General features: G+C 44.6%; 1 protein-coding gene across 2 annotated transcripts; it reads right to left on the reverse strand.

The window, feature by feature from the left end:
- Positions 1 to 4525: 4525 nt before the first annotated feature.
- On the reverse strand, positions 4526 to 49875 carry LOC122932195 (serine/threonine-protein kinase pdik1l-B-like). Of its 2 annotated transcripts, XR_006388287.1 has the most exons (5): positions 49778 to 49875; positions 45063 to 45195; positions 44681 to 44976; positions 40926 to 41713; positions 4526 to 4607 (listed from the first exon to the last, which is right to left on the reverse strand). XR_006388287.1 is itself a non-coding variant. In XM_044286473.1 (4 exons), exons 2-4 carry the CDS (start codon positions 45157 to 45159, stop codon positions 40979 to 40981), a joined length of 1128 nt encoding a protein of 375 aa, XP_044142408.1. In that variant the 5' UTR covers positions 45160 to 45195; positions 49778 to 49875; the 3' UTR covers positions 38796 to 40978. The 2 variants fall into 2 exon arrangements, 1 of the variants encoding a protein (XP_044142408.1); XM_044286473.1 differs by lacking the exon at positions 4526 to 4607 and having other exon boundaries at positions 38796 to 41713.
- Positions 49876 to 72089: the final 22214 nt, after the last annotated feature.

Below are 72089 nucleotides of genomic sequence, written 5' to 3' on the forward strand. Positions count from 1 at the left end.
CAACAATAGACAATCACAGTCTGCTTAAACCAATAACACACAAAGAATTTATGGTTACCATGTTTTTATTGAACACACCATGTAAACATTCACAGTGTAGGTGGAAAAAGTATGTGAACCCCTAGACTAATGACATCTCCAAGAGCTAATTGGAGTGAGGTGTGAGACAACTGGAGTCCAATCAATGAGATGAGATTGGAGGTGTTGCTTACAGCTGCCCTGCCCTATAAAAAACACACATCAGTTCTGGGTTTGCTTCTCACAAGAAGCATTGCCTGATGAGAATGATGCCTCGAACGAAGACCTACGATTAAGAATGGTTGACTTGCATAAAGCTGGAAAGGGTTATAAAAGTATCTGCAAAAGCCTTGCTGTTCATCAGTCCACGGTAAGACAAATTGTCTATAAATGGAGAAAGTTCAGCACTGCTGCTACTCTCCCTAGGAGTGGCCGTCCTGTAAAGATGACTGCAAGAGCACAGCGCAGACTGCTCAGTGAGGTGAAGAAGAATCCTAGAGTGTCAGCTAAAGACTTACAAAAGTCTCTGGCATATGCTAACATCTCTGTTAGCGAATCTACGATACGTAAAACACTAAACAAGAATGGATTTCATGGGAGGATACCACAGAGGAAGCCACTGCTGTCCAAAAAAAACAACATTGCTGCACGTTTACAGTTTGCACAAGAGCACCTGGATGTCCCACAGCAGTACTGGCAAAATATTCTATGGACAGATGAAACCAAAGTTGAGTTGTTTGGAAGAAACACACAACACTATGTGTGGAGAAAAAGAGGCACAGCACACCAAAATCAAAACCTTATCCCAAATGTGAAGTATGGTGGTGGGGGCATCATGGTTTGGGGCTGCTTTGCTGTGTCAGGGCCTGAATGGATTGCTATCATCAAAGGAAAAATGAATTCCCAAGTTAATCAAGACATTTTGCAGGAGAACTTAAGGCCATCTGTCCACCAGCTGAAGCTCAACAGAAGATGGGTGCTGCAACAGGACAACGACCCAAAGCATAGAAGTAAATCAACAACAGAATGGCTTAAACAGAAGAAAATACGCCTTCTGGAGTGGTCCAGTTAGAGTCCTGGCCTCAACCCAATTGAGATGTTGTGGCATGACCTCAAAAAAGCGATTCACACCAGACATCCCAAGAATATTGCTGAACTGAAGCAATTCTGTAAAGAGGAATGGTCAAGAATTACTCCTGACCGTTGTGCATGTCTGATCTGCAACTACAGGAAACGTTTGGTTTAAGTTATTGCTGCCAAAGGAGGTTCAACCAGTTATTAAATCCAAGGGTTCACATACTTTGTCCACCTGCACTGTGAATGTTTACATGGTGTGTTCAATAAAAACATGGTAACATTTAATTATTTGTGTGTTATTAGTTTATGCAGAATGTGATTGTCTATTGTTGTGACTTAGATGAAGATCAGATCACATTTTATGACCAATTTGTGCAGAAATCCATATCATTCCAAAGGGTTCACATACTTTTTCTTGCAACTGTATGTGTATTGCTTACTAACATTTTTACATCCTATCCTGTTTATAGGAACCTATCACCATGGAAATGCAGTGCAATATACTGATAGCATGTAACAGAGCAGAAGGAGCTGAGCAGATTGGTATATACTTTTGTTGGAAAAGAGTGAGTATAACTTGTATTTCATACATTTAAATTCCTGCTCATTCTGGGCTTTGAAGTCAAGGAGGTGGTCCTATCAGTGATTGACAGTTATCTCTGTATACACAGTCATAGAGGGAAGGCTGTCAGTCGCCGAATATGACCACAAACTTGACTTGAAAGCCCAGAATGAGCAAGAATTTAATGAATAAAATACAAGTTTTACTGAATCTTTCCCCTGTAAAATTATATATCAATCTGCTCAGCTCCTCCTGCTCTATAACATGCTGACTGCAGATTACACTGCATTTTCATGGTGACAGGTTCCCTTTAAGCATTCTAGGCTTCCCCTATCTTCATTGTACTTGATGCAGGCAGAAGGAAAAATCTAATTCCAGCAAAGCACAGCTATGACTTTGAAATATGGAGCCACGGGGATTCTGTGTGCCACTATACAATACCTCAAATATACAGGGTAAAGAAAAAAATAGTACCGTGCTCATACTAATGCAGTATATATTGCAGTATCCTCCCCTAAAAGCGATGCTAACATCTTAACATCTATTTTGTAGAATCCTTTATGAATAAAGGAGGACATACAGAGGTGCAGTAATGGCACCATGCATTCTATGGGTGCCCTATTATTATTATCTATATTATATATATATATATATATATATATATATATATAATCTATTAATAGTAATTTCCTATCATGGATCCGTACAAAAAGAAGCTGTGATGCGTCTGTGTGCATGAGGCCCTAGATTCCGTCTGTACACATGGGTGTCAATAGCAGCGTATCATTTTTTTACTACCTAATTATTATATCATACCATTCAGACCGAACACGTATTTGTGACCTTGAAGTTATTTCTTGATTTAGATGTTTATGGCTTTTGTACTGATAAAAAGCTCCAAGTCATGTGCATAGCCAGGCCTTGATTTATAATATCACATGCTCAATGCCTGCAGCCACCACTAGAGGGAGTTTAGGAGTTTCCTACATACTTTTATGCCTTAGGCTACTTTAACACTTGCGACATAGTGATCCGGCAAGCAGTTCCGTAGAAGATCCGTCTTACAAATGCATTGCAAGAACGGATTTGTCTCTCCGGAGAAATAGATCCATTATATTTTTTCTTCACATACGCAGACCGGAAGGACTGATCCGGCTTTGAGGTATTTTTAATGCCGGATCTGGCACTAATAAATTTTAATGTAAATTAATGCCGCATTCTGGCAACATGCTACGGTATTTCCTTCATCCAAAACGCCGTTCAGTGACTGAACTGAAGACATCCTGATGCATCCTGAACGGATTTCTCTCCATCCAGAATGCATGGGGATAAAACTGATCAGTTATTTTCCGGTATAGAGCCCCTAGGACGGAACTCTGTGCTGGAAAAGAAAAACGCTAGTGTGAAAGTACCCTTATGCAGTAAGCTCACATGCTGATGTCCATGCATTGGGATTTGGAGCTCTGCATCATAACACAGTACGGGCCCCTATACACACAAATCTGGACTGGTAATTTTTTTGAGGTCTATAAAAACTCCAGAATAACTGCATGCGGCCTTTTCAGGACACTTTTTTTATGCGTTATTTTGCAAACAATGCCTTTTCTCTAGCGTTTTCTTCATGACATTTTTCCCCTATAGGGAAGGCAATCTACAAATGCCTGTAATAGGTCACTTTGCATGTGTTCAAGCGGTATGAGTTCTCCCTCAGATAGGTCTCTTAGGCTGGGTTCACACGGGCGTTGCGGGAAAACATGCAGGGGCGTTGCGGGAACATGAGTGATTTTTCCCCGCGAGTGCAAAGCATTTTAATGCGTTTTGCACGCGCGTGAGAAAAATAGACATGTTTGGTACCCAGACCCGAACCCGGACTTCTTCACAGAATTTTGGGTTTGGGTTCAGTATTCTATAACATGGTTATAAGGGAAAATAATAGCATTCTTTAATACCGAATGCATAGAAGAGGGTCAATTGAGGGTTAAAAAATAAAAAAAATAATTAACTCACCTCCTCCAATTGATCGCGTAGCTGCCGATCTCCTGTTCTGTTTTCAGGACCTGTGGTGACATCACTGAGCTCATCACATGGTCCATCACCATGGTGATGGATCATGTGATGTATTATGTGATGAGCACAGTGATGTCACCACAGGTCCTTTGACAGGTCCTGAAGAAAGAACAGGAGACCGGCAGCTATGCGATCAATTGGAGGAGAGTTCAATTTTTTTTAATATAAATTAACCCTCAATTGACCTTCTACTAAGCATTCTGTATTAAAGAATACTATTATTTTCCCTTATAACCATAATACAGTGAATAGACTTTCATTTTAGCAACCATGCGTGAAAATCGCACCGCATCTGTACTTGCTTGCAGATGCTTGCGATTTTCACGCAGCTCCTGTCACTTCTATGGGGCCTGCATGGCGTAAAAAACGCACAATATAGAGCAACACCGCTCATCTGCACAGCCCCATAGGAGTGAATGGGTCCGGATTCAGTGCGCGTGCAACGCGTTTACCTCACGCATTGCACACGCGCAGAAATCTCGCCTGTGTGAACCCAGCCTTAGAGTAGTCATTTGTGTGATAGTCCAAAAACAATGCAGAATAATTGGATGATTTTACTAATTTATGACGTAAAGTCATGATTTTATTAAAGACACGGAGGCGAGTATTGCTATATCTTCCTTTACTACAAAACCACAGCAGCAAAGAAAAAACTTAAGAGATTAGCATATCTCCATGGTAACAAACCCCTCCCACATGGTCCCCTATATATAGTCTCTGTCACAGGAAACCCTCCTCTTTCTTGGCGGATGCCACTCCAACTCTTCAGGAACCTTGGAAAACAGAATTCGAGAAACCGGAGGAACTGGAACTGCGATGCTGTAACTGGAAACTAGGAACGTAGATCATATGTAATCCAGCCAATAAAGAGGATTAAGTCACACTGGAAGAAAGAACAGAAACAGGAAATCACATAGAGGGGATACTAGTCTCCTTTAACCCCTTAAGGACACAGCCTTTTTACACCTTAGGACCAGGCCATTTTTTGCAAATCTGACCAGTGTCACTTTAAGTGCTGATAACTAGAGTTGAGCGAACACCTGGATGTTCGGGTTCGAGAAGTTCGGCCGAACTTCCCGAAAATGTTCGGGTTCGGGATCCGAACCCGATCCGAACTTCGTCCCGAACCCGAACCCCATTGAAGTCAATGGGGACCCGAACTTTTCGGCACTAAAAAGGCTGTAAAACAGCCCAGGAAAGGGCTAGAGGGCTGCAAAAGGCAGCAACATGTAGGTAAATCCCCTGCAAACAAATGTGGATAGGGAAATGAATAAAAATAAAAATTAAATAAATAAAAATGAACCAAAATCTATTGGAGAGAGGTCCCATAGCAGAGAATCTGGCTTCCCGTCACCCACCACTGGAACAGTCCATTCTCAGATATTTAGGCCCCGGAACCCAGGCAGAGGAGAGAGGTCCCGTAACAGAGAATCTGTCTTCATGTCAGCAGAGAATTAGTCTGCATGTCATAGCAGAGAATGAGGCTTCACGTCAGCCACCACTGCAACAGTCCATTGGCATATATTTAGGCCCAGCACCCAGGCAGAGGAGAGAGGTCCCGTAACAGACAATCTGGCTTCATGTCAGCAGAGAATCAGTCTGCATGTCATAGCAGAGAATCAGGCTTCACGTCACCCACCACTGCAACAGTCCATTGTCATAAATTTAGGCCCAGCACTAGTGTTGAGCGGCATGTCCCATATTCGAATTCGCGAAATTTTGTGAATATTCGAAAGAATATTCGTAAAATATTCGCGATTATTCAAATTCGTTATTATTTCGCATATGCGATAATTCGAATTTTCGCATCGCATAATACATATGCTATGCAAAATTCACATGTGCGCTAATGAAATCGCCTTACGAAGATTCGCAACTCAATTCAATCACTAATGTATGAATGCAATGCCCTTTGCCTCTGTTCTGGGACAAGTGTAGATATTCGCATGTGCGCTAATAAAATCGCCTTACGAAGATTCGCACCTCAATCACTTTCTAGGGAATGTGAGACTTTTGGGAATCAATCGAGATACAGTGGGGGGTGATGACAGTAGTTGACAGAGTACAGATCAATGTAATCTGTAAGGTGGAAAGTAAAATAAAAAATACGAATATTCGTAAATCGAATTTTACGAAGTTCTACGTATTCGCGAATATGGTGCTATACTATATGAATGCACAGGCCTTTGCCTCTCTGTTCTGGGGACAAGTGTAGATATTTGCATTTGCGTTAATAAAATCGCCTTACGAAGATTCGCAGCTCAATTCAATCACTAATGTATGAATGCAAAGCCCTTGCCTCTGTTCTGGGACAAGTGTAGATATTCGCATGTGCGCTAATAAAATCGCCTTACGAAGATTCGCAACTCAATTCACTAATGTATGAATGCAAAGCCCTTTGCCTCTGTTCTGGGACGTGCCGATATTCGCATGTGCGCTAATAAAATCGCCTTACGAAGATTCGCGCCTCAATCACTTTCTAGGCAATGTGAGTAAGATCTGAGCTGTTGGACCTTTGGGAAACAATCAATTATATGTGTACTGTAATTTTGTGGGGGGGGGGAAAAAACAAAAAACGAATATTCGTTTTTACGAATATATAGCACTATATTCGAAATATTCGCGAAATCGCGAAGTTGCGATATTCGCGAAAAAAATTTGCTTTTAGAATATTCGCGCTCAACACTACCCAGCACCCAGGCAGAGGAGAGAGGTCCCGTAACAGACAATCTGGCTTCATGTCAGCAGAGAATCAGTCTGCATGTCATAGCAGAGAATGAGGCTTCACGTCAGCCACCACTGCAACAGTCCATTGGCATATATTTAGGCCCAGCACCCAGGCAGAGGAGAGAGGTCCCGTAACAGACAATCTGGCTTCATGTCAGCAGAGAATCAGTCTTCATATCATAGCAGAGAATCAGGCTTCACGTCACCCACCACTGTAAGAGTCCATTTTCATAAATTTAGGCCCAGCACACAGGCAGAGGAGAGAGGTCCCGTAACAGAGGATCTGGCTTCATGTCAGCAGAGAATCAGTCTGCATGTCATAGCAGAGAATCAGGCTTCACGTCACCCAACATTGGAACAGTCCATTGGCATATATTTAGGCCCCGGCACCCAGACAGAGGAGAGGTTCATTCAACTTTGGGTAGCCTCGCAATATAATGGTAAAATGAAAATAAAAATAGGATTGAATGAGGAAGTGCCCTGGAGTCCAATAATATATGGTTAAGGGGAGGTAGTTAATGTCTAATCTGGACAAGGGACGGACAGATCCTGTGGGATCCATGCCTGGTTCATTTTTATGAACGTCAGCTTGTCCACATTGGCTGTAGACAGGCGGCTGCGTTTGTCTGTAATGACGCCCCCTGCCGTGCTGAATACACGTTCAGACAAAACGCTGGCCGCCGGGCAGGCCAGCACCTCCAAGGCATAAAAGGCTAGCTCTGGCCACGTGGACAATTTAGAGACCCAGAAGTTGAATGGGGCCGAACCATCAGTCAGTACGTGGAGGGGTGTGCACATGTACTGTTCCACCATGTTAGTGAAATGTTGCCTCCTGCTAACACGTTGCGTATCAGGTGGTGGTGCAGTTAGCTGTGGCGTGTTGACAAAAGTTTTCCACATCTCTGCCATGCTAACCCTGCCCTCAGAGGAGCTGGCCGTGACACAGCTGCCTTGGCGACCTCTTGCTCCTCCTCTGCCTTGGCCTTGGGCTTCCACTTGTTCCCCTGTGACATTTGGGAATGCTCTCAGTAGCGCGTCTACCAACGTGCGCTTGTACTCGCGCATCTTCCTATCACGCTCCAGTGCAGGAAGTAAGGTGGGCACATTGTCTTTGTAGCGTGGATCCAGCAGGGTGGCAACCCAGTAGTCCGCACAGGTTAAAATGTGGGCAACTCTGCTGTCGTTGCGCAGGCACTGCAGCATGTAGTCGCTCATGTGTGCCAGGCTGCCCAGGGGTAAGGACAAGCTGTCCTCTGTGGGAGGCGTATCGTCATCGTCCTGCCTTTCCCCCCAGCCACGCACCAGTGATGGACCCGAGCTGCGTTGGGTGCCACCCCGCTGTGACCATGCTTCATCCTCATCCTCCTCCACCTCCTCCTCATCCTCGTCCTCCTCGTCCTCCAGTAGTGGGCCCTGGCTGGCCACATTTGTACCTGGCCTCTGCTGTTGCCAAAAACCTCCCTCTGAGTCACTTCGAAGAGACTGGCCTGAAAGTGCTAAAAATGACCCCTCTTCCTCCTCCTCCTCCTCCTCCTCCTGGGCCACCTCCTCTTCCATCATCGCCCTAAGTGTTTTCTCAAGGAGACATAGAAGTGGTATTGTAACGCTGATAACGGTGTCATCGCCACTGGCCATGTTGGTGGAGTACTCGAAACAGCGCAACAGGGCACACAGGTCTCGCATGGAGGCCCAGTCATTGGTGGTGAAGTGGTGCTGTTCTGTAGTGCGACTGACCCGTGCGTGCTGCAGCTGAAACTCCACTATGGCCTGCTGCTGCTCGCACAGTCTGTCCAGCATGTGCAAGGTGGAGTTCCACCTGGTGGGCACGTCGCATATGAGGCGGTGAGCGGGAAGGCCGAAGTTACGCTGTAGCGCAGACAGGCGAGCAGCAGCAGGATGTGAACGCCGGAAGCGCGAACAGACGGCCCGCACTTTATGCAGCAGCTCTGACATGTCGGGGTAGTTGTGAATGAACTTCTGCACCACCAAATTCAGCACATGCGCCAAGCAAGGGATGTGCGTCAAATTGGCTAGTCCCAGAGCTGCAACGAGATTTCGCCCATTATCACACACCACCAGGCCGGGCTTGAGGCTCACCGGCAGCAACCACTCGTCGGTCTGTTGTTCAATACCCCGCCACAACTCCTGTGCGGTGTGGGGCCTGTCCCCCAAACATATGAGTTTCAGAATGGCCTGCTGACGTTTACCCCGGGCTGTGCTGAAGTTGGTGGTGAAGGTGTGTGGCTGACTGGATGAGCAGGTGGAAGAAGAGGAGGAGGAAGCCGAGAAGGAGGAGGTGGCAACAGGAGGCAAAGAATGTTGCCCTGCGATCCTTGGCGGCGGAAGGACGTGCGCCAAACAGCTCTCCGCCTGGGGCCCAGCTGCCACTACATTTACCCAGTGTGCAGTTAGGGAGATATAGCGTCCCTGGCCGTGCTTACTGGTCCACGTATCTGTGGTTAGGTGGACCTTGCTACAGATGGCGTTGCGCAGTGCACACTTGATTTTATCGGATACTTGGTTGTGCAGGGAAGGCACGGCTCTCTTGGAGAAGTAGTGCCGGCTGGGAACAACATACTGTGGGACAGCAAGCGACATGAGCTGTTTGAAGCTGTCTGTGTCCACCAGCCTAAATGACAGCATTTCATAGGCCAGTAGTTTAGAAATGCTGGCATTCAGGGCCAGGGATCGAGGGTGGCTAGGTGGGAATTTACGCTTTCTATCAAATGTTTGTGAGATGGAGAGCTGAACGCTGGCGTGTGACATGGTTGAGACGCTTGGTGACGGAGGTGGTGGTGGTGGTGTTGGTGGTACATCCCCTGTTTGCTGGGCGGCAGGTGCCAACGTTCCTCCAGAGGCGGAGGAAGAGGCCGAGGCGGCAGCAGCAGAATAGGCCGAGGCGGCAGCAGCAGAAGAGGTAGCAGGGGGAGCCTGAGTGACTTCCTTGGTTTTAAGGTGTTTACTCCACTGCAGTTCATGCTTTGCATGCAGGTGCCTGGTCATGCAGGTTGTGCTCAGGTTCAGAACGTTAATGCCTCGCTTCAGGCTCTGATGGCACAGCGTGCAAACCACTCGGGTCTTGTCGTCAGCACATTGTTTGAAGAAGTGCCATGCCAGGGAACTCCTTGAAGCTGCCTTTGGGGTGCTCGGTCCCAGATGGCGGCGGTCAGTAGCAGGCGGAGTCTCTTGGCGGCGGGTGTTCTGCTTTTGCCCACTGCTCCCTCTTTTGCTACGCTGTTGGCTCGGTCTCACCACTGCCTCTTCCTCCGAACTGTGAAAGTCAGTGGCACGACCTTCATTCCATGTGGGGTCTAGGACCTCATCGTCCCCTGCATCGTCTTCCACCCAGTCTTGATCCCTGACCTCCTGTTCAGTCTGCACACTGCAGAAAGACGCAGCAGTTGGCACCTGTGTTTCGTCATCATCAGAGACATGCTGAGGTGGTATTCCCATGTCCTCATCATCAGGAAACATAAGTGGTTGTGCGTCAGTGCATTCTATGTCTTTCACCGCTGGGGAAGGGCTAGGTGGATGCCCTTGGGAAACCCTGCCAGCGGAGTCTTCAAACAGCATAAGAGACTGCTGCATAACTTGAGGCTGAGACAGTTTCCCTGGTATGCATGGGGGTGATGTGACAGACTGATGGGGTTGGTTTTCAGGCGCCATCTGTGCGCTTTCTGCAGAAGACTGGGTGGGAGATAATGTGAACGTGCTGGATCCACTGTCGGCCACCCAATTGACTAATGCCTGTACCTGCTCAGGCCTTACCATCCTTAGAACGGCATTGGGCCCCACCATATATCGCTGTAAATTCTGGCGGCTACTGGGACCTGAGGTAGTTGGTACACTAGGACGTGTGGATGTGGCAGAACGGCCACGTCCTCTCCCAGCACCAGAGGGTCCACTAACACCACCACGACCATGTCCACGTCCGCGTCCCTTACTAGATGTTTTTCTCATTGTTATGGTTCACCACAACAACAAATATATTATTTGGCCCAATGTATTGTATTCAAATTCAGCGGGATATAAATTTGAGGCCTAGTATTTAGGCGCTGGGTGACCGGTATGGATTTAGTGACAGAATTAGACTTGGAAATGCACAGAAGCGTGTGTGTGTGAAGTTATTCTGAATGACCCAATGTGCACCTTGAATATTATATACCCTTTTAGGGATAGATTTCAAATAGCTCTGATATAGCAGAAACCACTAAATTATGAAATTGCTAAATTGGGAATTGTATTTCAACCCAGAACAAAAAATGTGCTTTGACGGACACTAAATAACTTTCCCAGCCACAACAGGACAGCGTTAACGAGAGATTTAGCAGGATATAAATTTGAGGCCTAGTATTTAGGCGCTGGGTGACAGGTATGGGTTTAGTGACAGAATTAGACTTAGAAATACACAGTAGCGGGTGTGTGTGAAGTTATTCTGAATGACCCAATGTGCACCTTGAATATTATATACCCTTTTAGGGATAGATTTCAAATAGCTCTGATATAGCAGAAACCACTAAATTATGAAATTGCTAAATTGGGAATTGTATTTCAACCCAGAACAAAAAATGTGCTTTGACGGACACTAAATAACTTTCCCAGCCACAACAGGACAGCGTTAACGAGAGATTTAGCAGGATATAAATTTGAGGCCTAGTATTTAGGCGCTGGGTGACAGGTATGGGTTTAGTGACAGAATTAGACTTGGAAATACACAGTAGCGGGTGTGTGTGAAGTTATTCTGAATGACCCAATGTGCACCTTGAATATTATATACCCTTTTAGGGATAGATTTCAAATAGCTCTGATATAGCAGAAACCACTAAATTATGAAATTGCTAAATTGGGAATTGTATTTCAACCCAGAACAAAAAATGTGCTTTGACGGACACTAAATAACTTTCCCAGCCACAACAGGACAGCGTTAACGAGAGATTTAGCAGGATATAAATTTGAGGCCTAGTATTTAGGCGCTGGGTGACAGGTATGGGTTTAGTGACAGAATTAGACTTAGGAAATACACAGTAGCGGGTGTGTGTGAAGTTATTCTGAATGACCCAATGTGCACCTTGAATATTATATACCCTTTTAGGGATAGATTTCAAATAGCTCTGATATAGCAGAAACCACTAAATTATGAAATTGCTAAATTGGGAATTGTATTTCAACCCAGAACAAAAAATGTGCTTTGACGGACACTAAATAACTTTCCCAGCCACAACAGGACAGCGTTAACGAGAGATTTAGCAGGATATAAATTTGAGGCCTAGTATTTAGGCGCTGGGTGACAGGTATGGGTTTAGTGACAGAATTAGACTTGGAAATACACAGTAGCGGGTGTGTGTGAAGTTATTCTGAATGACCCAATGTGCACCTTGAATATTATATACCCTTTTAGGGATAGATTTCAAATAGCTCTGATATAGCAGAAACCACTAAATTATGAAATTGCTAAATTGGGAATTGTATTTCAACCCAGAACAAAAAATGTGCTTTGACGGACACTAAATAACTTTCCCAGCCACAACAGGACAGCGTTAACGAGAGATTTAGCAGGATATAAATTTGAGGCCTAGTATTTAGGCGCTGGGTGACAGGTATGGGTTTAGTGACAGAATTAGACTTAGGAAATACACAGTAGCGGGTGTGTGTGAAGTTATTCTGAATGACCCAATGTGCACCTTGAATATTATATACCCTTTTAGGGATAGATTTCAAATAGCTCTGATATAGCAGAAACCACTAAATTATGAAATTGCTAAATTGGGAATTGTATTTCAACCCAGAACAAAAAATGTGCTTTGACGGACACTAAATAACTTTCCCAGCCACAACAGGACAGCGTTAACGAGAGATTTAGCAGGATATAAATTTGAGGCCTAGTATTTAGGCGCTGGGTGACAGGTATGGGTTTAGTGACAGAATTAGACTTGGAAATACACAGTAGCGGGTGTGTGTGAAGTTATTCTGAATGACCCAATGTGCACCTTGAATATTATATACCCTTTTAGGGATAGATTTCAAATAGCTCTGATATAGCAGAAACCACTAAATTATGAAATTGCTAAATTGGGAATTGTATTTCAACCCAGAACAAAAAATGTGCTTTGACGGACACTAAATAACTTTCCCAGCCACAACAGGACAGCGTTAACGAGAGATTTAGCAGGATATAAATTTGAGGCCTAGTATTTAGGCGCTGGGTGACAGGTATGGGTTTAGTGACAGAATTAGACTTGGAAATACACAGTAGCGGGTGTGTGTGAAGTTATTCTGAATGACCCAATGTGCACCTTGAATATTATATACCCTTTTAGGGATAGATTTCAAATAGCTCTGATATAGCAGAAACCACTAAATTATGAAATTGCTAAATTGGGAATTGTATTTCAACCCAGAACAAGAAATGTGCTTGAACGGACACTAAATAACTCGCCCAGCTACAGCACTAAGGACAGATTTAGCTGGATATAAATTTGAGGCCTAGTATTTAGGCGCTGGGTGACAGGTATGGGTTTAGTGACAGAATTAGACTTGGAAATGCACAGTAGCGGGTGTGTGTGAAGTTATTCTGAATGTCCCTATGTGCACCTTCAATATGATCTACCCTTTTAGGGATAGATTTCAAATAGCTCTGATATAGCAGAAACCACTAAATTATGAAATTGCTAAATTGGGAATTGTATTTCAACCCAGAACAAGAAATGTGCTTGAACGGACACTAAATAACTCGCCCAGCTACAGCACTAAGGACAGATTTAGCTGGATATAAATTTGAGGCCTAGTATTTAGGCGCTGGGTGACAGGTATGGGTTTAGTGACAGAATTAGACTTGGAAATGCACAGTAGCGGGTGTGTGAAGTTATTCTGAATGTCCCTATGTGCACCTTCAATATGATCTACCCTTTTAGGGATAGATTTCAAATAGCTCTGATATAGCAGAAACCACTAAATTATGAAATTGCTAAATTGGGAATTGTATTTCAACCCAGAACAAGAAATGTGCTTGAACGGACACTAAATAACTCGCCCAGCTACAGCACTAAGGACAGATTTAGCTGGATATAAATTTGAGGCCTAGTATTTAGGCGCTGGGTGACAGGTATGGGTTTAGTGACAGAATTAGACTTGGAAATGCACAGTAGCGGGTGTGTGAAGTTATTCTGAATGTCCCTATGTGCACCTTCAATATGATCTACCCTTTTAGGGATAGATTTCAAATAGCTCTGATATAGCAGAAACCACTAAATTATGAAATTGCTAAATTGGGAATTGTATTTCAACCCAGAACAAGAAATGTGCTTGAACGGACACTAAATAACTCGCCCAGCTACAGCACTAAGGACAGATTTAGCTGGATATAAATTTGAGGCCTAGTATTTAGGCGCTGGGTGACAGGTATGGGTTTAGTGACAGAATTAGACTTGGAAATGCACAGTAGCGGGTGTGTGAAGTTATTCTGAATGTCCCTATGTGCACCTTCAATATGATCTACCCTTTTAGGGATAGATTTCAAATAGCTCTGATATAGCAGAAACCACTAAATTATGAAATTGCTAAATTGGGAATTGTATTTCAACCCAGAACAAGAAATGTGCTTGAACGGACACTAAATAACTCGCCCAGCTACAGCACTAACGACAGATTTAGCTGGATATGAATTTGAGGCCTAGTATTTAGGCGCTGGGTGACAGGTATGGGTTTAGTGACAGAATTAGACTTGGAAATGCACAGTAGCGGGTGTGTGAAGTTATTCTGAATGACCCTATGTGCACCTTGAATATTATATACCCTTTTAGGGATAGATTTCAAATAGCTCTGATACAGCAGAAACCACTAAATTTTTAAATTGCTAAATTGGGAATTGTATTTCAACCCAGAACAAAAAATGTGCTTTGACGGACACTAAATAACTTTCCCAGCCACAACAGGACAGCGGTAACGAGAGATTTAGCGGGATATAAATTTGAGGCCTAGTATTTAGGCGCTGGGTGACCGGTATGGATTTAGTGACAGAATTAGACTGGGATATGGCCAAAAAATAACCACACTATTGCTGGTTAAATGCACTTGGTGATGGGCGCAGCTTGCCCCTGATGTAGTATATGGCCAAAAAATGAACAGACTATTGCTGGTTAAATGCACTTGGTGTCACAGCTTGACCAACCACACTACTGAGGGTTAAATGCACTTGGTGACGGGCGCAGCTTGCCCCTGATGTAGTATATGGCCAAAAAATGAACAGACTATTGCTGGTTAAATGCACTTGGTGACGGGCGCAGCTTGCCCCTGATTTAGTATATGGCCAAAAAATGAACAGACTATTGCTGGTTAAATGCACTTGGTGTGATAGCTTGACCAACCACACTACTGAGGGTTAAATGCACTTGGTGACGGGCGCAGCTTGCCCCTGATGTAGTATATGGCCAAAAAATAAACAGACTATTGCTGGTTAAATGCACTTGGTGTGACAGCTTCACCCTGATGTAGGCTTTAGCCAAAAAACAAACGCACCATTGAGGGTTAAATGCACTTGGTGACAGGCGCAGCTTGCCCCTGATGTAGTATATGGCCAAAAAATAAACAGACTATTGCTGGTTAAATGCACTTGGTGTGACAGCTTCACCCTGATGTAGGCTTTAGCCAAAAAACAACCACACCATTGAGGGTTAAATGCACTTGGTCGCAGCTTGTGCTGGCGCACCACAAGACACAAAATGGCCGCCGATCACCCCAGAAAAATGTGACTGACAAACGGTCTGGGCAGCCTAAAAACAGTGAGCAATTGAGGATCAGCAGCTCAATGATCCACAGCTGCAGATCGATCAGTTAATCAAGTCCTTTGGAGGAGTTAATCTGCCTAATCTCGCCCTACTGTCGCAGCCGCAACCTCTCCCTACGCTAATCAGAGCAGAGTGACGGGCGGCGCTATGTGACTCCAGCTTAAATAGAGGCTGGGTCACATGGTGCTCTGGCCAATCACAGCCATGCCAATAGTAGGCATGGCTGTGATGGCCTCTTGGGGCAAGTAGTATGACGCTTGTTGATTGGCTGCTTTGCAGCCTTTCAAAAAGCGCCAAGAAAGCGTCACAAAAGCGCGAAGAAAGCGACGAACACCGAACCCGAACCCGGACTTTTACGAAAATGTCCGGGTTCGGGTCCGTGTCACGGACACCCCAAAATTCGGTACGAACCCGAACTATACAGTTCGAGTTCGCTCATCCCTACTGATAACTTTAAAACGCTTTGACTTATCCAGGCCGTTCTGACATTGTTTTTTCGTCACATATTGTACTTCATGACACTAGTAAAATTAAGTCAAAAAAATATTTTTTTTTGCACCAAAAAATACAAAATTTATCAAACATTTTGAAAAATTAGCAAATTTCAAAGTTTCAGTTTCTCTACTTCTGTAATACATAGTAATACCCCCAAAAATGGTGATGACTTTACATTCCCCATATGTCTACTTCATGTGTGAATTATTTTGGGAATGATATTTTATTTTTTGGGGATGTTATAAGGCTTAGAAGTTTAGGAGCAAATCTTGAAATTTTTCAGAAATTTACAAAAACTAAATTTTTAGGGACCATTTCAGGTCTGAAGTCGCTTTGCGAGGCTTACATAATAGAAATCACCCAAAAATGACCCCATCTAAGAAACTACACCCCTCAAGGTATTCAAAAGTGATTTTACATATGTTGTTAACCCTTTAGGTGTTGCACAAGAGTTATTGGCAAATGGGGATGAAATTTGAGAATTTCATTTTTCTGTCTAATATTTCATTTTTACCCATTTTTTCCACTAACAAAGCAAGGGTTAACAGCCAAACAAGACTGTATCTTTATTGCCCTGACTCTGCAGTTTACAGAAACACCCAATATGTGGCCGTAAACTACTGTACGGCCACACAGCAGAGCGTAGAGTGAAAGGTGCGCCGTATGGTTTTTGGAAGGTTGATTTTTATGGACTGGTTTATTTACACCATGTCCCATTTGAAGCCCCCTGATGCACCCCTAGAGTAGAAACTCCCTAAAAGTGACCTTATCTAAGAAACTACACCCCTCAAGGTATTCAAAACTGGTTTTACATACGTCGTTAACCCTTTAGGTGTTGCACAAGAGTTATTGGCAAATGGGGATGAAATTAGAAAATTTCTTTTTTTGCCTTATTTTCCATTTTAACCCATGTTTTCCACTAACAAATCAAGGGTTAACAGCCAAACAAGACTGTATCTTTATTGCCCTGACTCTGCCGTTTACAGAAACACCCAATATGTGGCCGTACACTACTGTACGGCCACACAGCGGGGCATAGAGTGAAAGGTGCGCCGTTTGGTTTTTGGAGGGCTGATTTTTATGGACTGGTTTATTTACACCATGTCCCATTTGAAGCCCCCTGATGCACCCCTGGAGTAGAAACTCCCTAAAAGTGACCCCATCTAAGAAACTACACCCCTCAAGGTATTCAAAACTGGTTTTACATACGTCGTTAACCCTTTAGATGTTGCACAAGAGTTATTGGCAAATGGGGATGAAATTTGAAAATTTCATTTTTTTGCCTTATTTTCCATTTTAACCCATGTTTTCCACTAACAAAGCAAGGGTTAACAGCCAAACAAGACTGTATCTTTATTACCCTGACTCTGCCGTTTACAGAAACACCCAATATGTGGCCGTACACTACTGTACGGCCACACAGCGGGGCATAGAGTGAAAGGTGCGCCGTTTGGTTTTTGGAGGGCTGATTTTTATGGACCGGTTTATTTACACCGTGTCCTGTTTCAACCCCCCTGATGCACCCCTGGAGTCGAAACTCCCTAAAAGTGACCCCATCTAAGAAACTACACCCCTCAAGGTATTCAAAACTGGTTTTACATACGTCGTTAATCCTTTAGGTGTTGCACAAGAGTTATTGGCAAATGGGGATGAAATTGGAAAATTTCATTTTTTTGCCTTATTTTCCATTTTAACCCATGTTTTCTACTAACAAAGCAAGGGTTAACAGCCAAACAAGACTGTATCTTTATTACCCTGACTCTGCCGTTTACAGAAACACCCAATATGTGGCCGTACACTACTGTACGGCCACACAGCGGGGCGTAGAGTGAAAGGTGCGCCGTTTGGTTTTTGGAGGGCTGATTTTTATGGACAGGTTTATTTACACCGTGTCCTGTTTCAACCCCCCTGATGCACCCCTGGAGTCGAAACTCCCTAAAAGTGACCCCATTTTGGAAACTACGGGATAAGGTGGCATTTTTTGGGGGAGTATTTTTAGGGCAAATATAATTTTTGGTTGCTCTATATTACATTTTTGTGAGGCAAGGTTACCAAAAATTGAAATTCTGATATTTCATCTCCATTTGCCATTAACTGTTGAGGAACACCTAAAGGGTTAATAAAGTTTGTATAATCATTTTTGAATACCTTGAGGGGTGTAGTTTCTTAGATGGGGTCAATTTTAGGGAGTTTTTACTCTAGGGGGGCATCAGGGGGGCTTCAAAAGGGATATGGTGTCAATAAAAAAGGCCATCAAAATCGGCCTTCCAGAAACCATGTCGGTCCTTTCCTTTTGCGGCCTCCCTTTTACGGATATGAGTATTACACTCACCGGTAATCCGGTTTCCTGGAAGTCTCCATGACACCACATGCTGAGATCGACTCCCTCCTGATTGGACAGGAAAAACACAGAGAGGTTAAAACCCCCACCCCCTCCTCACATCACCAGTGTATTTTAACGAAGAACCCCAGGATGAAAGGATAATAGCTAATAGCAGAAAAAAAGGGTGGGATGTATGTGGTGTCATGGAGACTTCCAGGAAACCGGATTACCGGTGAGTGTAATACTCATTTCCCCAGTCGTCTCCATGACACCACATGCTGAGATAATATCAAAGATACAATTAGGGGGGGACGACTGCCGACAGGACCTTACGTCCGAATCTTAGGTCATCATTAGCGGCTAAGTCTAGTCTGTAGTGCTTAGTGAAAGTATGAACTCTTTTCCAGGTTGCTGCCCTGCAAATCTGTTGTAAGGAGGCTGAAGCTTTTTCCGCCCAGGAGGCGGCCATGCCTCTCGTAGAATGTGCCTTTAGGGAAGCAGGGACATCTTTCCCCTGAGCTTTGTATGCTTCGGAGATGGCCATCTTAATCCATCTGGAGATGGAACTTTTCGCCGCTTTCTTCCCCTTGTTAGGACCTGAAAATTGGACAAACAAATTTTTGTCTATTCTCCAATGACTGGTGGCTTCCAGGTACTTTAAGACCGCTCTCCGAACATCTAGTGTATGGTAAGTGATTTCCTGATAATTTTTCGGGTCGTCACAGAATGAGGGAAGAACGATGTCCTGAGACCTATGGAATGTCGAAACTACCTTGGGGAGGAAAGTCGGATCTAGTTTGAAAACTAATTTGTCCTCAAATACTGCAAGGAATGGTTCTTGGATGGACAAGGCCTGTAGCTCACAGACCCTTCTGGCTGAGGTTATTGCCACCAAGAAAATAGTTTTAATGGTAAGCCATTTGATGTGGGTAGAGTCCAGAGGTTCGAACGGATCGGAGGTTAGACCCCCTAGTACTGTATTGAGGTTCCATGGTGCCACCATGTTTCTAATTGTAGGTCTGATCCTATCTGCTGCCTTAAGGAATCTGGATATCCAGGGATGTTCTGTTAGCTTGGTATTATAGAGTGCTAATAGAGCCGATACCTGGACCCTAAGGGTATTGGGGGATAGACCTAAATCTAGCCCTTCCTGAAGAAAATTGAGTATTAGCGAGATGTTGGCTCTGAACTGGTTGAAGGAGGTTCCAGACCAATCAGCAAATTTCTTCCATATTTTTAGATACTTGTCATTGGTACTCTGTTTCCTGCTAAGGAGTAAGGTGTTCACTACTTTTTTAGATAAACCAAACATTAATAAGTTGGATTCTTCAGAATCCAGGCTGTTAATTTTAGTATTTTTAGGTCTGGGTGAGTGATAGGCCCCTGACTTAGAAGGCCCGGCCTCCGAGGTAGAGGGAGAGGAGCTTCCATGCTGAGGGCTTTCAAGAGAGAGAACCAGCTTCTCTTGGGCCAGAAGGGGGTTATCAGGATTAGTGTACATTTTTCTTTTAGGAACTTCTGTAGTACTGTAGGGATAAGCGGAAATGGGGGGAACGCGTAGACTAAGTTTGTTGTCCAATTCTGGTTGAAGGCGTCTACTGCCCGAGGATGATCCCTGGGGTTGAGGGAAAAGAATTGGTTTAGTTGATGATTTCTCCTGGATGCAAACAGGTCTATCGTCGGCTTGCCCCATTTCTTTGTGATCAGGTGGAAGGTTTCTGGTGCTAACATCCATTCCCCTGGGTCTAGTCTGTGCCGGCTTAGGTAATCGGCCTGAATGTTTAAAACTCCCTTCAGATGAACCGCTGAAAGAGATTGTATATTGTCTTCTGCCCAGGAAAAGATTTTGTTTGCCAGGCTCTGTAGTAGGCGGTGCCTTGTGCCTCCCTGGTGTTGGATGAAGGCCACGGCTGTAGCGTTGTCCGAGTAGACTAGTACGTGACGACCTTCCGCCAACTGACTTGTGCGTTTCAGTGCTTCCCACACTGCCCTCAGCTCCTTGAAATTCGAGGATTGTTGTCTCACATAATTCCCCCATGTTCCCTGGTAGGAGTTTCCCTGGACGACCGCTCCCCAACCGTGAAGGCTGGCATCTGTCGTAATGACTAGGGGGAGATCTTGTGCCCAAAAGATCCCCTTCTCTAGGTTGGATTTGCTGAGCCACCAATTTAGTGATTTTTTGGTCTCCGCATCTAGAAATATTTTCCTCTCTAGAGTTAATTGTGATCTGTTCCATTTGTCTAAAATGAACTTCTGGAGCGGCCTTAGATGGAACTGTGCCCAGGCTACTGCTGGGATGCATGCTGAAAGACTCCCTAACACCTTCATGGCCTGTCTTATTGAACAGAACTTCTCCTTCTTGAATTTCCTCAAGGCTGTTTGAAGTTTTACTATCTTTTGGGGTGGAAGAAAGGATCTTTGGGAAACTGTCTAAAGTTATGCCCAAAAAAACCTTCCGTTTGGACGGGATTAAATCCGATTTCCTCCAATTGATGAGCCAACCTAGGTTCTGTAGATGATCCAGGACTAACCTGAGATGGGTTTCCAGGGTCTCTATGTTGTCTGCCGCTACCAGTAGGTCGTCCAGATAGGGGATCACACAAATTGCCTTTTCTCTCAGGGTTGTCAAGGCTTCCGCCATTATTTTGGTGAAAACCCTTGGGGCAGACGAGATCCCAAAGGGGAGACACTTGAACTGGAAATGCTGAATATTTCCCTCCAGTTCTATCGCGAACCTTAGGCATTTCCTTGACGACCTGTGAATTGGGACGTGATAATAGGCGTTGCTTAAATCTATTGTGGCCATCACTGCATCCTTCTTTAAGAGCTTCACTGTTGACTTCAGGGTCTCCATTTAGAATTTTTGATATCTCACGTATTTGTTTAGGTGTTTCAAATTTATAATCACTCTGGATTTCCAGTTTGGTTTCTTTATAATGAAGAGACGGGAATAGAATCCCAGTCCTGTCTGATCTTTTGGAATGGGCTCTATGGCGGCCAAGGTTAACAAGTTCTTTATGTCGTTTTTTAAGGTAGTAGTTTGAGATGGGGGAAGGGTAGTGATCACATATTTCTGTGGAGGAGAAGAGAGTAGATCTATCAAGTAACCCTCTTCTATAATACTTAAAATCCACCGGCTGTTTGTTACGTGCTCCCAAGATCCCAGAAAGGAGCTGAGTCTTCCCCCCACTGGTATGGCGTCATTGCTTGCTGTTGGATGTGGAGGCTTCAGCCCGGTTTGGGTTGAAGAGGAAACTTCTCCCCCCGCCTCCCTTCGCATAGCGCCACCTCCCAGTCTTCCCTTTATCTTTTTTATTCTCGGGCTGAAAGAATCGGTCACGAAAGGGCTGCCTTTTTTGTTTATATCTCTCCTCTGGAAAACCCCTCTTTTTATTTGTCGCATTTTCTAGGATTTTATTTAAATCTTCTCCGAAAACGTACTGACCGTGGAAGGGAAGTGCGATTAATTTATTTTTAGACGTGATATCTCCTGACCACGCTTTAAGCCATAGTGCCCTCCTCGCTGTATTTGAGAGAACAGCTGTACGGGCGGATAGTTTAACCGATTCGGCTGCTGCGTCTGCTAGAAAGGAGGTTGCCATCTTTAACAGAGGCAAGCTCTCTAGAATTTGATCCCGCGGTGTCTTATTGACCAGATGTATCTCCAGCTGTTCTAGCCAAAGGTTTAGTGTTCTGGCCACACATGTAGAGGCTACGCCCGGTTTGAGAAGGGCCGCCGTAGTCTCCCAGGTCTTTCTTAAGAGACTCTCCGCTTTCCTGTCTAGAGGATCTTTTAGCTGCGCTGAGTCCTCGAAAGGTAGCGCCGTATGTTTTGCCACCTTAGCCACTGGCGCGTCTACTTTCGGTATGGTCTCCCAGTCCGTACAGTCCTCCTGGCTAAAGGGGTAACGCCTCTTGATTCCCCTTGGGATAAAGGATCCTTTATCCGGTTTTTCCCATTCGGACCGAATTAGTTTTTGGACGCTATCTGGAACTGGGAAAACCGCCTTTTTCCTTTCCCCTAGACCCCCAAAAATTTCTTGTTGGGTAGATTTAGGAGCTTTAGGTATCTCCATCTGAATGATGGCCCCGATAACTTCATCAATATCTTCGGGATTAAACAGGAAGCGCTTGTATTCACCCTCTTCGTCTGAAGATGCCGGGTGTTTTTGCACTGATTCGGAGTCTGAGACCGCCAGCCCCTCAGAGTCGGAATCCAGGATAAGCGATTTAATGCTACTGGCGTCCTGAGGGGGGGCTTTGGGGGGAGAAGGTTCCTTGGCAGTTAAGGCCAGCTGGACCTCTTCCTTAACTACTTTCCTAATGTCTTCAATTAAACTAGACGACTCAGATTTGATGACACTGGAGGTACATTCTTTACACAGGGGCTTGGATCCAGTGTTAGACAACCTTTTGCAGCATATACCACACTTCCTAGCTTTTTTAGCTGTAGAAGCCGAATCCTTTTCTCCCTGAAACGGTAAGGGAGGAAAGGATGAGCAGACTGAACCACCTATACAAAGCATGTGCCTGAGAACAGGTTACTCACGGTCCCAGGGTTTGCTGCAGGCTCGGTTCCAGAGCCCGGCGTGAGGGGGGCACTCATTCTGACTCCCGACCGCTCCAGAAATGCTCCGCTGTCCACGTGAGCCGCGCTATGCAGGGCGCCATTGCACAGGTCCTGTGAGTTTTTATGGAGTCCTCCTTTGACTTCAGGTCCTGTGGCGCATGTGGATGACGTCAGGGCGCCTTTCCCCGGCCTCTGACGTTATCAGCCTGCCGGACGGAAGGGACACATCACAGTGCCGATCCGCCGCGCTCCTTCTTCCCCCTGCATTAAGCCCTCCGGGACCGCCGCAGAGGGAATCTTCGCAGGGGCCACTACAAAACGCGCCCGAGCCCAGGCCTGGACAGAGGAGGGAGAGCTGCACTGCAGATCCGACCTCGGCCTGCAGATGAAAGAATCCAGGTGAGCCCAGACGAGCTCCATGCACCTCTCTGCTTCCTATCCTGATGGGACAGGAAAAACACTGGTGATGTGAGGAGGGGGTGGGGGTTTTAACCTCTCTGTGTTTTTCCTGTCCAATCAGGAGGGAGTCGATCTCAGCATGTGGTGTCATGGAGACGACTGGGGAAACAGCAGTTTACGACCACAAATGTGGCGTTTCTGTAAACTGCAGTATCAGGGTAATAAATTTTAACTTTTGTTTGGTTGTTAACCCTTGTTTTGTTACCGGAAAAAACGGACTGAAATGGAAAAGTGCCAAAAATAGCGGTTTTGGCACCGTTTTTTTTTATTTTTTATAACCGTGTTAATCTGGGTAGTTAGGTCATGGGATATTGTTATAGAGGAGATTCTTACGGACGCGGCAATATCTAATAAGTCTACTTTTTTTTTTACAATTATTTAGGTTTTTGACTATATTATCTTTTTTGATACAACATTTTTTTTTGGGTATCTCTAAAGTCTAAGTGTCATTTTTTTTATTTTCTTTTAGCCAATTATCTTATGTGGGGGCTCATTTTTTGCGGGATGAGCGGACGGTTTTATTGGCACTATTTTGGGGGCTGTATGACTTTTTGATCGCTTGCTATTAAACTTTTTGTTATGTAAGGTGACAAAAAAAATATTTTTTTGCACCTATTTTTTTTTTTTTTTTTTACTGTGTTAATCTGGGGGGTTGGGTCATGGGGTATTTTTATAGAGGAGATTCTTACGGACGCGGCGATACCTAATAAGTCAACTTTTTTTTACAATTATGTAGGTTTTAGACTATATTATCCTTTTTGATACCCTAAAAAAAAATTTGTATCTCTAAAGTCTAAGAGTCATTTTCTATATTTTTTTTTATCTGATTATCTTATGTGGGGGCTCATTTTTTGCGGGATGAGATGACGGTTTTATTGGCACTAATTTGGGGGCTATATGACTTTTTGATCGCTTGCTATTAAACTTTTTATTATGTAAGGTGACAAAAAAAAACTTTTTTTGCACCTTTTTTTTTTTTTTCTGGACCGTGTTAATCTGGGGGGTTAGGTCATGGGGCATTTTTATAGAGGAGATTATTACCGACGCGGCAATACCTATGTCTACTTTTAGTAAATTATTTTAGTTTTTTTGGGTGTCTCAAGTCTGAGAACCATTTTTTTTTATCCGATGTCAGTGCTAAATTGGGATATAAATTTAGTACTCCATGGAAGTGTGATACTCCCTGAAGCAACCGTCAATGCAGAGGCCCGGATGATCGGGGCATGTGTCGCACTGAGTAGTCGTGTCCTTCCGTATCCCCCTCCTGCGACACACTCTGCACTTTTTTTGGGTTCGTCCCTTCTTTCCAGTATGGGGGACCACACCTGGAAAGTGTTGGCCAGGGACGATCCGGGCGCCTACAGTTCCCGAGGTACTCCGGCCTGCTCTTTCCCGGTCCGAAAAGATCAGGGCCTTGAGGACTGCCTCATAGAACTGGAGGAATGTCCCTGTGCTGCCAGCGCTTCGGGATAGTACAAAAGAGTTGTACATGGCAACCTGCACCAAGTAGACCGCAACTTTTTTGTACCATGCACGGGTTTTGCGCATGGCGTTATATGGCTTGAGGACTTGATCCGAGAGATCAACTCCTCCCATATACCGATTGTAGGCGACGATACAATCGGGCTTGAGGACCGTTGCCGCGGTACCTCGCACAGGGACAGGGGTGATGCCGTTACCATGAATTGTGGACAGCATAAGGACATCCCTCTTGTCCTTATACCTGACCAGCAACAGGTTTCCAGTGGTAAGGGCACGGGTCTCACCCCTGGGGATAGGTACCTGGAGGGGGTGGGCAGGGAGGCCGCGTTGATTTTTCCGCACGGTCCCACAAGCGGACGTGGATCTGGCGGCAAGGGACTGGAACAAGGGGATACTGGTATAAAAGTTATCCACGTACAAGTGGTAACCCTTATCCAGCAGTGGGTGCATAAGGTCCCACACAAGTTTCCCGGTAACACCCAGAGTGGGGGGACATTCTGGGGGTTGAATCCGGGAATCTCGCCCCTCGTATACACGAAATTTGTAAGTGTACCCTGAGGTACTCTCACAAATTTTGTATAGCTTCACGCCATACCTCGCCCGCTTGGAAGGCACATACTGGCGGAAAATGAGTCTCCCCTTGAACGCAATGAGAGACTCATCAACCACGACCTCCCTTCCAGGTACATAGGCCTCCATGAATTTGGCCCCAAAGTGATCGATGACCGGCCGTATCTTGTACAGACGGTCATGGGCAGGATCACCTCGGGGTGGACATGCTGCATTATCGGAATAATGCAGACATTTCCGGATGGCCTCAAACCGGGAGCGTGTCATAACTGTACTGTAAAGTGGGGTCTGATATAGGACGTCCCCACTCCAGTACAGCCTGGCACTGGGTTTCTTGACCAGGCCCATATGCAGCACGAGGCCCCAAAATGTCCTCATTTCGGCTGCACTGACCGGCGTCCAGCCACCGGGCCTGACCAAAAAGGAGCCCGGGTGTTGAGCGACGAACTGTTGGGCGTACAGATTTACCAGTGGGTCACTGAAAAAATGACAAAAAAAGTCATATTCAGTGTAGCCCACTGTGGAAATCTGGATTCCTGATTGGCCTACGAAATCGGGAATCACGGGCTCGTATCGCTCTGGGCTACACCAGACAAGTTCACCGGCAGGGTGCTCCGGTGGATTTAACTGGTGGGCCGGGAAACCAGTACGAGCCCCAGAGCTGCTCGTACTAGTGTGGGCCACAGGGTCCCTAACATGGCGGTCCCCTTGCTCCGCCTGGCGGCGTCTCCGCCGCCTTGGGGGCTCATCATCATCGCTAGATGATGAGGAGGATGCGGATGACAACAGGAATGTCGGGTCATCCTCATCCTCACTGGGACTCTCGGACTCGGAGGCAAGCTGGGCGTATGCCTCCTCGGCCGAGAACGTCCGGCGGGTCATAGGGGAGTGTGTGTCTGCGTGTATATGTGCGTGTGTGTAACTCTTTATTTGGTGTGCGTGTGTGAGGGGGCACGGGTGTTCACGAACTCACCCTAAAACTAACAGAAAAAATAAATAAACTAACTAAAAAAAGGGCAAAAAATGTGGGGAAAAAAAACCGTCCGAAGTTGATCAGCGGTGGGGTGTGCGATGCGCTAACAGTGGCCGGACGCTAAGTGCCGGCCACAGTCAGCGAACTCAAAAAAATAAAAAAATAAAATAAATTTAAAAAAAAGCACCCCAAAAAAGGTGGGGGGGGGGCAAGTGGCAGGGGGAGGGGGGCAAGTGGCAGCACCCCTGGGGGGTCTAGAGTCACACAGCTGTGCTGTGGACCCCAGACACCCTAACTGGGGTGATGCAATAAAAGTTAAAAAAAACTACCTTTCCCTTTTTTTTTCCCTGCCTAAACCAAACTTTCCCTAGCTGTCCCTATGTACCTGATGGGGTGCTGGGGGCAGAGATCGGGTCCTGGGGGGGCACAGATCGGGTGCAGGCAGCGGTGCAGCGGTGGCAGCAGACACGTGCAGGCAGCTCCTCTCTCCTCCGGCTCCGGAACACAAAAGGAGGAGGAGAGGGGCGCCTGCCTCTTTTGAATCTGCCGCCGGACCGCCCACAGACCAATCAGAAAGCGATCCTGAGTGGTGATGTCACCATCACCACTCAGGATCGCTGGATGGTGATTGGTGGAGTGAAATCACACCACCATCACCATCCTGATCCGGGTTATCGGGTCTTCAGAGACCCGAATAACCCGGAAACGCAGAAAACAGGTCTGAATTGACCTGCGGTTTTCTGCGATCGCATACATGGGGGGGTCACCAGACCCCCCGACGCATTTGCCCCAAGTGCCTGCTCAATGATTTGAGCAGGCACGGGGTTCCGATCGCCGCCGGCCGCGCGGCGGTGATTGAAAATGCACAGGGCGTACATGTACGCCCTGTGTCCTTAAGGGGTTAAAATAAAATATGTATGCAAAGCAGTAAACAACATGATAAATAGTAAGCATAAAGTAATCAATACAAAAGCAAAATAGTAAGATAAATATATTAATTAATGTGACAAGGGAGGGAAATAAGAAAATGAGGGGGGGCAATACTCGCCTCCGTGTCTTTAATAAAATCATGACTTTACGTTATAAATTAGTAAAATCATCCAATTTTATTTCAAGCCACGGAGGCTCCTATTGCGAGTTTAAAGCTGTCCAATAACAGAAGAAAATACATGTTGAGTAGGACGAAAGTAAAATTCTCTGAAAGTTGATACCCTGGACCAGTCTGCAATTTTCATAACGTCTTCCAGACGAGCACCTGCTGCCATCATAGAAGTGGAAGACGCGCTCCGAGTAGAATGAGCAGTGAGCCATTTCACCCACCTGGCCAAAGTCGTGGTGGAGACCGGGGCGAACGGATGGCGATAAGAAAGGAACAATTGAGGGACCTCGTTGGAATGATAAGATAAGGTTCGAGACTCATATTCCCGTAAACAAGATACCGGACAGAGAGCGGGAACCGCCGGAAAACAAGGAAAAGAAACGGAGCGAATCTGGGTCTTAGTTCGACAAGAAATGTCAAAAGTGACTCCTTCAGGAGAGAAAAATCTGGCGTCATAATCTAAAGCTCTCACGTCAGAAACTCTCTTGCAAGAGATAAGACAGAACAAAGTGACTAGCTTAGCCGACAATTGACGTAATGAAAGTTCGGAGTTGGAAGGCCAGGAAGAGAAGACATTTAAAACCAAAGAAACGTCCCATGTGGCAGAAAAACGTGGTCTGGGAGGACGGGACATCCTGGAACCCTTGAGTAAGCGACAGACCAATGGGTGTTGTCCAGCTGGACGGCCTTCGAAACCCTGGTGAAAAGAGGAAATGGCGGATCTGAAAAGATTTATAGTCCGATAGGCCTTACCATCCTCGAATAGGAAAGTAAGAAAACTCAAGATGTCCACTACAGGGGCCGAAACGGGATCCAGACTCCGGTCCACGCACCAACTAGACCAAGATCTCCAGGCTGCTTTATAAACCCGTCTAGTGCTGGGAGCCCAAGACTCCTCCAGTAATCTCCAAGTTGCTTCCGAAAGGTCGTGGCCTTCGTGGGAAAGCCTGATACTCTGCAAGCTAGTAGTCGAAGAGAACCCTCCAGAAGAAGAGGGTGTTGAACGTCTCCCGGACCTAAGAGAAGATCTGGACAATCTGGCAAGAGAAAAGGAGGAAGGATGAGAAGCTCCAAAAGGTTGGGAAACCACGACTGAGTGGTCCAGAACGGAACAATCAAGATGATCTCTGCTGATTGGAAACGAACTTGACTCAGGGTTCTCGGGATCATTGAGAATGGCGGAAACGCGTAGTGGAGGTCTTCGGACCAGTCCTGAAGGAATGCGTCCACAGCTTCCGCTTCCGGGTCCGGGCGCCAACTGAAGAATCTCGGTAGTTGTTTGTTCAAACGGGAAGCAAAGAGGTCGATGTAAACAGGACCCCAGACTGAGGAGATGGCAGAGAACACCTGCGAGTTTAATCTCCAATCGCTGGCATCCCTGAGATAGCGTGAGCTCCAGTCCGCCTGAACTTTGTGTAATCCTGGAATATATTCCGCCACCACTGTAAGTTCCCGGCTCAGACAGAAAGACCAGAATTCCCTGGCCAAATGAGAAAGCATGGGAGAGTGTGTACCGCCCATGGCATTGACATAACGGACAGCGGAGATGTTGTCCATGCATAGTCGAATGCAAGTTCTGATCATGTCTTTCGCAGAATGGCGAATGAGCCCGCCAGGAGCTCCAAAGCATTGATGTGCAGAGGAGATTCCTCCATCGACCAAGGACCTCCGGTAGAAATGCCTTTGCAGTGGGCCCCCCAGCCGAGGAGGCTGGCATCGGAATCCACTGTAAAATCCGGACGAGGACCGCAAATCGCCTTCCCATTCCAGGCTTGGAAATTGCAGATCCACCAACGGATTTCGTTGTCTAGACAAATAAGATCCGCGTAGGTGGCTCCCCTGTGTAAATGGGCCGTCTTCAGGCGTTGAAGAGCCCGGTAATGTAAAGGGGTTGGAAAAATGGCCTGGATGGAGGAGGATAGGAGGCCGATGATCCGAGCCAGATGTCGAAGGGAAATTTGTGGTATTTCCAGTGTTCTGCGTAATTCCTTGCGAATCTCCTTGATCTTTGTTGTCGGAAGACTGAGGGTTTCTGCTACCGAATTCACAGAAAACCCTAGGAATTCCATTGTCCGTGCTGGGGTCAAAACGGACTTGTCGTAATTGATGAGGAATCCTAACCCGGTTAACAGGTTCGAAGTGAGTTCCAGATGTGATAGAAGGGTATGTCTGTCCTGGGCCAACAAAAGGATGTCGTCCAGGTAGATAATTAGTCGAATCCCTGCGAAGCCATGCTACTACCGGCCGCATGAGTTTGGTGAAACACCATGGAGCCGACGAGGCGCCGAAGGGGAGGCAAGTGAAGCGCCAAGTTTCTCCCTTCCACAGAAACCGAAGTAGGTCTCTGGAGGATTCTTCTACTGGGACAGTGAGGTATGCGTCCTTTAGGTCGAGTTTTACCATCCAATCCCCTTTTAGTAGAAGATCCCTGAGAAGATGGATGCCCTCCATCTTGAAGTGTCGATACCGTACAAAACTGTTTAGGGGGCGCAGGTTGATGACGGGACGCATTTGGCCGCCCTTCTTGTGTACCAGAAAGATAGTGCTCAGGACACCCCCAGGGAAATTTGGTGCACGTTCGATCGCTTCCTTTCTGAGCAGGTCCATCAGCTCCCTGTCTATATGAAATAGGGTGTCTGATGGGGTGATCATAGGGTGGGGAGGGAAGGGGAGACTCGGAAGACTTACCAACTCTATTTGGAAACCAAGAATTGTGGAGAGCACCCAAGTGTCCGTGGTGATGGTGGACCAAAGACGAGAAAAATGTCGGAGTCTGCCCCCTACACAAATTGGAGAAGAAAGAAGTGGAGGTACACTTACCGAAAGGGCGACGGGAGCTGGAGCCTCCACGATTGGGAGCACCTCGTGATGGGAAGAAACCCGATGGTTGTTTGGAATCCTGGAATGAGGATCTTTCAGAGAAGGAGCGGTGGTTGTAGGAACCTCGACCCGAGCCTGGAATGAGGAGCGGCCGGACAGACGGCCCCTGGAACTTTCGGCCCTGTGTGAAAAACGAGGATGGAAAACCCTCCTCAGAGGATTGGGCCTCGTCAAGGGCCGTAAATGCTCCAACATATTTGCTCATATCTTTTATAAATGAGTCGCCAAAAAGGAGACCTTGTGCCTCACTCCCTGCTTCGGATAGGGCCAGATTAGATAATTTTGGCTCAATCTTAAATAAGATCGCCTTACGTCTCTCGATTGAAAGGGAAGTGTTAACATTCCCGGCTATACAAATGGCACGTTGTGTCCAACCACGGAGGACCTCAGGGTCCACAAATTCATTAGCCGCTCTAGCGGTCTCGGCCAATTCGAAAATCTTGGCTAGGGGCCCAAAGACGTCCAGGAGCTTGTCCTGGCACGCCCGAAGAGCAGAATCTAGGCCTCTCCTAGGATTCCAGCCAGTTTTGGAAAGAAATTGGACCATCTTAGGGTCTACTGCTGGTGTATCGCAAACTTTGTTTGCTATTAAAGGCCGCGGGCATTCGGCTTTGAGCTTTTTACGTGCCTCCTTACTGAGAGGGCAGCGGACTCTGGATTCCAGATATTGGGCTACATGATTCAGCGGTAGCCATTCAGCCAATCTTGGATGGTGTAGTGAGTCGGGGTCAAATAATGGCTCCCCAGAGGGGTCGGTCAAAGGGCCCGATGAACCTGATGCAGCTTGAGAAGTAGACGGTCCTGCCGCTGTAGCGGAACTATTAATGGGCCGAGCAGATGGGGAGTCAGACAGGTCTGCATCTGGGAATTCCTCATCCTCGTACCTAACCTCCTCGTAGTCGGAACCAATTTCGGATCCTGAATCTGACTCTAGTTGTGCTCTGGCACATTTCCAGCTCCTTGCCTTTTCTGCCTGGCGGGAATAGGCTCTTTTGCGCGATTCTGGCGCGCTATCATGGGTGGCTTTGGACACACCAATCAATTCGGTTCTGGAGGTTGGATGGGAAGCAGTACCTGATTGGGTGTCAACCCTGGGTGGGGGAGGTTGAACTACGAGTGCATCAGCAATTGACCTGGATAGGGAATGGGACATGGATCCCATTGCCGCCATAATAGCCTCTGACACAGAGCGTTGTAGGATATCCACATGGGAAGGTTCCAACATTAAAGGGGCTCCACTAAATGTAGGAGCTGTAGCAGGGGAGTGAAATTCTACCTCAGAATCCTCTGCCATAGACTGTTTAGATGGGGTATGAGCCATAATAGCCTATGTAGGATACAGTATAAATGAATAATTAATGGGCCTGGGATTAGTGATAAATGTCACTATTATAAACTATAAAGTATGGGGTAGCTGAAAGAAAAGGCACACAAATAAACGGGGTGAGTTACCCCACAAGACGCAGAGCAGTTCTATCTGTCAGGTACGGCGAAAGTGGAAGTGCGGTTGCGGGGTAATATCTGAGAGCCGATAGAAGAGTAAGACAATAGGGAAGCAGTATGAAGAAAAACCTAATGGGCGCACTGTAGATAATTTTTTTTTAACTACCTGGGCAAAATAAACCAGAGAAAAACAATAAACTGACAAATTAAGTTAGTGAATAAAGAAGAGTGCGCCCTGTAATGGAAAGAAATATATATATCTACTATGCATAACATTAGAAAAAATGACACAGTGAAGTACTTAGCTGTGGCAGCAGCAAAGAAAGAGGAGGGTTTCCTGTGACAGAGACTATATATAGGGGACCATGTGGGAGGGGTTTGTTACCATGGAGATATGCTAATCTCTTAAGTTTTTTCTTTGCTGCTGTGGTTTTGTAGTAAAGGAAGATATAGCAATAGGAGCCTCCGTGGCTTGAAATAAAATCAGGATTTATTTTTATATTCAACTTCTTTACGGTCCTTTCTGTGGGTTTAACAACATAAATTATTGCCACTATAAAGCGGGTCCTTGCACTGTCCCTCTGCAGAGCACCCACCCTGAAAAGGACGACCCCACTTAGTAACTCTAGTTTGTCCTGGAAGGCCCGAATCTAAAACTTGGATGCACCAGCTCCATTACATTGTCCAAACGCGTTTCTGCTGGGGAAATCACCTTCAGTGGACATACAGGCTCCACATTTGTGCTCACACTGCGCTATTTAAAAGTTCCTCTAGCCATCCAATAATTGTCCCCCTACCACCACCACCTATACTGTGAGTATACTCCTATACCTGCAGACTGTATATGTTAGCGTTCCTAATGATGAACTGTCATTGCAGACTGATATAAATAGTTCTAGCGCACTCTCAACTGCTGTCACGTCATTTCTATTGCCAGTTTTATAGTATGTATGTCTCTGGAGCGCAGCCTAAGCCATCCTATGTCCCAGTTGTAAGTGTGTGGAGGTCATAATGTGTTGCTCTATTTAACGAGGTTGCCAGTCAAAACTAATATTCCTTGACATCCTCCATATCAAGGCACTAAGAACACTGAGGATAACAATGTTGCAAATACTAATGGGGTAATTTATCAAACTGGTGTAAAGTAGATCTGGCTTAGTTGCCCATAGCAACCAATCAGATTCCACCTTTCATTTTCACAGCTCTTTGGAAAATGAAAGGTGGAATCTGATTGGTTGCTACGGGCAACTAAGCCAGATCTACTTTACACCAGTTTGATAAATTACCCCATAAATTTATTTTAATTATGTATTACGGCCAGTGTCTTAAACACATCAGGTCCTGATTGTCCATAGTAATGTGGGGAGTCACATATACAGTCAACAACATCCGCTCTAATTAAGTGCTTCTATGGTAAGGAATTATAAAGTATTATCATCTCACAGATACATACTCAGCAGGGAGTTACTGGTTATACAGTATATATTTCCTCATTTGCTATTTTGGCACAATACATTACAGACTTCTGCACAATGTGTATATCTGTACATGTCTATAGAAAGGAAATAAAACATCTATACGATATCTTCTTATTCAATCCTTTGGGCCAGGAAGAAACTAATAAAAAGTCCGACCAGGCCTCTTTCTGAAGAATTACAGTCCCAATCACCCCTTCTTGGCAGTGGCCAAACCTTTTCTAGCCCATGGAACTTAAAAGGATTTTCCAAGTTTTTTTGTTTTTTTTACTGGTGACCTATCCTCTGGATTGGTCAACAGTATCTGTTTTGTGGGGGTCCGACGCCTCGGACCCCACCGTTCAGCTGTTTTGAGAAGGCAGTGGCACTCCTGTGAGTGCCGCTGTCTTCTCTGTGCTCACCAAGCACAGCTCTGTACATTGTATAGCGGCTGTGCTTGGTATCACGCTCCGCCCTATTGACTTGAATGGGGCTGAGCTGCTCCTAGGCCACGTGACACGAGTTTGTCGTCACTGGCCTCAGAAAAGCAGAGAGAAGGCCACGGCGTTCACAGGAGTGCCGCTACTTTCTCAAACAGCTGAATGGCGGGGGCCCTGGGAGACAGACCCCCACCGATCAGATACTCATGACGAATCCACAGGATGGGTCATCAGTAGTAAAATCTTAGCAAACTCCCTTAAGTAATTGCTAGTTCCCATCATGTACCTTTTTCAAATGCCTGGTCACAGGGGTGTCTTCCTCCGTTTGGATATCCCCCCGTGTTTCCTTACCCTGCACCTAGACATGTAGCTAGGTATATAACACTTGCCGTTTTAAAATGTATGAAATCCCTTATTTGATAATAGTAAAGTCCTTCCACGTGACTTTGCACCTTGCATGTGATCCCTTTAGCTAATGTAAGGGAGGTAGCTCATCCCAGTTTTAGATTAGGGCCAAACACGGCAAACTAAGGTTTTTGAGAGGGGTCGTTGTTTTCAGGGTGGGTGCTCTGAAGAGAGACAGTGCAGTAACCTGCTTTGTAGGGGCAGATAGTGGCCATAATTTATGTTGTTAACTCCACAGAAAGAACCCTGAAGAAGCTGAATATAATAAGAAATCCTGATTATTCTGCATTGTTTCCAGACTATCACACGGATGGCTAACTCTAGATCTATATCTAGATTTTCCAACAAGATGGGGCCACATGCCACACCTCATGGAATTCCCTGGCATGGGTCCATGAACTGTTAACGGAGGAGCGACCTGTAAACAAGTGGTTATGGCCACCATGTTCCCCCACTTGTCCACATGCGATTTTTATCTGTGGGGAAATTTAAAACAAAGTGTATGCTAACAATCCACATCCCCTAGATCAGGGATCAGCAACCTTCGGCACTCCAGGTGTGGTGGAACTACGACTCCCAGCATGCACACTTGCTTGGCTGTTCTCAGAACCCCCATAGAAGTGAATGGAGCATGCTGGAGTTCCAGAGGTTGCTGACCCCAGCCCTAGATGAACTCAAGGAAAACATCACAAACCCCATCCTCAGCATCACTGTTGAAGAGCTGCAAGTAGTATCAGCCAACATAATCCAACGTGCTCACAGATGCATAGACCTGAACGGGGACCACTTTCAGCATCTTTTGTGACTTATAGGTAGTTTAAAAAAAAACAATCCACTTGCTCGTTCATCTTGTCATACTATCGCTGGAGGTGGGTTACTTTTTCTTGGGCCACCATGTAGTATCCAGCCATGCCGAATGTGATAAACTCCGACAGGCTGTTCCTCTACTGGAAAATCCTGACAGAACAGTTTAGCGCTAGTGTGAAACTAGCGTAACATGTCTGCCACATGATCATGTACAAAAATAAAAATTTACAGTCAGAAAATACTAACAAAATACAAAAAAATGTTTTAGTATCCAGCTTTATTAGCAATGAAATATACAACAATATAATTTAAAAGCCCATTAGACCAGTGTTTCAAGTGATCTGTATACAGGGGCCTGCAGAGAAGATACCATCTTACTACATGCCTTCACCACTTTGTTTCTGTAAATGCAGAAGCAAAGCGCTATTTTGTAAGATGCAATGGATGTAGCATTGTGGTACAGTTTGGCCAGTACACTAACTAGCTAAAACAGGAGGGGTGCTGATCATGTATAGTTCTTTTTGTTGAGTATCTGACAAATGACCAATGTTGATGAGAGTCTGTCCTTGACCAAGCTGTTCTATGCGTCAAGAGGGACCAACAAGAAGTGACTGGTAGGGGACCCATGAATTGTCAGAACGGGAGAAGAGGGGGATTGGAAAGGAGATTATGACTTTTTAGATTTTTACACCATTCTGAGCCTGTTTAAATAAAATATTGCCTGAAATAGTAAAGACGTTTGTGTAATTCCTTTTAGTACTTGACCTGTAACAACCTGTATTAAAGGGGTTATCCAACGCTTGGGTTCCCCCCTTACCTGCTCCCCGATACTCAGTGTGTGAGCTTTTGACACACGCGTGTCTTCTGCGCTATTCAAACGGAAAACACAGGCCCTCATTCTAGTGATTTGACCACTTATCCCCTATATGGTGAATAGGGGATAAGTTGTTGTCATGGAACAACCCCTTTAAGGATAAGTCCACAAAAACTCTTTTCATGCAAAACTGCTGCTTTCTGATAACCACCTTCCTTTACTGTTCAGGATATAATGCATGTAGCACTTCAATATATCCCCTAAATGAGTCTGGTGGTCAGGTCCACACTGAATTGTAGAAGTAAAAAATATATGGGATCAGACTGGCGTAAAGTATCACTGGCTTAGTTGCCCGTAGCAACCAATTAGATTCCAGCTTTCATTTTGACAGCTCCTTTGGGAAATGAAAGGTGGAATCGGATTGGTTGCCAGGGATCAGCAACCTCTGGCACTCCAGCTGTTCTGAAACTACAACTCCCAGTATCCTCCTTTCACTTCTGTGGGAGTTACAAGAACAGCCGAGTAAGTTTTCGTGCTGGGAGTTATAGTTTCACAGCAGCTGCAGCTGATCCCTGTTCTAAGCAGTTGTGGAAAAAATACTGCAAAGTAAAAATGCTTTAAAAAATAGTCATGTTAATAGTTTATTTTTAGTTTATTTTTATCTATTAACAAAATGCAAAGTGAATGAAAATAAGAGAAAGGTAATCAAATCAATGTTTGGTGTGATCACCCTCTGCCTTCAAAGCAGCATCAGTTCTTCTAGGTACACTTGTACACAGTTTTTGATGGGACATTCTCCAAAATGTTTGGAACAATCTCAAATCTTCTGTGAATGTAGGCCTGCTCAAATCCTTCTGTCTCTTCATGTAATCCCAGGCAGACTCGATGTTCAGATCGGGGGTCTGTTGGGTCCACTTTCAGGATTTCTTGTTTTTCTTTACGCTGAAGATAGTTCTTCAAGGGGTATTCTGGTTATATGAAGTTATCCCCTATTTACAGTATAGGGGATAACTATTGGGTGCTCTACCACTGGGACCCCCACTGATTTCGAGAACGGGGACCACGTAACTGTGGAGACCCCTGAAATGAACAGATAAGCCAGTCGGGCATGTGCACAGCTGCTCCAAACATTTGAATACATACAAAAGGGCTGTAAACGAAGGCACAAAGGGCAAGCGAAAGAGCTGCTCACCTATATGTATTGCACTTAGGGTGCAACAACCTTGCAGGCAGTGAATTCAATAGGGGAGTGCAGCTCAGAATGCCTGGACATAGGTATAGCAGTAAACTGTAGACACTAGGGGGCTTCAGAGCGGTGAAACCTATGAACTCATAAAATTGGAGACTAGGGCCTAGGACCGTCTCCTCAACTTGAAAGCCCAGAATAAGCAGGGATTTAAATGAAAGAAATACAAGTAATACTGATTCTTTTCCTACAAAACTATATACGAGTAGTCTGCTCAGCTCCTCCTGCTCTGTAACATGCTGTCTACAGCTCAAACACTCTAAACAGTTTTCAAAAATAAATTGAAAATAGCTGGATAACCCCTTCTCAATACCGACCACAGATGAGACCCCAAAATTAATACAGACCCTTAGGCTCCAAAATGAAAATGTTAATTCCCCAAATTAATAGACTTTCATACCCTAAAATTAATACAGAGCTCTAGACAGACCCAAAAATTAACAGACCCCAACATTAATAAAGACCTTCAGATCAAACCCCAAAATGAATACCGATCCTAGATCAGTCCACAAATTCATAGTTCCCACATAAGCCTCAATGTATACAAACCCCAAATCACCTTAAAAATTTGTACAGACCCCTAATCAGTCCCCAAATTCATACAGATCCTGAGCCCTGATCTCAACATCATTGAGTCTGTCTGGGATTACATAAAGAGACAGAAGGACCTGCATAACAAGCCCAACTTTATGCTGGCATGGGAAATGTTGCTGGGGAAATCTTTCATACTGGATAGGTGGGGAAAATGCAATACAACTTTGGTGGTATTTAAATCCTGATAGACTATCGCATGTTATCCCAGAGTATTCCCCCACTCTGTTGGGGAGTCTGTTGAACCCGAGGTACAGTGGCACATATGTGGTTGTACTTTCCTTTGGTTGCCCCACTGTGGTCATGTCTCTCTGACCTGCTATCCAAGTTGATGGATATTCCTCCGATTTGGCTATCTTGGGCATAGAGGTCTCAGAAATTCTGCATCGATATAGGTGGATCGAGATGTTGTTGGGACCAGACCAGTACCCCAGCCAATACCCTTATGTAACATGAGCTCATTTATGATCCAAGCTAGGCTACAAATCTAGGTGCGATGGGGGGCTTGGGGGACAACCACCTATGCAGACACTCTCCTGCAGCAGCACTGTGGCATGCTTTTTTCATCTTTCTTTATAGTAGCCTTAGAGACCAGTTCTGTATCTGTACTGTAATACAGTTTGGGCATGAGTACTTTTATCTCATAACACTCTACAATTGTACAGACTATTACTAGCATTGCTTCATCTGTGCGACACTGGTGAATTCATTGACTATTGTCTACTTAAGGTTCTTTGCAGTGGTGTCTCTGTACAACGTATGGACACCTCGGTTTTTGCTATTGCTTTGTGATGATGGATTGTCAAAAACATCATAAAAATTAAAAGTGCAGTTTAATGTGCCTAGAATTGATGCCGTTTTGAAATCACACCAAATATTCATTGAGGTCTCTTTTGTTCATGCACTTTACTTTGGGTTAATTGATAGCAACACTACTAACACTTGTATTTAGAAAGCGTTCCTGCCTAAAACTGGTGCCCAGAGCTCTGTATCACAACTAGCACCCAGAACAGAGAAGTGACCATCAGAGCTGCAACTGGTTAGTTGTATAAACATGTTCCATCCTTCCCTCCCCCGGGCGCAGCGCAAGTTCGTTCCTTCCCAAATTATAATTATCCTCCAAAAAAACTTCAAATTTTGCTACCCCTTATCCAATTTCTCTAGCACGGGCTCTTTTAAGCAGCATTAGGTTCTCTCAGGAGTTCTGTTTGTCATGCAGAGAGAAGCTGTTATCTCAGTACAAAGTCTGTGTCGTCACGCTCGAGTATGAACAGGAAAAAGGGCGTTACTCCGCCAATTTTGAAACTTATATTTTGTACTTAAAAAAAAAAAAAAGCTACACTCAACTGTCAAGTAGATCCGAAAGAAGGAGAGGAGTTACATAACTCAAAACGGCTTACTAGCGACCAAGATAACAGCAAGGAGACAAGGTTTCTTTTCACAATTTATTAACAGAAAAAAAAAAAAAAAAATTACAATAAATTATGTTTTTTCCCTTCAAGGTTTCAAAATAATTTTCATTGTCTAAACAATAAAAAACATAGAAAAATACAACGCTGATGAATCAAATGTGTAAAACAACAACGTAAACCCAGAATGTGAGAATATTTTTCGATCATCTGGGAGGTAGGGTGTCATTTTTTTCTCATGCAAACCAGTGCTTTTTTGGGGTTGGGGGGGGGGGAGGGGCAATGACCTTTGAGGACCTGTGGTGGAACAAGGTGGAACAATGACTATTCGGTAGTATGCTTCAAAACATATTAGTTACATGTTTTTTTTACTTTACAATGCAATAAAAGAAAAACCTTCAAGGTTTCTGTCTCTGCTGTAACACAGGGCCCTGCACACCACATAAGGATTAAAGGGGTTTTCTGAGATTTTTATCCTCGTGATACAAGTCATCAGTATCTGATTGGTGGGGGTCCAACACCCGAGACACCCGCTGATCAGTGGTTTGAGAAGGTCGCGGTACTCCTGCGAGAGCGCCGTGGCCTTCTTCTCTGCTTTTCCTAGGCCAGTGACGAGACGTTCATGTGTCACGTGGCCTAGTACCAGTCCAGACTTATTCAAGTGAATGGGACTGAGCACGAATGTACGTCATCGTGCTTGGTAAGCTCACAGGAGCGCCGCTGCCTTCTCAAACAGCTTATCGGCAGGGGTTCAGGGTGTCGGACCACCGATCAGATCAGATACTGATGACCTATCCAGAGGAAACGTCATCAGTAAGAAAATCTCAGAAAAGCCTTTTAAGTCAACAAGTTGTCAGACTGCCACCAAGCCGATTCAAAGACAGAAGGAAAGTCGCCTGTGACAATGAACATGTGCGGCCTGCATTAATAAATACACATTCAGAGTGATTCATGCAATCTCACGCTCCACTCACACAGCAGCAGCTAGTCACATACATTCTTTGGGAGCTCAGCTGTCCCAATGGAATGTCCAATGGTAAAATTAAACTCTGCTCTCTTTTCCTCATGTTGGTAATAAGGAAGGTCAACTACCCAATATTTAGCAAGCACTTAAACCAAGACATTAGTGGGGTTCCCCATCAACAAAAGTTTTTTTTTCCCCATGAACCTAACTATAGTCCACATGCCCAATTACAGCATGTGGATCTCAGAGGGGGTCCACGCTCATGACACCCCCACTAATGAGACATGACTGAGAGCTGCCCTGTGAGCGGTTCCTATTGTGTAGAAAACTCTGTAAGGATAGCCATTAATTTTACTGGTGGCCTAATAATATTACATTTGTCGTGTTGAAGTTGCTGCAGTGGAAATGCCTGGTTAGCCATGGAGACATCTGGGGCAACCTCTTTAAAAATAAAGGGATACCCTCAATGGTTGAGATTCTAGTAACACCAGTCATTCATAGAGGACCTGTTACCCTTTTTTCTTTTATCTTAAAGGGGAAATCCCAGTCAGAATTATGTAGCCATCGGATAGATGATAAATCCTAGATAGGTAGACTTTAAATGCAGTGGCAGGGTGCATACCTGACCAACAATCCATTCAAACTCCAAGCCACGGAGTCATGCGGCTGGGTGAAATGAGGTCCTCTGTTTTAGAGATCAGTAAGGGTCCCAGTGGTTGGACCCCGACCAAATCTAGCATTTATCTCTCATAATTCATGGGAGTCTGCTGACCTGGCAGCTGGAGTTTTCCTGTGGTAACTTTTTAAGGGGTTGTCTGGGATTTTGATACTGAAGGCCTAGCTGCACAGCACTATACGCTGAACAGTGGCTGCACTTGGTACTGCAGTTCAGGCCTATTCACTTGAATGAGACTGAGCTGTGCATAGGCCATGAGACCAATGTATGTGACATCGCTGGCCTCTTCTAACAGCTGATTGGGCGAGTATGCCAGAAGCTGGATCCCCACTGGTCTGATATGGATGACCTATCCAGAGGATAGGCCATCAATATCAAAATCCTGCAACAACAAAAAAACTAAAAGCCTTTAAGTACTGTATATTACATGGTTTCTTTAAGTTCTTGCAAACAGAAATTTGTCATTTGCTCATTAAGGCAGGACGCAAAGAGGTAAAACAAGAGTGAGTCAAATAACATTACAACTGTTATCGCTCTACAGGTACAAGGACTGTATTAGGGTCATTATGCCTGCAATGCAATTAAACATACCTAGAAATTTACATCCATTTCAAAATGCCTCGCAAACTCCAGATTGGAACATTTCACGTTTCCCATGTATAGTCTCTGAAAGCAATCTGAATCAGGCGAAGTTCAAGCTGAAAGGCATCTGGGCGCTCCTGAGGGTTCGCGGACAGCATCTGTTGAAGCAGCTGTTTCATGCGTCGATTCATTGACTTTTTCTTTAAAGGAAGAGGGAGTTCCATTTTAGGGTTTTCCAGCAATGCCTCTCCAACAGGAACCACTTGAGCGCCCCTCTGCACGTAGCCACCAAGAAGTATTTTCTTGGTGTGAGTGTCCAAGATAGTTATACGCTCCAGCATGGCCCATAGGATAATGCCAAGCGCAAAAATGTCTGCTTTTGCTGTGTAATGACCCTCCCACACCTCAGGGGCCATGTAGAAATCCGTTCCACAAGCTGTAGATAAAAAGCTCTTGTTGACACTTGCTGGTTCTTCTGGATTCAGCCCTGAACTGGAGCATACTTTGCTTAACCCAAAATCAGCTACTTTCAAAGTGGGTTCATCCATGCCATCACGAGCTTTGCACACTAGAATGTTGTCAGGTTTCAGATCACGGTGTATTATCTGGTTCTTGTGCAGGAATGCAAGAGCGCTGCTTAGCTGAAGCATAAAGCTGGTGTTGGTGCGACGACTCGGCCTTCGGGTTAAAATGTATTCATTCATATCACCTCCATCACAGAAGTCCATGACAAACCAAAGACAGTAAGTGCTGCGGGGGTCAAACGCAATTTCGCCTTTCAAAGATGTTTCCACCAACTAAAAAAAATTGAATTGAGAAATGAGGAAAACTAGGAAGATTACCAGTAACCCAACTGACATTTTCATCAGACATAATGCTTAAAGGGGTTGGTCACTTTCTGGTTACTGTTAGGCTACTTTCACACCTGCGTTCAGGTGTCCGCTCGTGAGCTCCGTTTGAAGGGGCTCACAAGCGGCCCTGAACGCAGCCGTCTGGCCCTAATGCATTCTCAGTGGAGGCGGATCCACTGAGAATGCATCCGCCTGCCAGCGCTCAGCCTCCGCTTCGCTCAGTGAGCCGACACCTGAACGCTGCAAGCAGCGTTCGGGTGTCCGCCTGGTCGTGCGGAGGCGAGCGGATCCGTTCCGACTTATAATGGAAGTCAATGGGGACGGATCCGCTTGAAGATGACACCATATGGCTCAATCTTCAAGCGGATCCGTCCCCCATTGACTTTCAATGTAAAGTCTGAACGGATCCGCTCAGGCTACTTTCACACTTAGAAATTTTTCTAAGTTATAATGCAGACGGATCCGTTCTGAACAGAGCCACCGTCTGCATTAATATGAGCGGATCCGTTCAGAACGGATCCGCTCGAACGCTAGTGTGAAAGTAGCCTTAAAGAGCCTCTGTCAGCATAATCAACCCTATTAAAGCTGGCATAAGCCATGTCCCCTTGTTGAGCAGATCATTTGTGTTGTACATAAGATGGCTGCGTGTGTGTGTGTGTGTGTCATGTGGCTGCGTGTGTGTGTGTGTCATGTGGCTGCGTGTGTGTGTGTGTGTGTGTCATGTGGCTGCGTGTGTGTGTGTGTGTCATGTGGCTGCGTGTGTGTGTGTGTGTGTGTGTCATGTGGCTGCGTGTGTGTGTGTGTGTGTCATGTGGCTGCGTGTGTGTGTGTGTGTGTGTGTGTGTGTCATGTGGCTGCGTGTGTGTGTGTGTGTGTCATGTGGCTGCGTGTGTGTGTGTGTGTGTCATGTGGCTGCGTGTGTGTGTGTGTGTGTGTCATGTGGCTGCGTGTGTGTGTGTGTGTGTGTGTCATGTGGCTGCGTGTGTCATGTGGCTGCGTGTGTGTGTGTGTCATGTGGCTGCGTGTGTGTGTGTGTGTGTCATGTGGCTGCGTGTGTGTGTGTGTGTGTGTCATGTGGCTGCGTGTGTGTGTGTGTGTGTGTCATGTGGCTGCGTGTGGTGTGTGTGTGTGTGTGTGTGTGTCATGTGGCTGCGTGTGTGTGTGTGTGTGTCATGTGGCTGCGTGTGTGTGTGTGTGTGTGTGTCATGTGGCTGCGTGTGTGTGTGTGTGTGTGTGTGTCATGTGGCTGCGTGTGTGTGTGTGTGTGTGTGTGTGTCATGTGGCTGCGTGTGTGTGTGTGTGTGTGTGTGTCATGTGGCTGCGTGTGTGTGCGCGTGTGTGTGTGTGTGTCATGTGGCTGCGTGTGTGCGTGTGTGTGCGTGTGTGTGCGCGTGTGTGTGTGTGTGTGTCATGTGACCAGACATCACTTTGCCTCAAACTCACTGCATCTATATTAAACTCCCCAAAGTGCAAGATGGCAGATTCAGTGTATTTGAATGGAGAAGACTGAATTATTTGCCTGGTCACAGGACCCCCCCCAATCAGCAGAAATTGTATGGACAGGACCACTGTTTGGACAGCATAAAAGACTCGGCCAATACAGGGCATATCTTATGGCGCAGAGTATCAAGGCAATATTAGAAAGTGCCATAAAGTCATCTTACATACACATCGGTCAACAGGAACCAGACAGTGGCTGACCCCTTTAAATGTGATGTTGGATAGAATTAATGTATGACTCCAAATATGCACATGAATGTATCTGGTTTGCATAAAAATGAGAAACGTATTATTATACTCTCAAAATATTGGGCTTTCCCTCCTTTTAATGGTGAGCGCGTACTTTTAAATCTCACCACAGACAATACCAAGAACTTATCAACTGCAGGATGACAATATGATTTTCTATTAAACGAAATACAAAAATTAGAATATATCAAGCACTACAATCCTGAATTCTGGCTTTAAAACATTTCAAAACGGTGCTTTTCCATTTCACACATTGATGACTAGGACATCAGATCCTCGGGGTCCGACTCCTGGCACTCCCACCGATCAGTCCTCAATGATTACTTTCAGGCTGTCTGTATAGTAGTTGCAGTGCATTCACTTGAGCTGTAATTAGCCAGCACCACTGCTACATGAAACCAGAACACCCCTTTAAGCTTCTCCCACCCCTTTTTGAAACATGGCCACGTTAGCCATTTTAAAGAAGCGTATGCCATATTTATGAAATAAGTCACACAAATATCGCAATCCACACTTAGGTGGGGGTGGCATAAAACCTGGAGTAACACCTTCAGACATATTTAAAGGGGTTCTGCAGTTTGTTCAAACTGATGATCTATCCTGAGGATAGATCATCAGCATCTGATCAGTGGGGGTCCAACACCCGGGACCCCCACCGATCAGCTGTTTGAGAAGGCAGCAGCGCCGCGGCCTTTCTACTGTTTACCGCTGGCCCAATGGCGTCACAACTAGTATCAGCTGGCCTGGGCTAAGCTCCATTCAAGTGAACAGAGCTTAGCCCCGCCCAGGCCAGTGATACTAGTCGTGACGTCACTGGGCCTGCGGTAAACAGTGAGAAGGCCGCGGCACTACTGCCAGCGCCGCTGCCTGCTCAAACAGCTGATCTGCGGTGGTCCCTAGTGTCAGACCCCCGCCGATCAGATGCCGATGATCTATCCAGAGGATAGATCATCAGTTTAAACAAACTGCAGAACCCCTTTAAAGATGCACGTTAGATAAATTTGGCGCAAATAGAGCCATATTCTGAGACTTTTTGATGCCAGAATTCTGGAGTGAGGGCCTTCCTAAATTCCCCTTTTCATGTCCAGCCTTGCAGGAGAACACAGCGGTCAAACCAAATAACATTTTTATCACACTCTTCATTACCACATGCCTCCTCCTCACCGGTAGATACAGTCCAGAGCTGGATCCATGTAGCATGCGTTGTACTGTGCCATCTCTCTGTAAGACACACTCCTCCAGGTGGATTACATTAGGGTGTTGACCCTGGATACTGCTTAGTGCCCAAAATTCACGCAAAGCTAATTCAACATTTTCTGGCGCCTGGCAGCGAATCTTTTTTACTGCCACACGTTGACAGGTTCGGCGAACCAGTGCCTCATATACCACTCCATAGCTGCCTCGGCCCACTTCCTTAATTAGATCATACTTGGGCTGGCTGGTGACCATCTTTAGGTTCACTACGGAAGGAGAAAATGCCATCAAATCAGAAGCTTCACAAATATGCAGCATAAAATAAGACATTGAAAATTGATCCATACGGTACCTTTCTTCATGCCTTCGTTTGAATATGCTCTTAAATCGCATACATTGTCATCATGAATTTTCAGAATCACACCACTGCGCCAAATGGAAGTTTGCATTGCGGAAAAAAGTCTACTGCTGCAGCCGCGCAATACCTGAAAGAGAGATCACAGTATTCTTTATAATGGGGTGGGCCCACTATTTACTGGGGTCACTAGACATGAGCAAATTTCCGCTTATGAAATTTGTTCACACTTTGTTTGTTGGTAAAAGGTTACCACGGACCATAATGCAATTCTATGATGGAATGCATAACGGAATGCCTTTAGAGGCAGTTATTCATTCCATCATAATAGAAGTCTATGCAGGGCTCCAGACTAAAAAAACATCAAGGAGCCATTGGCTCCTAACCTGAAAAATCGCCAAATTTAAAATACATATAATTACAGTATAATAATAATAACAAAATAAAAAACACACGTCTTACCTAGGGGTGTCACCATACCAAAATTCTGACTTGATTTCGATACCATAAAAAAGTATTGCAATACGTTATACCACGTGAAAAAAATAAAACACCAAAAAAGCCCTGTGCACTCCACATTTTATGGAACATCTGGACTAGGGCTGAAACGATTCTTCGAATAATTCTATTAAATCGAGTCAAAAAAATCCTCGATGCAGTTTCCCTGCATCGAGGAATCATTTACATCACGTGATCACGGAGCAGGAGTGAAATTAAGCGTCTCACTCACCGCTTCGTGTCCTCCGGCGTTCAAAGAGGTGGCACCGCCCTTCAGGCAGGACTTTGTGTAATGCGCAGTTGCGCACATACATCGTCAGCACGCTGGCTAACGATGCGTCTGTGACATCACATAAGGTCCCAGTGCATGCTGGGATGAAGACGGTCTCCATGTGTCTGCGGCTGCGCCCTCCTCACTAGTGCCAGTGCCATTAGGTAATTTAAGTTAACAGCGCTAGAGACACGCCAGGGGAGGGGGGAATCGGGGGCACTCACTGTAAATTGATATTGAAAGGCAGATGGAGAGGGGTTAATGGAAGCACCACCTTGGCATGTATAAAGTTATTGGTTTAGAGAGGGGTTAATGAAGGCACCTCCAAGGTGCTTCCATTAACCCCTCCAAACCAATAACTTTATACATGCCCATTGCCAAGGTGCTTCCATTAACCCCTCCAAACCAATAACTTTATACATGCCCATTGCCAAGGTGCTTCCATTAACCCCTCCAAACCAATAACTTTATACATGCCCATTGCCAAGGTGCTTCCATTAACCCCTCCAAACCAATAACTTTATACATGCCCATTGCCAAGGTGCTTCCATTAACCCCTCCAAACCAATAACTTTATACATGCCCATTGCCAAGGTGCTTCCATTAACCCCTCCAAACCAATAACTTTATACAAGTTATTGGTTTGGAGGGGTTAATGGAAGCACCTTGGCATTGGGCATGTATAAAGTTATTGGTTTGGAGGGGTTAATGGAAGCACCTTGGCAATGGGCATGTATAAAGTTACTAACCCCTCCAAACCAATAACTTTAAACATGCCCATTGTCAAGGTGCTTCCATTAACCCCTCCAAAGTAAACCATTGGAGGGGTTAATGGAAGCACCTTGGCAATGGGCATGTATAAAGTTATTAACCCCTTCAAACCAATAACTTTATACATGCCCATTGCCAAGGTGCTTCCATTAACCCCTCCAAAGTAAACCAATAACTTTATACAGCCAAGCCAACATGTGTGTGCAATTATTTGCTATACCATACCACCACTGTAAGAAATAAAAATATTGTTTTTATAAAGAAAAACGTAATTACGTACGTTATTTTAAGAAGGTTTTCTTATTAGATTACTCGATGAATCGAGAAATATAATCGATAGAATACTCGATTACTAAAATATTCGTTTACTGCAGCCCTAATCTGGACCATAATAGAACAGTCCTAACCTAATTTTTGTCGGGACAAGGTGACAAAAAAATTGCACTTTTTTCTTCTGTTACGGCGTTCACCGCATAGGAGATATTTTTTTATATTTTAATAGTTTGCACGTTTTCGAGCGTGGCGATATGTCTTTTTTTTATTGTTTGTATATTTTATATGTAAAATTGGGCAAGGGAGTGATTTAATTGATATTTTGGTGTTTCGTTTTTTTTTTACTTTTTATTTAATACCCAGGTTCTAGCCCCTAAGGGGGATCTTTCATCCCTTGTCCTATTCACCCTGATAGATCTCTATTAGGGTGAATAGGACTTCACTCTCTCCCTGCTGCACTGTGCTCTGTACACACAACAGGGAGCTGACTATGGCAGCCAGGGTTTCAGTAGCGTCCTGGCTCCCATGGTAACCGATCAGAGCCCCAGGATTACACTGCTGGGGCTCCGATCAGAAGCTGGTACTACCACCAATGATAATACTTGGGGGATGGGGGGCGCACTGCACCACCAATGATAATACTTGGGGGATAAGGGTTGGGGGCACACTGCCCCACCAATGATTATAATACTTTGGGGGGGGCGCACTGCGCAGCCAATGATTCTGATTTATAATACTGGGGTTGGGGGGGTGCGGCACCTGAGGGGTAATAGCGGCGGATTGCAGCGCGCAGTCATAGAGGCTGGTTGCGGGGAGATATGTCCGGCACCCGCAGCCTGCATTTGTATTAAGCATAAACGATATTCATTGGTGGCGCAGTGGCCATAGCCCCTCCCCTCCTCTCAGCCCATTGGTGGCAGCAGCAGTCTCCACTGTGTTGTTGAGAACATGGCACGCGCTGAGAGCAGCGTGTGCCATATCAGTTTGTGAAAGCGGCAGAGCAGGGGCGGGTCTAGGTGCAAATGGCGACAAGACTACAAAGTTTTGTCGCCATTTAGCAATTCTAGGTTCTATTTCGTTATGCAGGGGAGTCCTCTCCTGAATAACGGAAACGGGACGGATCCGTTTTGCAGCCCATAGACTTCTATTATGATGGAATGAATAACTGCCTCTAAAGGCATTCCGTTATAGAGTTGTGTTATAGTCCGTGGTAGCGGAATCCATAACGCAGTTCACCTTTTACCAGTTCATCTCTAGTGGTCACCTTGTACCCTTAGGGCTCTTGCACACAACTGTATCCATTTTCGCAGTCAAAAAATTGCAGCTCTCCAAAACCCAGATACCAGTCGAGAGCCGCCATTTTTTTTCTCCTGCAGAATTGTCCTATCCTTGTCCACAATATGGACAAGAATAGGACATATTCTATTTTATTTGTGGGGCCGTGGAATGGACTTACACAGTGCTGTCCGCATCTTTTATGGCCCCATTGAGATGAAAGGGTTTGCATCTGAGCCGCAAAAAATTTGGATCAGATGCGGACCAAAACTACAGTTGTGTGCATGAGCCATACAGTAAGTGGAGCATTTCACACTCAAAACCTGCACCATTCTTGTCCATTTCCTGTACAAGGCTCATTCATTCAATGCACAAGTCTGGGGAAAAAAAACCCAGACACCATACAGATGTGCTGTACAGGAATGGGAACAGCCATCTGAAGCCAGCCTAAGGCCCCTTTCAGGCGAGCGGGGGTCACGCTGCGGACTCGCAGCATAGCTCCCGTCCTGAACTTCCAGCACTGCCGGAGTCACATAGCATTACATGGATTTATGATGCTATGTAACCCTTAGAGGTCTGGAATGTACTGGATAACACTGACATAATGCTTTCGGTGTTATCCAATACATTCCAGAACTGTAAGGGTTACATAGCACCATAAATCAATATAAAATATGCGACCGCAGCAGTGCTGGAAGTTCAGGACGGGTGCTGTGCTGCCTGAAAGGGGCCTACGGGCCCTATTACACCCAATCACTTTCAGGCCAGTTATTGAGCCTTCATAGGAACGCCCGTTCCCGAAAACTGAACGTATAATCTTGCAGCCGATGACCAAGCGAAGGCATGCCCCGATAATCGACAGTACTGAACGAGGGAGAAATGACTGTGCTAGTGATCATTCCTCCCTCACGTACTTTGCAATAGACAGGTTTACTGCCCATCGGTACCTGTCCTGCCCAAATATCAAGCAGTCTAATAGGCTCATATTTATTTTTATAGTGCCACCATATTCCGCAGCGCATCATTGCTTCATCTTATAATGGAAGTCATGACCGCTTCATACTGGCAATGGCTTTACTAAGGGTCGGTTGGATTTCTGATCATTTTGACATCAAGGCCAACGCCATAGTCTACAACGTAACCCCCAGCAAGTGCCTGGCAGGAGCAGAATGAGGGCGAGAGTCACACCATTTCTTTATACATCACCATCATATCCATCTATGTGTGCTATATACACCTGACAGAACGTACAATTGTACCCCAGACGTCTTCAGGTGCCTGATAACTATTTCATGTAAATGTCCATGGTGTTTCTCTAGAAGGCTGCGGGCCTATGTAAGCAGACAGCTACCTACTGGCCTGTACCTACTAAAAGCCTTGCCCAACCCTGGGCTGGCACCGATTTCTATATCCGCTATTGTGCTCTTACACAGCATCCATAGTGGATGTGCCCATCTTATTGTTACAGGCTTCACCACACACACACAGAGAGCAGATCGCCTCCCTCACTGCATCTACACAAACGTCTACAACGTAAACAAGGCCGTAAGACCAAGTGTCCAGAGCACGTAGCCGCAACGTAACCCGAGGGCAATGAAAAACAAGACATTTCCTTCGCTCTCACCTCAGCTTTCCTCTCCTGTGGCCGCCGCCATTTTGCTTCGCTCGCTCCCACAAGCGCGCACACGAGGTATGACGACACACAATGAAAACCCGCGCATGAGCCAGTGCACGGTCAGAGGGGCGGGGCCTGGGCAGTGACGTACCATGCGCGCACACGGTGCAGTACAAAGAAGGCTGAGGGCCGGGCAGAGTCAAGCGCCTGTCTGTCTGTCATTATTTTATACATGGGTTCAGTCTATGCGTTCTGACTTTACACAGTCTTTTTCTATAACTCCCGCTGGATAATGATTGTCTGCGTTTCCTTGGGAAAGAAACAAAGGCAGTGAGATTTATCAATACTGGTGTAAAGGAAAACTGGCTTAGTTGCCCCTAGCAACCTATCAGATTTCACCTTTTATTTTCCAAAGGAACTCTGAAAATGAAAGGTGGAATTCAATTGGTTGCTATGGGCAACTAAGCCAGTTGTCTTCTCTAGCAATTTTGATAAATCTCCCCCAGTAAGTGAGGACTGATGTTTGCGTGGCTTGTAGTTTCAGATTATATTTTTATGGACAAATTGGAAAACAGGTTATTGTCACACCTAACTGTTTTTTGCCCCCCTTCCCCACCCCCACATCTGCAAAATATTGTTGCAGGGCATTTTAAAAGTCACAAAAGGCCTCTTGTGACTTTTTTTTAAACTTACAACATTTCTATTTTCGGGTATTGAGATCCATCATAGGGTCTCAATAATCCATATGCATCAGTATAGAGTTGGTCTCCCTTATGGCACCTAAAAGCAGCTTCTACGCCTCTGGTAAGGCTTTCTACTAGATTTTGGAGTGTGCCTAGGTGAATTTTTGTCCATTCATTCAGAAGAGCATTTGTGAGGTCAGACTGAGTTCTAGTTCATTCCAAAGGTGTTTTATGTTTTTTTTCCACACCAAACTCATCCAACCATGTCTTTTTGGACATTTTTCTGTGCATTGGGACATAAGGTAGTCATTCTGGGACAGAAAATAACTTTCCCCACACTGTTCTGACATAGTAGGAAGCATACAAATGTCCAAAAAGGCTTGGTATGCAGAGCCATTAAGAATTCCCTTATCTGGAAATATAGGGTCTATGCTAAACCCCGAAAAACAGTTTCATAGCATTATCCCTCCTCCACCAAACATTCGAGTTGGCCCAAGGCAGTCAGGAACGTAACGTTCTTCATCAAACCTTCATCGTCCATCAGACTGACAGGGAAGCGTTATTCGTCCCTCCACAGAACACAGTTCTGCTCCAGAGTTCATTGGCGCTATTCTTTACACCATTCCAACCAATCAGCTGCTCAAAAACCCATGCCATGAAGCTCCCGGGCACACAGTTTTTGTGCTGATGTTAGTGCCCAGGGGGGAGTTTTGGAGCCTGGCAGTTATTGGGGCTCGTTTATCTTTTACTCCCCTTTTGCGCTAGCTTTGCTGTGGGAAGAAGCACATCATTTATTACTAGGTATGTGCCTCGTCATTAACCCCTTAAGGACCAGGCCATTTGTTTCAAATCTGACGTGTCACTTTATGTGGTGAAAACTTTAAAACGCTTTTACTTATCCAGGCCATTCTGAGATTGTTTTCTCATCACATATTGTACTTCATGACAGTGGTAAAATTGAGTAGAAATTTTTTAATTTTAATTTAAAAAAATAAAAAATTTACCCAAAATTTTGAAAAATTAGCAAATTTCCCCAAAATTTTTTCTCTACCATGCAACAAATTTTTTTTTTCGTCTGCTACTGTGCAAAAACAATTTTTCCTATTCTAAATTGAGTGTGCGGATTACAAATCCGAAGTCCGAATTGTTGTAACACGTCATGAAATGTTGCTATGCATAAGTATGCATAAATGAATTAGGCACTTGGAAAGCATTGAATAATTTTTAACAGAACGAGTTTTACTCCAATAATTACCTGATCTACAGCAAAGTTTGCGTAGTAAACAGTGTATGAAAATTTTATGGAATAACAAAATTTCTAAAAGTCTCGTTTTTCAATTTAAAAGTCTTACTTCAGCAAGGCCCAGTACTGTTAAAAGTTCTTCAGGCATCTGCTTTTGCGTTTGTGAACGGTCATATTTTCCCATTGCAAAACCCAGCAGTAGTCCCCCATCATGTTGGGATTCCAGCGGCTTTGATACCTGTTCTCCATTGTAGAAATATCTTTATGGAACCGCTCTCCATGTTTGTCACATGTCCCAAATTGGGTGGGAAAAAGTCAAGATGGAAACTTAAGAAATGCACTTTCAATGACATTCGGCAGCCAAGTTGTTCATATGCTGTAAGCATGTTGTCTACTAATTCAGCATAGTTTGCAGCTCGTCTGTTCCCAAGGAAGTTCTGCACTACTAGTACAAATGCATCCCAAGCTGCAAGTTCCAGAGGGTTGAGTTTTGTTCTGAATGTGTCATCATGTATTAGTTTGATTTCGGGGCCAATAAAAATTCTGGCCTTTATTTTAGCATCAGTTTTCAGTGAGCTATACTTCTCCTTCAAATACTGGAAACAATTTCCATCACGATCAAGTGCAATTACAACATTTTTCATTAAACCAAGTTTAATGTGAAGTGGTGGAAGATAAACTTGAAGTGGATCGACCAGTGATTTGTGTTGTACATTTGTCTCATTTTGTAATGATTGTTGTCATCACGACTGTTCCATAGGCACAAGAAACACATATGCTTTGTGTACCCTAACTGTAGGCCAAGCAGCAGTGCTACCACTTTCAGGTCAGCACACATTTTCCATTTATGTTCTGAGTATTTGATCATTTTCTAAATTAACTCCATAGAAGCGTGGGTCTCTTTCATTCCAACCGCATGAGCCAATGGAACAGATGGTTTTTCGTTACCATTGTGCAACAAGACAGCTTTCAAACTTGTTTTGCTAGAGTCTATGAATAGCCTCCATTCATCGGGAACATGTGTACTATTAACTCCATCATAAGACCATTTACATCAGTACAGAAACAGACATCGCTTCCCATTGCATAGTATGCACCTAACTTGGTGTGTCGATGATGAAAGTGTAAAGTTGTGGTGCCTCGTTGTAGCAAATTCCATTCTAGAAGCTAGCAGTTCTGACTTTTCTTTAGATAATGACAGATCTCGTACCAGACCATCTAAATCTGATTGGCTCAGCAAGTGCGGCTGACCCTCCAGTTGTTCTGGATCAGGAAATACATTGTGACAGGATCAGAACCGTCTGTTTCAATTGGCGTTCCTGCTGTGGGAGGGGCAGGCACTGGATTCTCTACATCATGTTGTACTGGTTTAAGAGCAGGCTCACAGTCAGGATACACAATTTGTGACTTGTTTCTCTTTGAATATCCGGCAATTTTAGTCATGCAAAAGTAACAGTTTGAATGGTGATTTTTCTGCTCACGCTAAACCATAGGCACTGCAAAAGCCATTCCTTTCCTTTTACCATTCAACCACTGTGTTAGCCCAGAGTAACACACAGTGCAGCAAACATGAGGTGCCCAGCTTTTATCTTGATCTCCAATTTTGCAGTCAAAGTAATACTTGTAAGCAAGATGCACTCGCTTTGTCAGATTCTTGCGCTGATCATAAGTAGTGTATTTTTGCCACATATGTAGCAGAAATTGTCTGGATCGTTAACAGATTTGCGTTTATCCATTTTAACCGCTTTCAAAAAGTTTAAAAACTGATAGCACTATAACAGATCACTTTATCAAGATCTGTCCAGCTTGCCTTATACTTAATGCTGACATCAGCCTGAGTGCGTCCGGACAGGTCTGGACATGTCCATTGGAATATTTCCAATATAATGCAATAACCCCTTCAAGACCAAGCTAGTTTTTACCTTCCTGCCCAGGCCATTTTTAGAAAATCTGACATGTGTCACTTTATGTGGTAATAACTTTAAAACGCTTTTACTTATCCAGGCCATTCTGGATTGTTTTCTCGTCACATATTGTACTTCATGACAGTGGTAAAATTGAGTCAAAAAGTTTCATTTTTCTTTATAAAAAAATACCAAATTGACCACCTATCTGGGACCCGTGGTGTTGTACGTGGCTGGGGGGAAGAACAGACCGTCAATGACATCAGTGAGGATGAGGAACGGGAAATGAGTAGCTCGGCATCCAACCTTGTGCAAATGGGGTCATATCTGTTGAGGGACCCTCGTATAAAAAGGATGAAAGAACGACCTGTACTGGGTGGCCACGCTACTAGACCCCCGGTATAAGCAGAAAGTGGCGGAAGTAGCAAATTTGTAAATTTCAATTTTTATAATAGACAGTAATACCTCCAAAATAGTTATTACTTTACATTCCCCATATGTCTACTTCATGTTTGGATCATTTTGTTGTCGTAAACTGCTGTATTGGCACACAGCAGGGAGCAGAAGGAAAGGAAAGCCATATGGTTTTTGGAAGGCAGATTTTACTGGACTGTTTTTTTGACACCATGTCCCATTTGAAGCCCCCCTTGATGCACCCCTATAGTAGAAACTCTCAAAAAGTGACCCCATTTTAGAAACTACAACCCTCGAGGTATTCAAAACTTTTACAAACTTTGTTAACCCTTTAGGTGTTCCACAAGAATTAAATGATTCTGTATTGTACTGAAATGAACTGTCAGCGTCTCACTGCGCTCAGGCTAGATCTCCTGGGCTTCCGTAGGCTGGCATCTATCATGCCTGTGTAAGGCATCGGGGCTGCCATGGTAACCATCGACACCCTGCCAGCGCGGTGGGGCTATGGAGTCAGCGGGATCCCCCCTCCCTCTATATACCCTGCACGTGCCGCGGTCAGCGCTAACCGCCGCACGTAAAAGGGTGAATCCGCCGGCATCACCGCACACACCGATGCTAGCGGATGCAGCAGAGGCCCGGCTATCAGTAACAGCCAGGCCCGTGCTGCGGATTGGGCGGGTGCAGCTCCTGCACCTGCCCGATCCCATCACGTACATGCACCTGAGGATGCGGCAAGGAGCCAAATTTGCTCACGTACATGTATGTGATAATATGGGAAGGGGTTAATATAACTGAATAGGATCTGAATGTATAACTTAAAATCTAAACGTGTCAGGCAAATTCTGAGTTCATATTTGGAATTAGCAAGTTGATTTTAGTATAAATCACATGTTTTTCTCTCAGTAACAAAATCATTGTTGAGTGGTGTTAGTAATATCTCCAAAAATAGTTATCATGTTACATTCCCCATATGTCTACTTCATGTTTGGATCATTTGTGAATGCCATTTTATTTTTGGGGGGACGTTTTAGAAGTTTAGAAGCAAATCTGGAAGTTTTTCAGAAAATTTCCAAAACCCACTTTTTAAGGACCAGTTCAGGTCTGAAGTCACTTTGTGAGGCTTACATAATAGAAACCACCCAAAAATGTGACCCCATTTAAAAACTTCACCCCTCAAGGTATTCAAAAGACCCTCTTACAAGTTACACCAATTGAATGGGTACCACAATCTTATCAACTGCTATGCCTCAAAGAAATGTGCTGGATATTTTGCCTAAACACCATGAGTCACTTGAATATACTAGCTATTAACCCCATTTATCCACAGTCAACACCACTCTAGTAGAGATACATAATTTGGTTTACACATTTGTATACAGATCCTCATCTATTTATGTATTCATTCAATCATTTATTTATATTTAACAAAAATATATTAACAAGCAATCCAGTCAACAATATTTTAATTTATTGTCCTTTATCCAATTGATATTGACCTTAACTAATTGTATTTAACAGATGTCCTTATTATAAAAGATAACTTGACAAAAATCCGTTATAGAATTAATTAGAAAACACAGTGACTGATTCGGAGCAAGAAGTCAAAAGATTAAAAGAGGAGAACACCACATAAAAAAAAGATTACAACTACCTGAAAAAAAAAAAGTAGATTTAGAGGATTGCTCAAGAAGATGCAATATCCGAGTTATTGGCTTAACAGACTCCTCAGATTATAAAAATCTAGTAGGAATGATACAATCCATAATTTTTGATCATTTTGGGAAGGAACATTTTTCACCATTGTTTCTAATTGAAAGGGCACACCGAATTCCGGGGGGTAAACCTACCCCAGAGAGGCCACCAAGGACTGTAATTATCAAGATGCTAGCCGCTTGTGACAGAGACATGATCCTCAGGCGAGCCTGGGATGCCCCTTCGATTTTGTATAATGGGTGTAAACTCATTTGTTTTCCTGATTTTTCTAAAGAAGTTCACGATAAGAGACACACCTTTTTTATGTCAGAAAACGCCTCCAGGGCAAGGAAATCAAATATTATTTTTTGTATCCAGCTAAGTTAAGGATTGTGTATAATGAAGCAGTTTTTTTTTTTTGATGCTCCAGATTTGACAACTGATTGGCTAGATAGGCATAATGTTTAAAATTAGATATTTTTGATCGAGGGAGGTGTGGTTGAAGGAGTGTGGGAGGGATGGTCCTAGTTTAGAGGTCTGTTACTTTTTGTTACAGATCAAGGGGAATTAGGGGTTGGTGGGTGGGGGGAGGGGAAGGTAGGGGAGTATAGGGGGGTTGGGTTTTGATGCGTCCTTTTTTCGAGGTGGGGAACGGAGGGAAGCCTGAGGACTCTATTAATTGGATACTTTAGGATTATCTAATGACCACAAGAATATTTACTTGAAATGTTCGGGATCTTGGGGAGAAAAAAAAAAGACAGGTGGCTCTAGATATAATTCGGAGGCATTTACCAGCTATTGTTAGTCTAGTAGATACTCATTTTACTCGGTATACGATTTTCCGATTAGGGGGAGGTGGGCTACTCAGGTCTACAACTCTACATATACTAGCTACTCTAGAGGAGTTATTGTTTTAATTCATAAACAGATCAATTTTTTGTGTTCTCGGTGGACAGACAGGGGAGATATGTGTTTCTTCATGGTAGGTTAGATGGGAAACTGTGCATCTTGGCCTTCATTTATATCCCTCCTCCGTTCTCTTTGCAAATACTGACCTCTTTGATGGCGTTCGTGGATCAGTGGCTTTAGTGTTTGATAATGGTTAATGGGGATTTTAATTGTGTGATGAACCCTGAGTTGGATAGGATCTCTGGGAGGGGGAATGGTTATTCCCCGTCCCAGGGGTCCCCTTTGGCGCGGTTTTGTCAAGAGGTGGGCCTCGTAGATGTTTGGGAATACCTATGCAAAGAAAAAAGAGCTTATTCCTGCGTTAATAAATTGGGAAGCTCCATGTCTAGAATGGATCTGGCTCTGATAAATAAGGGATATGTGAATTGTATTAAACAGATTAAATGTGAGACTAGATCTGTATCCGATCATGTTCCCTTCTTTGTAGAGCTATGTATGGTTAGGAATAATTTTAGATTAAAACCCCCATTTAGACTGAATCCCCATTGGATATTGCTAATTGCTAATCATAATCAGATAAAAAATTTGATTATTTCTTTCTGGGATAAAAACATTTGCTCAACTAAATCTCATTATGTTTAGGACGCGTTTAAAGCGGTTACTAGAGGGATTTTTATCAGCACAATCGTTAATCTAACTAAATGCTATTCAAGGAGGGAGAAAGAACTAGAGGAAGCTGCTGCGGCGGGAATGGCTGGCTTCGCTAAGTTAAAAACAGAAAAAGCTAGAGAGATTATGCAAAGGACTAGCCAGGCGTTCTCTGACTTCCTTCTGGACAAGGCGCAACAGAGGTTGTTTTTCAGAGGAGAAAAATATTTTTCAGAAGCAGGACGGCCCGGGAAGATGCTGGCCAGGGTAATAGCTAGCCAGGATATAAATAAAGAGATTTGCAGTATTCGTGCGGCGGACGGGACAATTATTGAAGTTCAGGAGGGAATAATAGAAACATTTATAAATTATTTTTGTGAATTATATAAATCAGAGAGTGTTCTCTCAGAGGAAACAATTGACTCATATTTGGAGTCTATTTCCCTCCCAGTCCTTGCAGATAGTCAAAAGGAACACCTGGAGATGGATTTATCTCTTCAGGAGATAGAGGAGGCAATTGACTCCTGTTCTGGTAATTCTTCCCCGGGACTAGATGGACTCCCTTATGAGTTTTATCGTAAATATAGGGAGGTTATTCTTCCCCATCTGTGGAGAACACTATCTGATTCAATAAAGGAGGGAGCCCTTCCAGAAACTATGACAGAGGCTGTGATCACAGTGATATTAAAGAAGGGTAAAGACCCCAATGATTTGGGGTCATATAGACCTATTTCTTTCCTTAATACAGACGTTAAACTTTTGTCTAAAATTCTAGCTTTGAGGCTCTCGAGTGTTTTTACATCAATAATTCACCCAGACCAAAATGGTTTTATGCCCAATAAAGGGAGCCATTATAATCTTCATGGTCTTTTTTCTAATTTACAGTCCTCTGGAGGGGCTTCACGTTCCATTTTGTCTATCGATGCCTCTAAGGCCTTAGGAATATATCAGGAATGGAAGATTGAATATATCAGGGTATCAGGAATGGAAGATCGTATCTCTCTTTATGCATATGACATTTAATTTTATATCCAACAGACCCAATTTACTTTGCTACATATTGTTCAAATGATAAATCAGTTTGGAGATGTTTCGGGCTTGGAGGTAAATTGGGAAAAAACTACTCTTATGCCACTAGACAATATGACTACATCCTTAGATACATTTCCACTTCCTAAGGTTGCCCCATTTAATACATTGAAAATTTCGGAATCTTTTCAGTATTTAGGTATTACAATCTCTCCCAGGGTGGAAGATTTCAATCCGCTTAACCTATTGCCACTGATAAATAAGTTGAGGTCTAACATAACAACATGGCTTCGCCTATCTTTATCGAAGGCCGATAGAATATCATTAGTTAAGATGGTGATTCTCCCTCAGTTACTCTACGTCTTTAGGAATTCTCCAGTTTGGATCAGGGATAGGTTCTTTAATTTAATAGAAAGAATTATTAATGATCTACTTTGGGGGAGGAAACTGGTAAGACTCAAACAAGAGCATTGGTATAAACCGTTGGAGAGGGGAGGAGTTAATCTCCCCTGCTTCAAGGGCTACTTTTTAGCTATACAGCGTAGTTTTTTTTCGGGAGTGGGAGCATAGCCCACTCTGTAAGCACTTACTGAATAGATCTTATGATATTTTTTTTACGCTATTGGAGTCAGATCAATTGACCGACTCCGATAAGGAACTTAAATTCGCCAGCAATCTCTTCATGAAGTCATTGTAGTCTATTAGATTTTGGTTTGGATTGAAGGGCTCAATTGGATGTACTCCCTTGTGGTATAATAGGCATATGCACACTGTACTTGAGTTGGGTAAAGATCCATATTGGCAAAAGAGTAATATTTTATATGTGAGACAGGTAGTAGGTAACGGGAATATAGTTTCATTCATGGTATTATCACAAATAGAAAAGTCGCAGAAGCTACTATGGCTTCGCTACTTACAGTTAAGATCGGCACTTTTAAGTATTCCTGCCGCTGACTTTTTGCATATGTTCTGGTTTTGTCAAGAGCTGAAACAATATTGGGAGACTATTCATGATTACATAGAGGGAAACCTGAATGTATTGATTCCTTTTACTGCCGAATGTTGGGTACTGGGCGATCTTGCTAAGGTGGGGTGTCAGCAATACAAAAAAAAAATCTTCTCTACAAGATAATGTTTCTTGCCAGATTGCTGATGGTTAAACCTGATAAATACCAACAAGAGATATGAACATATTCTGTATAAGCGAAGAAATAGCGAGAAATAATGGCGTAGAATGGGGAGACTGGAGTCCCTAGAGCTTCCCCCGTTTTCTCCAGCCCTCCCCTTCTCTCCCCTGTTTGTTACCGGGGGGCGGCGGTGAGGGGAGGACGCATCATGGGTGGGTAGTGGGTGGGACCGGGAGGGTAATTTACTTTGAAAAAAGTTGAGTTTTTCAGTACTTTTATTGTAAATGTCGGATCTTTAACCCCTTCACGTCTGCAATCTGTATATATACGTGATAGCTGCACATACCCCGTGCAGCTACCACGTATATATGCGTTCTGGCAGCTCTTTAATCCAAGCGTTGCAAAGCGCTTGGATTAAAGCTTCTCCCCCTGCCCTGTATGCTGTCACGGACAGCATACAGTGCAGTAATGCCGGCAAGGGACCAATTGGAGTGGCCCCTTGCCGGCAAGCGATCCGATTGGTTAGTCTGTGCAGACTAACCAATCGGATCGCGGCAGTGTTAAAATGCCGGTTTCAGGCTCTGATCTGCGCTCTGCAGATCAGAGCCTGAAATCGGTAATGTGTCCTGAAGCCCCCGATCTGTGCCCCCTTGAAGCCCCCGATCTGTGCTCCTTGTTCTTGATCTGCCCCGATGCGGTCCGCCCCCTCCTGCCCCGATCTGTGCCCCTTCTTGTCAATCTTCTTATGCTGACCCCCCCCCGATGCGGTCCGCCCCCTCCTGCCCCGATCTGAGTAAAATGCTGCCCCCCTCCCCCGTTTCCAGCGCTGCCCCCTGTCCACTGTCCCCTGCCCCCGATGCGGTCCCCCTTGTGTGTGTGATGGCGGCGGCTCCATTCCTGAGCCGCCGCCATCAGCAGCGTGTGTCAGATCTATGCTGACACTGCTGTAACCCCATAGATGCCGCAGTAGCGGCATCCATGAGGTTAATAGAGGGAGGGGGCTCCCTCTCTCTCAACCATCAGGGCTGCTGCGATTGCAGCGCCCGACGGTTGCCATGGCAATCGGACGGTTTGCAAAGGCGTCCGGTTGCCATGGTATAGGCGTCCAGTGCTGCCACCTACAGGCATCTGATTGTATTATACTTTGCAATGCAAGAGCATTGCAAAGTATAGTACAACCATCAGCCCCACTGGATCCAAGAGGGAACTGATAAAAAAAAAGTGAAAATAATAAAAGTAAAAAAAAATTTAAAAAAAATTTAAAAAATAAATTTCCTTTTCCTATAAAAAACTAACAAAAAAACAAACAAAAACCACACATATTAGGTGTCACCGCGTCCGTGACGACCATCTCTATAAAAATATCACATCATCAACCCCGTCCAATAAACACCATAAAAAATAAAAACGGTTTAAAAAATAAGCCATTTTTGTCACCTTACATCACAAAAAGTGCAACACCAAGCGATCAAAAAAGGCGACTATACCCCAAAATAGTACCAATCAAAACGTTACCTCATCCCACAAAAAATGAGCCCATATTTAAGACAATCGCCCAAAAAATAAAAAAGCTATGGCTCTCAGACTATGGAGACACTAAAACATAATTTTTTTGGTTTCAGAAATGCTATTATTGTATAAAACTTAAATAAATAAGAAAAAGTATACATATTGGATATTGCCAACGATCTGCTCTATAAAACTGTCACATGACCTAACCCCTCAGATGAACGCTGTAAAAAAAACAGCCAATTTTTTGGCTGTTCCAAAACAGCCAATTTTTTGGCCACCTTGTCCCATAAAGTGTAATAATGAATGATCAAAAAATCCTATGTACCCAAAAATGGTACCAATAAAAACCTCAACTCTTTCTGCAAAAAATGAGCCCCTGCACAAGACGATCGGTAGAAAAATAAAAAACATATGGCGTTCAGAAAACCAATCCAGCAAAATCTGCCTTCCAAAAACCATACGGTGTTCCTTTCCTTCTGCGCCCTGCCGTGCGCCCTTACATCAGTTTACGACCACATGTGGGGTGTGTCTGTAAACCGCCGAATCAGAGTAATAAATAATGAGTTTTGTTTGGCTGTTAACTCTTAATGTGTTATTGAAAAAAATTTAATAAAATAGAAAATCTGCTAAAAAAGTGAAATTTAGAAATTTCATCTCCATTTTCCTTTAATTCTTGTGGAACACCTAAAGGGTTAATAACGTTTGTAAAATTGGTTTTAACTAACTTGAGGGGTGTAGTTTCTACAATGGGGGTCATTTATGGGGGGGTTTCCACTATGTAAGCCCGACAAAGTGACTTCAGACCTGCACTGGTCCTTAAAAAGTGGGTTTTGGAAATTTTCAATTTTTTTTTAAGAATTGCTTCTAAACTTCTAAGCCTTCTAACGTCCTAAAAAATTAAAATAACATTTCCAAAATGATGCCAACATAAAGTAGACATGTGGGGAATGTTATGTAATACATTTTTTATGAGGTATCACTTTCTGTTTTAGAAGCAGAGAAATTGAAATTTAGAAAATTGCTAATTTTTAAAAATTTTGGGTAAATTTGGGATTTTTTCAAAAAAAGGAGATATATATTGACTCAAATTTATGACTGTCATGAAGTACAATGTGTCACGAGAAAACAATCTCAGAATGGCGTGGATAAGTACAAACAGGATTCCAAAAAAGTTGGGACACTAAACAAATTGTGAATAAAAACTGAATGCAATGATGTGGAGATGGCAAATGTCAATATTTTATTTGTAATAGAACGTAGATGACAGATCAAACGTTTAATCCGAGTAAATGTATCAATTTAAAGGAAAAATACGTTGATTCAAATTTTTACGGTGTCAACAAATCCCCAAAAAGTTGGGACAAGTAGCAATAAGAGGCTGGAAAAAGTAAATTTGAGCATAACGAAGAGCTGGAAGACCAATTAACACTAATTAGGTCAATTGGCAACATGATTGGGTATAAAAAGAGCTTCTCAGAGTGGCAGTGTCTCTCAGAAGCCAAGATGGGTAGAGGATCACCAATTCCCACAATGTTGCGCAGAAAGATAGTTGAGCAATATCAGAAAGGTGTTACCCAGCGAAAAATTGCATAGACTTTGCATCTATCATCATCAACTGTGCATAACATCATCCGAAGATTCAGAGAATCTGGAACAATCTCTGTGCGTAAGGGTCAAGGACGTAAAACCATACTGGATGCCCGTGATCTTCGGGCACTTAAACGACACTGCACCACAAACAGGAATGCTACTGTAAAGGAAATCACAGAATGGGCTCAGGAATACTTCCAGAAGCCATTGTCAGTGAACACAATCCACCGTGCCATCCGCCGTTGCCAGCTGAAACTCTACAGTGCAAAGAAGAAGCCATTTCTAAGCAAGATCCACAAGCTCAGGCGTTTTCACTGGGCCAGGGACCATTTAAAATGGAGTGTGGCAAAATGGAAGACTGTTCTGTGGCCAGACGAGTCACGATTCAAAATTATTTTTGGAAATCTGGGACGCCATGTCATCCGGACCAAAGAGGACAAGGACAACCTAAGTTGTTATCAATGCTCAGTTCAGAAGCCTGCATCTCTGATGGTATGGGGTTGCATGAGTGCGTGTGGCATGGGCAGCTTGCATGTCTGGAAAGGCACCATCAATGCAGAAAAATATATTCAGGTTCTAGAACAACATATGCTCCCATCCAGACGTCATCTCTTTCAGGGAAGACCCTGCATCTTTCAACAAGATAACGCCAGACCACATTCTGCATCAATCACAACATCATGGCTGCGTAGGAGAAGGATCCGGGTACTGAAATGGCCAGTCTGCAGTCCAGATCTTTCACCTATAGAGAACATTTGGCGCATCATAAAGAGGAAGGTGCAGCAAAGTAGGCCCAAGACGATTGAACAGTTAGAGGCCTGTATTAGACAAGAATGGGAGAGCATTCCTATTTCTAAACTTGAGAAACTGGTCTCCTCGGTCCCCAGACGTCTGTTGAGTGTTGTAAGAAGAAGGGGAGATGCCACACAGTGGTGAAAATGGCCTTGTCCCAACTTTTTGGGGATTTGTTGACACCATGAAATTCTGATTCAACATATTTTTCCCTTAAAATGGTACATTTTCTCAGTTTAAACTTTCGTTCCGTGATTTATGTTCTATTCTGAATAAAATATTAGAAGTTGGCACCTCCACATCATTGCATTCAATATTTATTCACGATTTGTATAGTGTCCCAACTTTTTGGGAATCCGGTTTGTAAAAGTGTTCCAAAGCTATTACCACTTAAAGTGACGCATATCAGATTTGTAAATTTTGACCTGGACACTGGGGCATCAATGACCTTTGGTCATGAAAGGGTTAATAAAGAAAGTTTAACAAAAAAAAATAATTACTGTCTTTGTCGACTAATATTTATTTTATTTTAACTAGTATAATGAAATATACACTACAGCCAAAACATATCACCGAGATAAGGTCATTTTATCAGATTAGATGATCTAATTGTTTTACCAAAATTCCGATCCATGTATCTACCTATTTATTTATTTATTCATTTACTCCCAATCACACAATTCAAACCATCCTATTTTATATCCCACCATTCCTTTAATTATAAATATTAGCACATATTTCTATATAAATCAGGTTTATTTCCTAATTTCATCATGTTTTCCTTGGGTGAATCACACCCAATATGCACACCAAAACCCTCCTTCCTACATGTACATTGTTTGCGCTCCATTCTGGAGCGCACGTCGGGCTCTTCCCTATGTCCACTGTGTGGCGTTCCGATGTCTGTTCCACTTTGGAGCTCATCGAACCTGAAGTGAGCAGCCGGATCAGAAGTGATGTGTCCACATCACCCTCTGGTCTTGCGGCGCTCTCACCGCGTATCTCAGCCTTTTAAGGCCTTCCTAGTTAGGCTACTTTCACACTAGCGGTCGGGGCTCCGCTTGTGAGTTCCTTTTGAAGGCTTTCACAAGCGGCCCCGAACGCATCCGTAATGCCCTAATGCATTCTGAGTGGATGCGGATCCGCTCAGAATGCATCAGTCTGGCACGTTTGTCCTCCGCTCAGCAGGCGGACACCCGAACGTTCGGATGTCCGCCTGGCCGTGCGGAGGCAAACGGATCCGTCCAGACTTACAATGTAAGTTTGAAGTTGACACAATATGGCTCAATTTTCAAACGGATCCGTCCCCCATTGACTTTCAATGTAAAGTCTGGACGGATCCGTCTGAGCAACTTTTCACACTTAGAATTTTTTCTAAACTATAATGCAGACGGATCCGTTCTGAATGGATCCCATCGTCTGCATTATAGGAGCGGATCCGTCTGTGCAGACACCAGACAGATCCGCTCTGAACGCAAGTGTGAAAGTAGCCTTATTTACCTCGTACACTTTAGGATATTAATTACATTCTCCACACAGGAGAAAATACTACTATTATTTATATGGGATATTAACCTATACATTACAGCAAGTGCGTGCCAAGGTGAAACGCACAAAACCGGAAGTGACGTCACTTCCGGTTACAGATTCCCGTTTTTTCTTCCACATGCCACCCCAACCAGGAATATATAAGATACCACCATACAGCTACTTGTTTTTTATTGTATTACTCTTCACATTGTATTACTCCTGAAGAAGGGGGCGTCCTTGAGACCCCAGAAACGCGTTGAGTGCCGTGTTGTCTATCTAATAAAAAGAATATTGATCAGGCGCTGGACATCTGGCTACCATCATTTTCAACATCTCAAAGCGGACCCGGCCGGGGGGGCTCTGTCTGATGGTGTCTTGAGCTTTATCCGACAGACATCCTCCCCAGTGAAGTGAGTTCTACATTCTTCTTTTAACCAACTTTTTATCTTTGAATATCTTCATGTGCTTATGTTTTTATACCTAGCCCGTATTCACTTATTATATTTGATTACGTATATATTTTATACTATATCTTCTCCATCAGAGACTTAAGTGTCACCACTTATTTTTTAAGTGTCACCACTGTCTTATTTACTGTATTATTTCATTTTCCTACTAAGAAGTGGCACTATTAAGTGAGTTATCTATTTTCTGCCACATGGGTTCCTGTTGTGCCCTCTGAGCCCTCAGATCCCAAGGTGGCAGATCTGTCCTTCCTACCACAACGTGTGAGCTGTGCTTCACATAACCACTCGGCAGCCTTCCAAATTCCTACTCATCGCATATTGGATTTGTTCTTCCACCCTCTTGGCGCCCGTCATCCTGATATCCCACATATTATGGGTTACCGCCCCTAATATCTATCGGATACTCTAACCTCTTTTTATATTATTTTTTCCTATCTCTTGTATAATTTTAAGCTGCCGTGTTACATTTGAAGACCCCCTGATGCACCCCTAGAGTAGAAACTCCAAAAAAGTGACCTCATTTTAGAAACTATACCCCTCAAGGTATTCAAAATTGATTTTACACACTTTGTTAACCCTTCAGGTGTTTCACAAGAATTAATGGAAAATGGAGATGAAATTTCAGAATTTCACTTTTTTTGCAGACTTTCCATTTTAATCAATTTTTTTCCGCTTACAAACCAAGGGTTAACAGTAGTGTTGAGCGAGCATGCTCGGCCAAACTCCATTTTCACTCGATGCTCGAGTCTCCTCCCCGCACATTTGTTGGCTGCTACGCAGCCAATAAATGTGCGGGGAAGTATTGGCCTTTGCTGTAATGCCGTAGCCATGTTGGTTACTGGCATTACAGTCATTGGCTGGCCGGAACACGTCATCGGGTGCTATAGCAACTGATAACATGTGGTTCGGCTCAGTCTTAGTCAGGGAGAGCTGCAGCAGAAGGGAGAGATAGTGTAAGGAGAGGAATTGTTTAGTGTTGAAAGGTGTTAGAGACCCAAAAGTACTTTTAAGGGCTATAGTTTTATCTGGCTGCAATATATATTATTAGCGCAACCTGCCCTAAATTGTGTGGAATTGTTTAGCTGCTGCTGACAGTGACACAACCTCTGCTACATCTCCTGTATAGCGTTTGCGCATCCTAAATATCTGTGACATTCAGCACAATTTTTTCTTAGCCGCTGGTGACAGCTACATTACTTGCGCTACATCTCCTATATAACGTTTGTGCATCCTAAATATCTGTGACATTCAGTCAAATTTCCCCCCCGCTGGTGACGGCAACATTACCTGCGCTACATCTCCTGTATAACGTTTGCGCATCCCAAATATCTGTGACAGTCAGTCTAATTTATTTGCACACACACTCACAAAACCTCCGCTACTGTACGTGTGACATATTTGCAAGCATATATACCATTTAATTGTCACGACCTTTGGTGTGCACCGTGACACGGTTTCCGTGTATGCTGTTGCCAGTGGCAATGTGTTGTAGTTGCAGCATGTGGGTGCCTCCTCCTTTCTCCTGGGGCCTTTCCTGTCTGGTGCCGGAGGGGTTAATTATCTATCTGGTGGGGATTTAGTTGTGGCCACGAGGTTTATATTGCCTGTGGCCTGTTGGCTGGGTTCAGTGTTCCTCCAGCCTTGCTTTTACTGGAGCTGTGCTCCTGCCAGGTCTCTACCATCTGCCTCCGGAAGGGGGTGTCAGGGTTCCCTAAAGGGGGAACTACAAGTCTATATGCTGCTCTGCCTGGGGCCGCCATGCGTCCTGTTTGCATAGGAGTTTCCATGCAGTAACTGGTGTGCTGGATACCTTGGTGTGGTTGTTTGTACTGTGTCCTGTATGGTGTGTGGGCACCAGTACTTATGCCCGGGTTCCAGTTGGTGTTTCTGCGGCAAATAAGTGTGTTGTATGGTGTGCTTACCTTCCGATCCAGTTACTGTATACAGTCTTCTCATTCCTTGCAGTTAGGCCAGTGGAGACTCCTGTTCATCCGTGTCTGAGATGAGCAGGTTGTCTCTGCCCTTTCTTTATTTGAGGGATTATCAGGGCGACTCAGGGTCCTAGGTTACCTGGGTATGAGCCATCCTACCATCCAGGTCTGCTTATACGGTGAGGAGTTAGGATTAGGAGGTGATGCTTTAGGAGGTGACCTGCTCCCTTATCCCGGTATCCAAGCCTAGTTGCTTTCTCAAATTCCATGCATTGTACAGTGGGGAGTTTTCCCCCACTCCCCACCGTGACATTAATGCGCTCAAGGCGAGCTGTAAGGCATGTGAAGTGGCTATGCTGCTGATGGCAAACGCAAAGGCCGTGACCCTGGGCGTGGTGAAACTGTGCCTGCTGCCAGAGCACAGGAAACACACTCATCCACGATACCTAGCTTCATGTCCCAGTTTGCAGGGCGGCGCAGGACACCACTCTCAAAGTCACACCAGTGCAATCAGGTGGTCGGTTGGATTGCAGCGGATAATGCTTCCAGTTGGTTAAGCACCACCCTGTCTTCCACAAAGTCCAGTCTCAGTAGCCAAGTATCACGATCGGCGTGACTATCACATACGTGACACAGAGGGAGGGAAAGAGGAAGGCCCTGCCCAAGTGAGAGGGAAGGTGGTGACCCCTGACTCACCTTGCGGCTGGCACCTGGCTGCCCTGACGTCCCTAGACGGGTTCCTCACCCGTACGCCGATCACGTGCCTAAAACCCTGGCTTTCCCTAAGATGAGCCCTAGATAGTGAACAGGGCGGTGGGAACACTAGTCCGCACCACTAGCTCTAAAGGAAAACACCAAGGGGAGGACAGACAATACAGACTAAACATATAATCCCAGGTGGGCGACAACAGGAGACAACAAAAAGCCCAACAGGGATCCGGAGGGAAGCACTCTGGAACAACAACCAGGATTCACAGCTCCAGTGGGTCAGTATAGATGTCCAGGCAGGAAGCTCTATAACTGGCAACTAGAGAAGTGTGAGAGGAGAATATAAGGAGGTTGGGAGTGGCAGACAAGAAACAGCTGAGGAGGAGAAGCTACGGATCCCTGAGTGAGACAAAAAGGATTGAAAGGCAAACACAGAAAACAATCACTAAGAAACAATGTGATCTTTAGACATAGAGCGCGCAGCCACCCGCTGCGACTTCCTGACCCCGGGTATAACGGAGTCAGACGTGGCTCTTGACACCCTCGTGACAGTACCCCCCCTTTCACGAGGGGCCTCCGGACACTCAGGACCAGGTCTCTCAGGATGAGAGGCATGGAAAGCCTGAATTAACCTGTTGGCGTTTACCTCTGACGCTGGAACCCACATTCTTTCCTCGGGACCGTAACCCCTCCAATGCACCAGATACTGAAGAGAGCGGCGGACCCGACGAGAATCAACAATTCTGGATATTTGAAACTCCAGATTACCATCCACAATAACCGGAGGAGGTGGCAGCGGTGATGGTTCTAGAGGTGGAACATACTTCTTGAGTAACGACTTATGGAAGACGTTATGGATCTTAAAAGTCTGAGGTAGCTCCAGGCGAAAAGCCACAGGGTTAATGACGGCTACTATTTTTATAAGGACCAATGAACCTAGGACCCAGTTTCCAAGAGGGAACCTTCAACTTAATATTCCTAGTAGACAACCACACATAGTCATTCACTCCTAGGTCCGGACCTGGCGACCGTTTCTTATCGGCCATGCATTTATATTTACCACTCATATTTTTCAAGTTAGCTTGCACCTTCTGCCATACCGATGAAAGAGATGAAGAAAACCGTTCCTCTTCGGGAACCCCAGAAGACCCCCCCTCTTTGAAAGTACAAAATTGGGGATGAAAACCGTATGCACCAAGAAATGGTGACTTGCCAGTGGATTCCTGACAGCGATTATTTATGGCAAACTCGGCTAACGGTAAATATGATGACCACACCTCTTGGTTTTCAGACACAAAACACCTTAAATATGTTTCTAGGTTTTGGTTGGTACGCTCAGTCTGTCCATTCGACTGAGGATGGAAAGCTGAGGAAAAGGACAAGTGTACCCCCAAACGGGAACAAAAAGCTTTCCAAAACTTAGAAATAAACTGGGTTCCCCGATCCGAAACCACATCGGAAGGGACCCCGTGAAGCTTCACGATTTCACTGATAAACACCTGAGCAAGAGTCTTAGCATTAGGAAGTGCGGGTAGCGCAATAAAGTGTACCATTTTGCTAAACCTGTCTACTACTACCAAGATAACTGTTTTACCCGCAGACAAAGGTAAGTCAGTGATGAAATCCATTGATAGATGTGTCCATGGCCTATTGGGGATGAAAAGTGGCAATAAAGACCCTGCTGGACGTGTATGAGAGACTTTCGCGCGTGCACAAGTAGAACAAGTAGACACGAAATCCATTACATCCTGACGCAACCTTGGCCACCAAAAACGACGAGACAATAGCTCCAAGGTTGCTTTACTACCCGGGTGCCCAGCAAGTGCCGAATTATGATGTTCCTTTAATAGTTCAAGACGCAGGTTTAACGGTACAAGCAATTTCTCTGAGGGGCAAGAGGCCGGGGCGTCCCCCTGGGCCTCTAACACCTTTCCCTCTAGAACAGAGTGTACAGCAGAGACAACCACTCCTCTTTGTAAAATAGGTACCGGATCACTAACATTACCCCCTCCAGGGAAACTACGAGATAATGCGTCTGCCTTGGTATTTTTTGCCCCAGGACGATAGGTGATTACAAAGTTAAATCTGGTAAAGAATAGCGACCACCTAGCTTGTCTAGGGGTGAGACGCTTAGCCGATTCTAGGTACAGAAGGTTTTTGTGATCCGTAATCACCGTGACGGGGTGGATTGCTCCCTCTAAGTGGTGACGCCACTCTTCAAACGCCAGTTTAATCGCCAACAGTTCCCTATTTCCAATATCATAGTTCTTTTCTGCTGTAGATAACTTTTTGGAAAAGAAAGCGCAAGGACGCCATTTGCCAGGAGACGGACCCTGAGACAATACAGCCCCCACTCCCACCTCTGACGCATCTACTTCAACAATAAAAGGCTGGGAGACATCAGGTTGAATTAGAACAGGTGCCGAGGTAAATCTCTCTTTTAGAGAGGAAAATGCAATTTTAGCGGCGTCAGACCATTTAGAAAAATCAGTCCCCTTCCTAGTCATGTCAGTAAGGGGTTTAACGATCACTGAATAATTTTTAATGAACTTTCTATAGAAATTTGCGAAACCCAAAAACCGTTGTAGAGCTTTAAGGTTCTCAGGAAGATCCCAATCTAAAATTGCCTGGACCTTCCTAGGATCCATACGGAAACCTGAAGCGGATAATAGATATCCCAGGAACTGTATTTCCTGAACGGCGAAGACACATTTTTCAATTTTCGCATATAATTTATTCGTCCGTAGGACCTGCAGTACTTGCCTGACATGTACTTCATGTGTTTTCAGATCAGCCGAATAAATTAAGATATCATCTAGGTATATGACTACAAACCTGCCGATGAGATGACTAAAAATATCATTAACGAAATGTTGGAAGACAGCAGGGGCATTGGTCAGACCGAAAGGCATGACTAAATTTTCATAATGCCCCTCAGGGGTGTTAAAAGCTGTCTTCCACTCATCCCCTTCCTTGATACGAATCAGATTGTAGGCCCCCCTAAGATCAAGTTTGGAGAACCACCTAGCACCCGCAATCTGATTAAAAAGGTCAGGAATGAGAGGAAGAGGGTATGGGTCTCGGATGGTTATCCGTCTTTCTTTTTAACAAAGAAAAACCCTGCAGCCACGGGTGAAGAAGAGGGTCTGATGTGTCCCTTAGCCAGGCTCTCGGAGATATAATCTTTCATGGCTTGTCTCTCGGGACCCGAAAGATTATACAACCTGGACTTGGGTAATTTTTCACCGGGAATCAGGTTAACCGGGCAATCATAAGGACGATGAGGTGGTAGCTTCTGACAACCCTTTTCAGAAAAAACGTCCTCAAAGTCCGAAATAAATGTAGGTAGGGAAGCTATGGAGGCGATTAAGCAATTGTTATTTAAGCAATTCTCTCTGCAATGCTCACTCCACTCCAATATCTCCCTGGCCTGCCAATCCACCACTGGATTGTGCGCTACCAACCAGGGAAGACCCAATACCACAGGAGAGGGAAGGCCCTCCAGAACGTAACATGAAAGATACTCATTATGGTGGTCCCCTACCCGAAGGTGTAAGTTATGGACAATGTGAGTGAGGTTTCTCTGAGACAGAGGAGCAGAATCAATAGCGAATATGGGAATAGGTCTCTGCAGCGTACAGAGAGACAAACCCATAGTGCGGGCAAAATGGGCATCTATCAAATTTACCCCTGCTCCACTGTCTAGAAAAAAAGAAATAGACTCCGTCTTCACACCAAAAACAATAACCGCTGGCAACACAAATTGAGACACAAATTTAGGCTCATCTAAGTCAGTACAGACTAACTGCTGCTTGGGAGAGGTTACCGATTGCTCAGGAATTTTCGATCTCTCCCTAAGACGTCTATCTATTCTGATAGAGAGGGACATAACAGCATCAAGGGAAAGGGGGGTCTCATACAGCGCCAGCGCATCCTTAACCCTTTCAGATAACCCAGAGCAGAACTGACTCCTGAGAGCCGGGTCGTTCCACTGAGTATCCGTAGCCCACCTACGGAACTCTGAGCAATATTCCTCTGCTGGCCGATCTCCCTGTAGGAGTCTCCGTAACTTCGACTCAGCCAGGGCGACTCAGTCAGGGTCATCATATATGAGACCCAAAGCCCCCAAAAAATCCCTCCAC

Source organism: Bufo gargarizans, chromosome 3 (genome assembly GCF_014858855.1).
Source record: "Bufo gargarizans isolate SCDJY-AF-19 chromosome 3, ASM1485885v1, whole genome shotgun sequence".
NCBI classification, from domain to species: Eukaryota; Metazoa; Chordata; class Amphibia; order Anura; family Bufonidae; genus Bufo; species Bufo gargarizans.

Bases quoted from the DNA above. Each gene is read 5' to 3' on its own strand.
- LOC122932195 (XM_044286473.1), bottom strand. From the start codon at position 45,159: ATGCAAACTTCCATTTGGCGCAGTGGTGTGATTCTGAAAATTCATGAT. The intron at 44,977-45,062 runs GTACCGTATGGA...CTCCTTCCGTAG, and splicing joins AAACGAAGGCATGAAGAAAG to TGAACCTAAAGATGGTCACC. The intron at 41,714-44,680 runs GTGAGGAGGAGG...AATTTTTTTTAG, and splicing joins GCTCTGGACTGTATCTACCG to TTGGTGGAAACATCTTTGAA.